This window comes from Loxodonta africana, chromosome X, assembly GCF_030014295.1.
Source record: "Loxodonta africana isolate mLoxAfr1 chromosome X, mLoxAfr1.hap2, whole genome shotgun sequence".
Classification (NCBI taxonomy): domain Eukaryota; kingdom Metazoa; phylum Chordata; class Mammalia; order Proboscidea; family Elephantidae; genus Loxodonta; species Loxodonta africana.
The window spans coordinates 95,758,136-95,830,224 of record NC_087369.1 but is presented as its reverse complement, the minus strand read 5'-3'; the positions used below and the strand labels follow the sequence as shown (position 1 = coordinate 95,830,224).

Here is a 72,089-nt window from a genome sequence, read left to right as displayed (position 1 = left end):
ACAGGCCCATGAGTGAGAAATACAAATGCTTCTGCTATAATTCACTGAGTTTTGGGGGTGGTTTATTACATAGTAGTAGGGCAACAATAGCCAACTTATATACCAACCAAGACCCCCCCCGGTAGTTGACAATTGAGAATAGCCACAGAATTGCCCAGAATCTAGGCTAGTCAGTTTCTTCATTGTTTTTATTGAAAGCTTTTTCTTTTATAGAAGTCACTCTGTACGTTTACATCTTTCCTTTTGGCGAGTCTCCATCATGTGAAACTTTAGGTAGGAAATACCTCCCAGTGAGCTCCTGGATTTTTTATCCTGCACAGTTTGTCCTGAAAATGTACAAGATGACAATTAACTCAAATGGGAATTTTCCTTAGAAGAAGAAGGTAGTTTATAAAATGGACAGTTTCCTCAAGTCTGTTTGGTATCTTGCAATGCTCCTTGATAGGGTTTCTGCAGAAATTGATTTCAAGATTCATATTCTTTTTTACTTGCCTACTACAATTGTATTTTAGAGCAAATTATCTTTTCCAAACCTCCATAAAATTCCTGACAATGGAGCTGAGGGAATTTTTTTTTTTAAGATGTGATGGCTGTGGTGCTAGAACACCAAGAGCCAAATTGCTAAAGGATCACAATTAAGCTTCTATTATTTTGCATTTATTTTTCAGCTGCAACTAGTTATGGGTCCCAAAAGTGCACCTGCACTTTGCCACTGAAATATCCTTAAAAAAAATAGGCAAGTGGCCAATTATGTTAGCAAGTGGCTAATTATGCACACCAGGAGCCAATTGCAGAAGCAAAAATGTACACCCCAAAACAAGAAGGCCTCTTTAACAGGTTGAGTCTTAGGGCAGCTTACACGTACTGTGTGTTTATCATTTAATAAAGGAAGCAGCAATCATGATCAAACATCAACAAACATTTATTTATGTGTGCATTTATATATGTAGGTATTCATGATGATTTTGAATTAATCACTGTGCTAGGTGCTATGGAGGATGCAGACATGAAATAGATCCTTTTTCTGACCTCAAAAACTTAGTGTTTTGCAGAGATAAGACTTGTGCATATAAAACAAAGCCAATAATTAAAGGCAATATATTAGAGGTTACCTCTTTGCAAAATATGTTTAAAATAAAATAAACTGTATTGTTTTAAACCAGCAGCTTTCAATGTCCACTACTAACTTAAGGACAATGCACTGCCCAAACTCAGGCATAGGTTCCTTGAGCAGTATATTAAAAAAAAAAAAAAAACTCAAACCAAATCGGTTGCCCTGTAGTCAATTCGGACTCATAGCAACCCTATAGGACAGAGTAGAACTGCCCCCATAGGGTTTCCAAGGCTGTAAATCTTTATGGAAGTTGACTGGCACATTTTTCTTCTGCAGAGTGGCTGGTGGATTCAAATCGCCAACCTTTTGGTTAGCAGCAGAGTGCAACCAGGACTCTCTTGAGCAGTATACATATCATGAAAAAGAAAAGTTAAAGTAGATTTTACAGGAAAAAGAAAAAGATGGAGTGATCTCTTCATTTAATGTTTATTTTATTGAAAATTTTTCCTACTTTAAGGTATTGCTCTAGGATTTATGGTTTTAAAAACTTATGGGGAGATATTGAAGACTTTGAATTAAGAAACAAAATTGTTCTTTTACTTATTTTATTTCCCTACTTTTGATATTGAATAAAGCATAGTTTCTATGTCATTTAGAAGGTTTGAAAATACTTAGAATGTCAAGTCCAACACACAAAAAAGGGAAAGTAGCCACTTGAGAAGCCATGGGCTTCTTAAAAATTTAACTTGTAATGTCAGAAACAAATATTGCTGTGCTATTTGTCCCTTCAATAATTTCATCTAAAGTCTCGATGGATGTGACAACCAACCTTTAATTGCAAACGGTTCTTCTGAAGCATCTGGTTATTAAAGGGTGAGTTAACATGTACTGTAATTCTGAATCATCCTTTTAATTCTGTCCATAACCCCAAGCATTCAAGGAGACTGTATTACAATGCTAATAGCACCAGGAAACTCTCCTGGCAATTGAATACCTTCAACCAATCTTGCAACTCATTTGCTCTTCTTTTAAAATGTAAATGGGTCAGGGAGAGCAAAGTTTTTAAAGACCTCAAGGTTTAGACATGTATTTATTGAGCGGTTACACTTACAAGTCACTATTGTGGAAAGAAGGAAATATAATGCAAAGTTCAGGCCGTCAGTAAACTTAATAGACTGTTGTCATTCATCTTTAGCCTTTGTAAATTTTTGCTTAAGGAAGGTTGGAGCTCTGGTGGGTGGCATAATGGTTAAGAGCTAAGGCTACTAACCAAAGAGTCAGCAGTTTGAATCCACCAGCCACTCCTTGGAAACTATATGGGGTGGTTCTACCCTGTCCCATATAGTTGCTCTGAGTTGGAATCTTCTTTTTTTTCTCCTAGTGAAAGACAAATTGAAGCACTTCTGAGGAGGGAAGGCCCAAGACAGAATTTGGGATAGCCAGAGGATAAATATGAGGCCATAAAATAATGAGAGAGTAATGTTCTGGAATGGGGTGCCCAGTCTGCTTCACTCTTAAAATACTAGCTTGGGTCTGAAGGCATTTGAGTTTGTGAGCCTTGAAGGTACACTTTTGTCCACATTTCAGCTCTAATCTGGAATTACTCTTATATGGCTTGCCACATCTTCTCCCCTTCCCCCCTCCCCCGCATTCCTTCTTCTCATTTATTCCACAGGTTTTTATTTAACATTTACTATACACCAAACATGAGGTAGAAAATACTAAGATGAATATAAAACACATTCCCTGCCCTGGAAGGGCTCACAGTCTAGTAGGGGAGAAAGAAAACTAATTACCCTATTATAATACAGCATGATTAGATTTAACCATGCTATGAAAATATATAGCTACTAATTCCCTTTATCTGTTTTATTTTCCCCTTTATTATCTGTTTTCTTTTTCCTTTTGCCTTTCTTTGGAGTTAAGAGCTATTTTAATCTCAGGACTGGTATAAGGAAAAAAAAAAAGAGGCTGGGTCAAAATTTCTGCTCTTTCAGAATGGGGGAAATTTACCATCCAGCCATTTGCCTATCCTTGCAAAATAATCTCATGAGAAGCACATAGACTTTGGAATATAACATAATTATAATTCTATCATATAATAATTTGTACAAATGACTTAAACTCTCTGAACTTCAATTTTCTAATTTGTAAAATGAGGATAGTGGTACCAGTCTCATATTTGAGTTTTTAAAGAATTCAACATAATATATGTAAAGCATGTTGCATAGTGCCCAATATTTAGTAGGTAATTTTTTTAATCACTACTAATAGCTTTTATTATTCACTCATTCAGTGTACTGAGTACCTATTATTTATCAAGCATGCTTCTAGGTTCTGAGGAAATAAGGCAAGATCCCTGATTGTAAAGACTGGAAGTCTAGTAGTGACTATTTAATCTTAGCCAGATAAATAAAAGTATTGTGTTAGCATTTGATCACAAGATGAAAATAATTCCATAACAAGATAAAAGTAGAACATACTTATTTAATCACTATTATAGGGATCAAAATGATTTACTAAATTTTATGACGTTCTCATTTTCTAAGTCTATGAATTCCAATGTAAGGTTTAAGTTTGTTTAATTGAAGATATAACACACACGTTCTTATTATTAGTTGCCTTCAAGTTCATTCTGACTAATGGCTATTCCACATGTGTAAAGTAGAACTGCTCTCTAGAGTTTTCAATGCTGTTATCTTTTGGAAGCAAGCCACCAGGCCTGTCTTCCAGGGCAACTCAGGATGGGTTTGAACCATTAACCTTTTGGCTAGTAGCTAAGCATTTAAATATTTATGCCACCCAGGGACTCTAGACCTTGGGAAACTCCCAACTTTTAGACTTTGATTACCATCAAGGGTCCCAGGGCCTTGCACTTTCTAGTTTTAATTCACTATCTTATTTGTCAATTCTGGAGCCTTAGGATATTCTGTTCTATCCTACTCTGCTCTGTTCTGTTCTGCTCTATTCTATTCTGGGAAACACAAACTCTACACGAATAGGAGGAAAACACTCAAAGAAAATTTTAATAAGAACAGTCAAAGACAAATCAAACTGAGTCAACTTATGTGGTTGCACTTGCTGTAGGGAGACAGTATAGTACCGTGGTACAGTGTTAAGAGCACATATTCTAGAGCCAGATGTCCAAGTGTGAAGCCAGGCTAGCACCCTTTCTTTAGACAATTTACATAACCTCTCTGACCTAAGTTTCCTCATCTGTAAATTAAGGATGAAAATAATAGTACTTACATCTTAGGGTTGTTAAGAGGGTTAAATGAATTAATATATGTAAAACATTTAAAATAATGGTGCATAATGAGTGCTATATAAGCATTAACTATCACTGTCATACTAGAAATATAAGTACCTGTGACTTCATTAAAGCCACGCCCTTCTGATAAACATCTGACATGAAAATATAGAAAATAAGAATCCTTCTTTTGACTACTTTTAATTGGAAGTCAGGCGGGCTCATGGGGCAGGGCAGAAAATACAGACAATCCTCTTTTAAAATGGGAGCAATACTAACAGGGTGTCTGATTCCATGATACTGATTAGATCCAATGAGGGAATGGGTCTTTCAATAGAGGAGGAAAGAGAGAGGAGGAAAGCTTTAGGAAATCAACATTGGTAGGATACTAGAGTTTGGACAGCCAAGAGGAGCCATGCAACAAGCAAACAGTAAGTGCCAAAAACTGAACTTTACCCTCCTCAAAATGTTTCTCAGGGGAACCCAGAAGTCATTGGTATAAAAGCCTTGTTATTAACTCATCCAATATACTAAGTATTATTCTATTAGGATGAAGTTTCTAGACTTGGAAAGACCCTAGAAAACTACTGTGTATTAAAATTGAGACATTATGACAGTCAACAGTTCATTTTTTTCTTTCCAAATTCCATTCCAACTTTAGTGGCTACTTTATCCAAAACTGCTTAAACCAGAAGAAGGTGATTTATGTAATCCAAAAGCAGCTTAGAATTCTATCTTTTAAATGGAATTATGGATAATCTCTAGGTCTTAAATTGTGGTAGATACCCAGTGCTTAAGGTTTTTTTTTTTTTTTTTTTGCAGTTGAAAGAGGGCAACAAAGATGATTTTCAAAATGATATAGTTTTAAATGTGGGTATTGTCAAACTGCTAACAGACATTTTTAATTAGGCTTATATTATGAAAAGCCTGTTTCCAAAAAAACCTAAAATGTCCCTCTACTTTCTCTCTAGTAGAAGAAACCCCACTTGTAACAGAAGTGTTCAAGGGCTGTTTTTGCCAGGATTTGTAGTAATATTGGGAAATCTTAAAGAATTTGATTTTAAATAAAAAGGAAGGGATTGATATATTGCAGTTAATATCAGTTTGATTGTAGTAGATGTCTATCAGTCTGTGTGATATACACCAAGATATTATAGTTTTTCTTGATGGAAAATTCTAAACACAATTAATTTGGATGGAGATAATATATAGAAGGCTATTTTTCTTATAATAAGGCCTAGCATTATCTGACCTAATGATCAGAAAAAAGCAACATGTTTTTATATAATATATAATTATGCTGTGAAACTCTAGATGCTTCAAGATATTATCCAGGCAAATAACAATACATTTCAAATACAAAACAGACATGTAAATAATAGCACATGCAGCTACATCAATTACCTGTCCAATGGAAATTGCATTGGTTATCAGTCTGCACATTATTAAGTAACCAAAGGCTAGAAAGGAGTCGGCTGATTCGGGGTTATACATTTATGGAAATTCAGAAGTTCCTCACAGTTCTTGGAAGTATCAAAGGAATGTCATCACTATAAGGACTGGACTCTTTAAACTGAATTTCTTACAATTCCTTAATAATTTCTGTCTTCGCCATAATTAGTGGTTTAGGTTTGCACTATTTTCCATTTTTCTTGCAGTTATTGTCATGGGAACAAATCAATACATATTATACCATTTTGTAGTCTCATTACAAATTTTGCCTTAAGAATGGAATTGTTTTTGCGCACTTCTTGTTGCAGTGTTTATTACCAGAATGAGATACAATAGTTTTAATGCCCAGTGTAGTCTGTGAAAGACTATAAACATTTAATAGACTCATAAACATAGGCTTTAACCTTTTCAATGTTTTGCATTTTGATTGGTTACCCGTACTGTTTTATCCCTACAGGTTACTAAGACTATAAACAGGAAGAATAGGAATGGATAGTGACTCAAACTGCAGAAACCCTGAAAAGGTCAAAGTTGTGCTGTTTCTTATTCTCTCCCCCAGAATACATAAGGTTTCACAATTTCAGGGAAACCTTCTAGATTTAAGTTAGAAATGGATAAAGAAATAGGCTGATATTTTTTTTTGATGACGGTGAACATAAAGGAGATATTTAACCTTCTTTTTGAGGAATTACAGTGAAGTTAATTTGAATTCTTCTCTTTCATGGTAATAAGACATATTAATGGTTAAATTTTTTAAATCAGGAGAATAGTAGTGTTACTTACCTACGTTTTTGGTTAAGAAATCCAGTGACATCCGTGTACTTCAGTGATTTTCTACCTTAGTGTAACAACACACTACTGTGTTTCAATGTATTGTGAGCAGTGTCACAAAGAATGTGCTACTAATGGTAGTTACAGTACCAAACTGTGTGAATTATTTGCCTTTTTGAAAAGTTAAATCATAACAGATTCTAGGTTGTCTTGATGATAGCACCCTCAAGATCTTGTGTTACAGTTAAGGCCGAGGGAATTGCACATAAACTTGGGAATGACCATCGAGTGTGTGTTGCTCATATAAATGTAAACCATCATATATGTTGTAGTGGGGGGAGGGAAGAGGGGTTGTAAGGCATTGCAGTAGTCAATGCTGCAAAGGAAACTTCATTTCCACTCTGTATAGATAACTTTCAATGATATCGCAATGTTTCTTATAATACAGAAGATACTATAGGAGGAGAGGGAATGAGCAATGAGCTAATACCTAGTAAATATTCACTGTGTTCTAGGCACCAAGCTAAGCATTTTGCATGGATTATATTTCTAAATTTTCACAACAACCCTATGAGACAGATGCAATTATTATTCTATCCATTTGACAGATAAGGAAGCTGAGAAACAGAAGTTAAAGGACTTACATAATGTTGTACAGCTAGTTAAGTTGCAGACCTGGTATTCAAACCCAGGTCTAAAACCAGAGTACAAAAAAATAAATCCCCCAAAGCTGTACTAATTTTAAAACTATGGCATGCAATAGGTATTCAATAAATGTTTGTTGAATCAATGAATGTTGTTTGAATGATTAAAATCATATTTCCCCAAAAAGTCCATATTTACGAAACCCTGGTGGCGTAGTTGTTAACAGTTTGACCGCTTACCAAAAGGTCAGCAGTTTGAATCCACCAGACCCTTCTTGAAAACCCCATGGAGCAGTTTTACTCTGTCCTCTAGGGTCGCTATCAGTCAGAATGGCATCAATGGCAATGGGTTTTTTGGGTCCATATTTAGGTTTGAGGTGCTGTTCCTTGGGTACCTATTCAATTGGGCTGCCTTCCCCTGTGGTTGGGCTGGGGCTGATTTTGGAAATAACCATCTCATCCAGGAGCAGACCAAAAACCAACCAGGAAGCATTCCAGGTAGATGACCAGGGTTCCCAGAGTCTGAGCGTGAGTTGTAGGCTCTATAAGCACCAAATACAGGAGTTGATTTCAAGTTCAAGAATCTGGTTTTCTTCAGATACTGCTTTTTCCAACACCATCTCTCCCCCTTGAAAAAAAAGAAAAACAAAAGATCAACATGTAGAGTCATGAAAACTGCTAATTGATAGGAAAAATAATATGAGCCAACTTCCTTTTAATTGCTTAATTGTGCCTTGCTTTTTTAAATTGATTTTTTTAATCTAGATAATTGTAGATTTATATGAAGTTATAAGAAATAATACAGAAAGATCCTAAGTGTCCTTTACCTGGTTTTCAGCAATGATAACATTTTGCAAAACTATAGTTCAATATCCCAGACAAGATATTGATACATCTGGGTTGGCTTTTGAAAAACCCAAAATTCATTTGCTCAATCAATTAGGTCCCTTTTGGAGCACTGCTCATTATTGCACTGATGTGATCCTGTTGTTTTTGTGTGCCTTCGAGTCAATTCTGACTCATAGTGACCCTATATGACAGGGTGGAACTGCCCCTATAAGGTTTCCTAGGCTGTAATCTTTACAGGAACAGATTGTCAAGTCTTTTCTCCCAAGAAGGCAGGAGTCTTGGGTGGATTCAAACTGCTGACATTTGGTTAGCAGCCTAGCACTTAACTATTGCGCCACCAGGGCTCCTTGATGTGACTCTAGGTTAATCCTTGTTCCCTGAAGGCATGACTAACAACAGTGGCAGTCTGTCCAAGAAGTCTTAGTCAGGAAGCCAGCACTGCCATGAGTTGTCCACTGTGTTTCTAGCCCCTAAGACAAGCATACCTCCCATTACTCTGTGTGTCCCATTATTTGAGTGTAAATACAAGCCCGTTGAGAATGATTTTCTTATTTCTCTGATTATTTCATTTTGTCAGTGTTAGGGAACATATTTCACACTGAGTATATTTCAAAACTTCGGAATAGTGCTCCAAGCCTTGCTTTGTTTAATGCATTAGGAATATGGAAAAAATACATAAAAAGTGGAAAATAGAAGACAGAGTACATTCCTTGCTTAACGAGTTTTTGTTAGATTCGGGTTTCTTCAAGCTCTGAAATCATCCTAACAAGTCAACTAAACAGTCACTCTTTAAACATCAGTGCTATTTTTCCACAGTTTCCACATAGAAATGAATTTATACAGTGCTAGTCAGTTTTTTTGTTAGTCAACAGAAAGGCACTACTGAAAATCTCAATGAGGCAGGCTTTTAGATAGGAACAATTTGGTTACAAAATCTCTTACCAGGCTTGTGGGGAGCTTTTTCTTTTTTCCTTTTTAAAAATCACAATACTCTCTTTTCCAACAGGAATGTCTGATCTGGAAATGTATTTTCCATGTCCTTCTTTGCTTAAGGTTTTTACCATGTCATAACTCTCATGCAACGAAATCCGTAGTGGTAGCAGAACAATTGCACAGAATCTTGTTTTGTAGTATGGTTCCCTGCACCTGCTGGTGAGGCTTTCACTCTGCTTTAACTCAGGCGCAAGTTACTAGTTGCAGAACTGTGAGGCAGACTAATACGCTAATCCAGAAGGAGCTGAAAATGAGGTGAGGGAAACATTTAACATTGGCTCAGGTTACCTGCCATTTATCCCAAGTTTTCAAAGTGGGAAAAAGAGGATTACCAAGCAATTTTTAAAAGCTTGCAATGTATTTATCCTTCCATACTTTATCCTGTCTTTAAAAATGCCCTCACCAACAAGAACAACAACAACAATAATAATAATTCAAGCTTATCAGAGCTGAGTTCAGTTGTAGGAACTTTTAAACAACGCTATGACTTTTAGTAGCTAGACATGCAAGTCAACTAACAATTGCATCTCTCTGGGGTTCAACAAGGATGCACAATATCAAAATAGCACAGAAAAATGCTGTGCTTGAGTATGGTAAGTGTATTACGAAAAAGTAACAACAAAATATATAGTAGTGGCACCTACATGTCAAAAGTACATTATCTACAGCACTCTCAAGCTCTCATTAGTTAAGTAAGTTGCGTACATTTCTATCTTACCCTAGAGATTATTAGTTCCTTGAAAGCAAGGTCCATACCCTTCACACCCAACTCCAACAATGTCTTACACAAAGTAACCTGTTGCCGTGGAGTCGATTCTGACTCATAGCAACCCTGTAGGACAGAGTAGAACTGTCGCACAGAATTTCCAAGGAGCACCTGGTGGATTCGAACTACTGACATTTTGGTTAGCAGCCGTAGCTCTTAACCACTATGCCATCAGGATTTCTTGCACGTAGTAGGCACTCAATAAATGTTTGTTACAGTGAATGTTGTTGCTGGTATTTTTTCTACCAACTTATATACAAAACTTGAACATATTTTTTCTATTAAAAATGCTGGATTTTGAAATTCATATATGTACATGTGGAAAGGTGGAGAATAGCTTTAAGCTATATTTATGCTGACCCCTTCTTGTCACTTCTTAACTTGACACTAAGCCTTGAGCAGGCATTGCATAATTCTGAGAGCTGGAGGCATGGAGTAGAGTCAGAGCAGGCACAAAGAGTTTATAGCAACAAATATTTTCAGTAAATGCCCAGCTTAATTGCAGGTAGGTGGATATTTATATGCTTTCCAGAGGGAAAAAAATGCTTGCATATTATCAAGAGGTAATGATAGTATAATTTGCAGTTTTCTCTAAAGGGGAGTCACCATTCATATCATATATCTCATTGTCAAAAGGGTTAAAAGTAAGCCAGAAAATAATTTTAATCTCCATTTAAGTATTAAAGGTCTCTGCCCTGAAAGTCCTCTTTTACCCTAAATACATTTAAAACATACCAAACACTGCCACCTCCCCGCCCCCCCATCTGAACAGCTTGGCCATATAAAAAAAATACAAGCTGAAATGTGTTGGTGGTAGTGGGGAGTAGGGGGAGTTCTTGACATGGTGGTTGTTAGCTTAAAAGCAGTTTCAATGATTATTATTAAAGCAATTAGCCCAGAAAAAAAATATACATATATAATTGAAATTAGAAACAGAGTAGAAACTGATTTAAAAATTAGCTATTTTTTCATAATTAAAAAAAAAGTTGTTGAGGAGTCGATTCTGACTCATGATTGTTTTTTGTTTGGTTGATTGGTTTCCTACAAATGTTTGTAAGGATTTTAACTTAAAACATCACATATCTTAAATGCAGAATTACTTTTGCGTATTCCTTGTCTTTTAAAAAAAAAGTCACCAAAAATACTTGTTTTGCTCCGAAAGGTTTAAAGAGAAATTTAACCAACAATTAATCAAATGTGTGTGCATTAGTTTTATCTGCCTTTTCCTTCTATATGACATGAGTTTAAAATGTAGGACTTTACGTCTTTGCAGTGTGAGCCAATGTACTTTCATACTCCCACACAGCAATGAATAAGACCCATGGCATATTCTGCTTTCAATTGTGCACAGAGCACCTATTCATATTAATGAGTTTTTGCCTGGACTGAGTGTGGCCATTTTGTGTGGCCTGAAGTGGTCATTTTGTTGTGATTTGCACATTGGTTGTTGCAGAGTGTGGGGAGTGTGTGCATCATTTCTAAAATGCCTAGGAATCCTTAAAGAGGAAAGGTAGCGCCTACATTGAAAAGATTATTATTGCCTTTATTTTAAATTCTTCTATTTTTGAGTTTTCTAAATCCTGCGTAAATACAATAGAGTACAAATCAGATGCACAGAGCTCCATAAAATAATATGTTTTTAAGTCAGCAATTTAAAAATTGTCCACTCCTTCAGATATATTTTTAATCCATTGAAAACAAAAGTAGTTCGTTTTCTAATTCAACACGAGATACGCAGAAGCAGAGCACCGAGGGCTAGAAACGACTAAAGTATTAATCCTACCAGCTGAACTTCCATTGTAGAAAAGAGGTTGGAGCTCTCAGAGTAGGCAACAGGCCCTTTGTTCTGCCATCCCTTCCACATCAAATTTCTTAGACCTGCCCTAAGGAGCAACTAGAGAGTCAGCACTGGCCACTCATCCATGGACAGTGATGAGCAAAAGACTCAGGTGGATGAAAGAGTTACACTGAAAAACTAGTTTCATGTTCAGTGTAAAATCCAGAAAAGTTCAGATTTTCTCTTCTAGGAAAATGAAGGGGATTAACAAAAATGTTTGTTTAGAATTTCAACCACCCTCATCGCAGTCAAAAGCTCAGAATTCAGCATTTTGGTTTAAACACACTCAGCTCCTCTTCCTATGATGAAAGGAATTCATTAGTAGAGAACTGCTGTTCACTGCGGAGCAAATCAAGTCCTGTCCTCAACGGCGGCTTCTGTACACTGTTCTGAAAAGACACAGTCCCTGATTATGCCAAAAGAATTCACAAATCTTTTTTTCCCCCCTGTTTATTTTTCTAGGCCATCACGGGTTCCAGGCATTTATTTATCTATCTATCTATCTATCTATTTATTTTATTCTGACCTTTTCTACATGCGTGTATACATGTGCTCCTGTGGCAATAAGGTTGCCAGAAAAAAATTGATGTTAATTAAACATGGCTGCTACCAACACCTCCACAGGTAGACTGTGCATAGTAAAACATTAGGAAAAATAAGATTCTTCTGTGCAAGGGGCCCACCCAGATAGTTCTTCCTGTGGCTGGGAATCATGGGCCATTTCAAGCCAAATAAACTCCTGCCCCCCGGTCCATCCAAACCAAAACCAAACCTGTGGCTGTCCAGTTGATTCCAGCTCATGGTGACCCTATAGGACAGAGTAGCACTGCCCTATAGCATTTCCAAGGAGCACCTGTTGGATTTGAACTGCCGACCTTTTGGTTAGCAGCTGTAGCGCTTAATCCCTACGCCACCAGGGTTTACCCTGGTCCATAACCCTCCATTGTTCTGTGCTTGAAAAATACGATGTCAAACAGCGATCTTAGCAAGTGATGTGGGTATGTGTGTGGATTTTCTATGCTCAGATTGGAAGCATTATGGTACGGAAAATCTTACCAAATATAAATTCTGAGGAGCAAACCTCTTTTTAATATTGGTCTTGGGAGGGTGCAGTGCGAATAACATCTACTTTACAATCTCACTTTTTTATCAGGCCTTTCCAGGCTGTGAAAAGGAAGCAAGTAGGGCAAGGGTTGACTGTTTGACCAAATTTTGGTGATTATCAGTCACATTATAATGGGATTCTACAGTATGTGAAAAATAACTGGAGCAGATGAGAAGCAATCAATATTAAAAATACCCCTTCTCCCAAGAACAAACATTGTTAGAAAATGACAACGCAACCAGTCAGTTCAGTGTCCGTGTGTGTGTAATCATTCAAACTAAGTTTTTGACATTACATAGATAAAACATGAGTTTGATAGAGAGAATTATTTTTCGTTTTCAATTGGCTGTACCAGAATGGTGTGGGCAAAGTAGCTACAGAGTTGAAAATACATACCTAATGAATTGGTCAATGAGCTGATCTCTTTCTTTCCTGCCTTTGAGTATAGTCTGCTTTCTGTTAAATCATCCTGTGTGCAAGTAGCCAGGGGGCACACTTGTGGTTATAGGTATGTGTCTACACATTATATTAAACACTGTAGTGTTTTACTCAAAAGCAAGCTGTTCCATGATTCTCTCCCTTAGAGGGTGAGGCCACCTCATAATTAGGCCCTTTTTTGGTAGTTGAGTAAACAAGGCTCCTTGGAAGGCATCCAAGATGAACCGTTCTTTTACCAAATCATCCTTGATACAAACAATGTTGAAAAGAGAACCTAGTGTTCTAGCTAGTACGTTAGATAATGTGTGAATAGATATAAACTCTATATTCACATTTATGAAAGAAAGCATAGTATTTTCACTGGAAGGCACAGAGCCTGATTTTGTGGATTCTGTTTATAGGGACACTAGTCAAGGTCCTGGTATGTGAACTCCCCTCTATCTTTCTGGAGGTAGGAGGAGTTAACTGGATTTTGTTTTGGAAACTATATTCTTTTAAATAATCTAATTTTGAAAACGTTTCACCAGCAATTCTCTTAAGAAAAGGTATCTTTATTTTACCTTATTTTTAAAAAAAGCCTTAATTGATTTCAAATGTATTTTATATTCACTTTTCTCAATGCTTAAAAATTAACAACTATAAATGAGTAAACTGGAGGATTGCTATTTTAAAACAACTATCTGGGGGCATGTAGAAAGAATGTTCTATGCTTTTATTTTACAGAATGGTTGAGTGTGAGTGATATCAATTCACATGGCACGGTTTTGCACTGTTTTTTTTTTTTTCTTTCTAGACTTTTTGGAATTTTTATACTAAGCCATAGAAGTCATTTCCACAATTCTTTGGCTCCATTCCTGTCTCTAAAAAGATCTGTTAGGTGAAAAATATACATTCCTTTGTTTGGAAAACTACTTTTAACTTCTAACCATTTTCTACTTTCCACTCTCATCCTCCTTCTCCTACCCCCTTACTTAAAAAAAAAAAAAGATATTTTAAATAAGAACGGAATTTTATGTTTCTACTTATAGCCTACAGGCAATTAAAACAACAACAGTAGCCTGACTTAGGAGCAAGGGAAATATCTGAATGCTAAATGCTTCCAAAGAACAGTATTTGATTTTATTAAAGACAAATGCAGCTCATGTAATACTTTAGGCAATATTTTCCCCAGCCCTTTTCTTTTTAAAGATGAAAAATCAATTTTCAGGGATAATATTTCTCTTCTTTTATTGTTGCAAAGGTAAATGCTGCAGTTTGGTCATCTTTTTCCCTTTTACTATGTATACAGAGAGCCACAGCCTTAAAGACCAACCTATGTTTTACATACATGTGTATACTTGATTTGCATATTGGACTTTGTTTACATACCTGTAGCACCTATACATTGGCTCTTTTCACATCCTACTTCCTTCCATAATCTTTGCATTTTCTATTGCTGGGATCTGTAGCTTTTTTGCCTTCACTCCATTAAAGCCAAAAAACCCTGTTGCCCCCGAGTCAATTCTAACTCATAGTGACCCTACAGGACAGAGTAGAACTGCCCCATAGGGTTTCCAAGGAGTGGCTTGTGGATTCGAAATGCTGACATTTTGGTTAACAGTGGAGTTTTTAACCACTGCACCACAAGGGCTCCAGGGTTCCCCATTAGATAAGATTAACCATTATTGTTTCCTTTGAACCCACAAATTCTTTTTCACAGTGGAGAGAGTCACAGTTGTGAGTCACTAAGGGAAACTGAAGCCAAACCTGCTTCTCTTGCAAAGACTGGTTGGGATTGGAGCTGGCAGTGGTTTCAAGACAAGAAAAGACCCTGGGACTAACATCAGTGTCCCCTGCCTTTTAATGAAAATGATGTATTAATGATAGAAAGAGGTTGATAAGAAGCTCAACATAAAAACCAACTAAGCCTCGATAGTATTTTAAGAGAAAAAAAAGAGGCAATAAAGGAAAAAATTCTGATAAATATGTGTAAAATATATGTATCAGTAAAAATCCAGATAGTTATAAATATCTATCTTTATCTACATAGGCATCTCCTAAAATACCTGCTTCCAGTTCCATTAAAGAGTTCAGAACACACTGCAAGTTGGCTTCTATGTGCTTTAGTAGGAAAAATTCTAACTTCTTAATCAATTCAATATTTTTTTACAGGGTAGTGAGGGAGAGTTAGACTATTTATGAGCCAAAAGAGAACAGCAGATTTGAGAGTACTGGTTTTGGGCTTGTAGATACATCTCTATAAAATCAATATTATTTATAAAGACAGATATGCCCATGTACATACAACACGTGGCATATTTCATACACAAGACTCATGTGTATGGTGCATTGTGCAGCTGTAAATAATTAGGCAATTTGAAAAAAGCAAGACATTACATATGATAATCATCTATTAAAATGATTAAATAATTTTGCTTTTGTCTAAAAAATCACCTATTTCAGGCTATAAATTGAGGAGGATTGTAGTGTTGGAAAATTATAGTTAAATGTCTTGTCTATTGCTTGATAGGCATTTACAAAAAAAAAAGTTGGAGAAGGCATGAGTGCACACGCACAGCTTTGAAACATAACTGCTTATGATTTGGTAAATTATCCCTCAGCTATCACTACAGGTAGGTCTCCTCTATTTTATTGAAGGTCTTGAGAAATAAAATAATGCAGGTGAAACGGTATGTGGAGGTGGTAAGGAGGTGTAATAAATCGAACTTCTCCCCCAAATGCCTCCATGTAATCCTTTTTCTCCTCTAAAAACTCATATAAGAACGGACAGATTTCAGTATTAGTGGGCAAAACAAACAGCTCACACGGGTTTCTGGATCCAGGGAGAGCATTAAGCAGGACAGCACTTCCCCTTATGTACAGTCATCTTCCCATCCCTCATGAGTGAAATTGGGCTCATCTACCTTCCCCTGCCCTTCAGGAATGGGGAAGAAGTAGGGTGGACGCAGGGAGTCGAAGTGAAAGCCTCAGGGAAGGTCTGGGTACAGTTTCAGGAGGGTGCTGAGAGAGAAACAGAATTCTTTTGGAGAACACTAAGATGGCATCTCCTGAAATGACCATCCCCCCCGCATCCCGCAGCCTTCCTCAAACTCTTTGCCATCATTTGGGGTGTATTGTGCGTGAGCGTGAGCGTGGACGCTCTAGCAAGCTGTGGTGTGCATGGGAGTGTATTTCAGGGTGAACTGAGAGGCCAAAAGTCAGAGGTAGAGAATCAAGAATCAAAACAATGACTAATGATTTCTAACCCGAAGCAAGGCAGACTCGCTCTTCACCCGGAACGTGTCTCTGTTTAAACGGTCCGTTTCACACACCACACAATAAGGCCAGAAAAAGAAAATATATTTTTTTGGAAAAATGTTTTATTTAAACCTTTTTAATCTTTTACAACAATAAAATATTGTGTCAATATAAACCCCTTGACTAAAATTGTTCACATCAAACATTACAGTGGATTGTTTTCTTTTTGACATCCAACTCATCTTTGAAAGAGTTTCCTTTTAAACACAACACAGAATTTATTGAAAATAAATAATTGTTGGCAACTGCAATAGGCAATTTGAATAAAATAGTTGAAAAAGCAACTCTTAATGAAAATAGCGTTTATTATACATCAGTTACTAAATGAATAAACTAAATGATCTTTCTTTAAATTAATAACTTCAAAAACGTTTAATATACAAAACTGTACAATTATAAAGTCGGCAGAAATATTTGGGTTAACTCAGGTTTGAACCATAGCATTTAACTGCAAAGAAAAAAAAAATGAAACGAACAAACAAAAAAACTCCAAACGGTTGCAAAACATGAACTCAATGTGGGGGGAAAAAAATCTAGAACAAAAACCTATCAACAGAATGCAAAGGCTTGGCAAAAAAGAAAAAAGGGTCCAGGATTTGAATTACCACAGGCTTTCGACCTGCAGCTGGGGGAGACACAGTGTAGTGGACCTGAGGCCTGGCAGCCCATCCTAGCGCATCACAGACAAGGGGCCCGAGGCTTCTGGTCCTTAGGTAGTTTGGAGCTTTGTCTTCCGCAGCTGCGCTTGGAGGCAGGGCCTAGCGGCCAGCCCTGGTGTGCTGTGCCCCCAGCCAGGTCCTGCGGGCGACGGCTGGGTGTTGGGTGCTTGGCTGGCCCGGCACATGTGTGCTTGCTGAGCGTGAGGTGCGCCTGTGGACCTGGCATGTGAACACCAGAGCTAGCAATAAAGCCACAGCAACTGCATATTTTTGGAATCTCTACACAGCCTAGCGAGATTTTTTTGTAGTTTTTGTTTTTTTGTATATAGTAATACGATACACACAACTATCTACATACACACATATTTGCACGCGCACGCACGCACACACACACAGAGACACATACACAGAGAGATTTAAAAAATAATAGTAATAAGGCAGGAACCCAGCCGCCTGGGCGCTCGCTAGCTGGCTCGATTTTCACCGTGGGCTTCCACCAGCTGTGCTTGCCAGTGACGTGGAGACGACTCCCCCACGAACCCACGCACAGACAGCGGTATATACACCGGAGAGTAGGTGGTACGCGGCTGGACCAGAATCCCTGTGCCCTTTGCCAATCATTTTATTGTCGTTCTTTACGGAGTAGGGAGCGCCTGTCCCTCACTCGTTCGCCACCCCGCCCAGAGGGTTTCTCACTCCAAGAGCGGACGGTGAAGTAAAGGTGAAGTGAACTGGGAGGCGCTGAAGCTCTCTGTCGCCAGCGTCTCTGGGGTCGTCATCTCTAGGGAAAGCAATCGCTTGTCAAGGCAAAGTCTTTCGCCAAGGAGGGCAGAGGTGGGTTCGCACCGGCAGTCGGCCTGGTGGAGCACCGGGCCTGTAGGGAGCTCAGCGAACAAGCATCCCTGACCCGGCTGGGTGCCGCGTCCTCTCTTCCACTCAGGTCGGCCTCTTTCACAGCGCCGCTACCGAGTCCTTCTTGGGCACCGGATCTGTGTGGTAGAAGCCTAAGGGGCCTCCACCGTCCCATGAGGAAGGGCAGAAAACTGGGAAATCTCTTCTCCTACTTCGCGCTTGTTTACAAGCCCAACCGGCTTAGCCTTCTCTGCCCATCCTAGACATTCCGCCCCCGGAAAATAATAATAATAATAATAACCAATATCATCATCAACTCTCTCCATTGTATCATCTCCTCTACATACAGATTTGGGATGGGGGGGCGGGAGTGAACATCCCCTTCTCCTCCCAACCTCCCCTCCCTTTTCTAAGCAATTAAAAAACCATCAGCTCAATGAAGGAATAATAATAGCAATAATAATGTGGAGTGGTCGATTAGGTACAAATTATGTCACAAATATTGTGTACAGCTTGTAGTAAAACACCGCAGACATTTAGAAATGCTATAGAAGTTTTAAAAAATGCAAAACTAGTCTATTGTAAAACAGATTTCACCTGAAATACAGCTGCTCTAACCAAGGCGCTGAAAGGTTATTCAGAGGCACACATCTGTCTTCCCACCCCCTCCCCTTCCCACCCCGCCCCTGCTTTACCCCACTCTTTTGCTCTTCCTAGAGAGCAGCGACCAAACAAATCTTACTCAGAGTAAACAATATGTATTGACCAGCGAAAAAGGTTGGAGGGACTGTTGCTTGGGCAGCAGGGAATAGGAGGTCCCTGCCGGGACTGCTTAACGCAACTGTGTGTCAGCATGGGCTAAGCCTAAATGCGTGTGTGGGTGTGTTTCCTTTCTCAACATAAGTTAGAACCCACTGTTTAAAAAGAAAAAAAATTAAAGAAGAAAAAGACAAAGAGAGAGCTAGATAGCAATAATAAGGAAAGCTAGAGCAAAAGAAAGAGTGAGAGAAAAAGAAAAATCCGCACTGCTCCCAGCGCGGCTGGCCGCCTTCTCCCCTCCTCCATTCAGAGATCGTGGCAGGACGTGTCTGTTTTCACCGTGTGCGAATAAACCTCATGCGGCTGCTGATCCCCTGGCGGAGTCATTCTTTTTTCTTTTTGTCTTCGATTACAAAACCAGACACGCACCACTTCTTTCTCCAACTGGAGGCTGTCTGCCAGCGAGGAGATCTCCTGCGCGGCAGGCTTGGGACACTTGAGGAAATGGGTCTCCAGCACGCCCTTGACACTCACCTCGATGGAGGTTCGCTTCTTGCGCTTACGGCCCTGCGCGGCGATCTTGTCAATGCTGGTCGGGCTCCCAGTTGACGAATCAGCCTCCTCCAGCCACTTGTTCAGCAGTGGCTTCAGCTTGCACATGTTCTTGAAGCTCAGTTGCAAGGCCTCGAACCTGCAGATGGTGGTCTGCGAGAAAACGTTGCCATAGAGTGTGCCCAGCGCCAGACCAACGTCGGCCTGCGTGAAGCCCAACTTAATTCTTCTTTGTTTGAACTGTTTGGCAAATTGTTCCAACTCATCCGAGGTTGGCGTCTCTTCGTCTGAATGGTCCTGGCAGTGGTGGGAACCCAGGTCGCCGTGGTCTGGGGGCTCCCGGAGCACTGGGTGTAGGCTCTGTGCGGAGGCAGAGGCCGGTGGTGGGGTGAGCCCCCCGTGCTCCAGCATGCCGCTCACGGTGAAACCCGGCTGCGAGTACACGTTGAGGGGTTGGCCACTCGATGTGATGGATGGGTTCGGAGCCGGGCTCGCCCCCCAGGCGTTGGGGTGGTTAGTGTGCGGTGAGTGGTGGGCGACGTGAGGCGAGCGGTGATGGATGATCGCACCCAATTGCAAGTCTTCGCGCCCGGGCTTCACGTCCTGTTGGTCCAGTGGGCTGGTGGCCAGCGTGGAAGACCACGGGCCCCCATCGCTCAGACTGGTCACCCAGTGATGCCCGAGGGGATGCCCATTGCTGGGAACTCCCTGCAAGTAATCACTTTGTAGAAGTTTCTGAGGGTTGCGGAAAGGACTCCCCTGCTGCATGCCCGCAGAGTCCGCATGGACCAAGGAGCTGGAACTGAGAATGCTGTAGGGATTCGAGGCAGCTGTGGCCATGTCGGTGAGGATTCCCTACTAGTTATAATGTGGCAAAGGGAGCAGCTTCAGCCTTTGACATCTACGGTGCGGGGGAGCCAAAGCCTCGAGCGCCGGTTACCGGCACCCGCCGCGGCCAATCGCAGCACGTCTGGGCCTGGCCAGCCGTGGGTTCTGCCAATGGCTGAGCGGGAGGCTGGGCTCACTTTCCAAATTGGGCTGGCGGAGCTCGGGAGTTTCGGTGCGACCCAAGCAGGAAGTGAATCAATCTTTCGTCTCCATTGGCTGCTTTGAGCTGAGTGGCGGCGGCTTATTAGGTTAACCCTTTCCCCCACCTCGGACAACGCCTGTGTTTTTTGGGGGGTGCGGGGTGGGTGAGGGGGACATGTATTTGTGGCAGGCAGGGGTGTGGAGTGAGGCAATAAACCGGATTTTTGAACTCTAATAATTAACCTAAATAGAGAAAAAAATTAAGAAAATAATAAAATCAATTTAAACGGCATCTTGATCTTGGTGAATACAGATTCTTTTTCTTTCACATATACCCAGCATTCTGGATTAGTTGTGTGCCTGCAAAACAAAATCTGACTACAAACTTTGAGCAAAAGAACGTCTTCAAATAGGATCCTAAAGCAGTAAAGCTGAAGTCCATGATTCCAATAAGAACTATTTTATTGTGTATAAGAATCTGGAAACCAAGGTTCTGAAAGGATCTAAGTTTCTTCTGAAAAATTTGATTTAGGGTATGAAGAACTGAAAAATTCTGGGAAAATAAAATAGAATGTGACACTGGCAAAATTCAGTTATTTTGAAGTTTGTCTCCCAATTCGTTTGGTCGTTCGGAAGTCTTGCTTTATTATTACTCCATGTCAGTTCCTATCAGTGGTCCCGCAACTTCAGTCAGAGGCACCGCTTGTTAAGGAGGGCAGTCTTTACATTCAACGCAGACACTCAGCCGATCCACTACCAATACATACCCAGGAGAACTTCAGAACCACCGCAACTAGTGTTGTATCTTTTGAAAATTGTTTTTAGCACTCACTTATGTTCCGCAGACAAATTGGTGTAAATAGGAATCACTGAATGTGCCCGGGAAATTCAGAGAGAGAGGGAGAGATGGCCGGCCGTTTGGCATCAGCAGCACCCATCTCCATCCCCAACGAGCTTGAATTTGCTTTCTGCCAGAAGAACAGGATTGTTGTTATATTTTGATTATAATAAAATTAAAGACTTTTACTTCCCCAAAGATTTTGTAAGTTAAGGGAGGACAAGTCCAGGTGCTAGATAGTCCCTGGAAAAGGCGTTGCTTGGAAGCAGAGTGAGGGGGAAATGCAAAGACTTTAGATTTGCACTAGCTGGGAAAAGGCAACACCAGATAACCCAACACGATTTCAGAAGTTAAAAAATGACCTTTCATTGTATAATTTTGGAGGTTACCTAGCTGCATAATTATATTTGCACTTGCAGAAGACAGCATCAGAGTTCCCTTATTGCTTTGAAATTCCATTAAATATATTGCAAGAGCTCCTAGGTTAAGCTTGATTTAAATTTGCATACATTTTCATATATTTAGCAGAAATAAAAGAAGGCTTGCAGCTACCAGAAAGTCATTAAGGCATTAGTTTCTCTAAGAAGACAGATCTGAAGAAAATGCAAGAAAATGCGAAAAAAATAAAAAACAAGGTGAGCTTATTCCGCCATTCCTTTATATAGATAAAGAACATCTATTTTCTGTGGAATGAGTAATTTCTTATAAGAGTTCAGAGCAATAGGAGCTAATATTGGTAAATGCAAACGTGTCTATTTGGCAGGAAAACCTGGCATCTGATTGAGATCTGTTTCTTTCTCTCTCTCTTAAAAAAAAAAAAAGTAAACAGTAATTACTGGCGGAAGGGATCATTTGCTTTTTCCCCTCGCCTTTCCCTTATTGAAATTTTAGTTTCATTTGCCTATGTTGTCCTATTGTAAAATCTTATCTGCTTTTAACCTAGAAATTGATTTTTCTTCTCTCTCTTTCCCTCCTCTTCTCCTGAGCAACGTTTCTTTACTGCCAACTGTGCATCTTCCTTTGCAGGACTGCAATCTCACTTGTGACAGAACTTTTGCTTCTCAAAGAAATAAGAACTTCTTCAAACCAAAAAAAAAAAAAGTTTTCAGGTGTTCTGTTAGGCTGCCTGTTCGAGGATTCATTTGCGCGACTGTGCCGAGTCAGTTTAGAGGTCAGAGGGAAATGCGCTGAGGAAACCGTAGGTGCAAAAAGATCATGATCATTGCCACGTTGTCCTGGTGGCGATTCCCCCCACCCCCGCCCTGTCTCTCTTTCCCCCCTTCCTCCGCAGCTGCATTTGGATGAAAGAGTTGCTAATCGGAGTCCGGTTTTTTAGGGGGTTAAGGCAATTATCAGTTGACATTATTGGTTGAAGAAGGGGTTCCTTTTCGAATTCTGAGTTGCCTAAGTTCTTAAAATCAAACTTCCTCTTGCTGGTGGCCTCTGCTTTGGGCACCCGGCTTTGCCAGCCACGCAAAAGTGGTTCAGACCATTTGCCCAGAGGCTGCGGGGGGGAGGGAGGTAGCGAGGAAGGGGCATCTGCGCCCTGAGATAGGTTTTTCACACCCTTCTTTTGCAGTCTTTTAAGGTAAGAAGCGCTTTTGTAGGAGCAGAAATCGTCCTCATCGTCTTTCTTTTTCTTTCCTTTTTAATATTATTTTTTTTTAACCTACGACTACAGATGCCGTCTCTTGGATTCTGGCGCAGTCACATCCTTTAGCTTGTGTATTAGAATTTTCTCTTAAACGTAAAGTGTTTTGTTTTGCTTTTTTAAAGAAAATATCTGCATATAGTCAAATCTTCCTGTTCTAACTAATCTACTGGAGAGGTTTCCTTCGCCCTTTCCTGTCAGTCTAACTTCCCAAGTGTAACAGATGCCGCTCTCAAGCGCTCCTTTCTGTGGCTTCTCTTTATTCAGCCTTGCATATTTCTCCCCATGATCTGGGTTTCCATAGAGAGAGGAATAAAAGGGGGACCATGGTCACAAATCCCCTGCCCCATGCAAAATAAAAGAGCCTCATTCAATAGACGACCCCGTCTGGACATGGGAGAAAAATAAGTCCATGCTAAGCTACTGTTGCAAAGAAGTGGTAACTTATTTTTCATAGACTGCATTTTGCCTTAAACTGAAAGTTACCACTGGCAAACCTGGTCTCTCAGGCAACGGGGCTGGATACACACTTTGGTGCGCTCCTCATTCTGGTCTTGAAGTCCAAAACGTGTCCTCAGATCTAATTCTCCTTACCCTCTCCAGAGCTATGGCTTCAATAATATCACGACAGCTGTCGAATCTACCCGGCTGGGGCAGCTAAAAGTTGACTTTAGAGAGGAGCCTGACTTTGAAGTGGACGAACTGTAATTGTAGTGAATCCACACACATCCCAAGCAAAGCAGCACAGGTTTTGATTCCTGAGCCAGGCAAGCACTGGGCTCCAACTTCATTCCTCCTTAGGCTGCCTTCACCCCCCGCCCCCCATAAGCCTTCCCATCCTATCCATCCCTCCTGCTTCGTTTCTAAGAGGGCAATTCAGTCTCTTTCTAAAGGCAAGTCTGACAGACTCTATTTACTTGTGTGTTCATTTACTTATTTGTAACCTGAGGGTTCGTAGTGACTCTCTTCCCTTACAATATTGAAGAATACCAGCTCCTGAACGTCTTCGCAGAGACCCCCCCCCCTTTTGGAAGAAAAGAACTCGCAAAAGAAATTAAGCAGATTAATGTTATTCAGGTCGCGCTCCTGTGGAAGCACGCGAGCATGGCCGCAGCTGGGCAGGCTGTGCCTACACTCCTTCGGAAGACTCCCCAGCAGTGAGGATTACACCTCTTGCAGATTTTATATTTGAGTATAGATTATGAGGCGTCCCTATTATGCGCACAAATGGGGGTGGTGGAAAGGTGGTCCGAGGCTGAAACTAGCAAGGGGGAGGGGGAGGTTCTGTAAAGAAGTCCAAAAGACCAGGTTTTCATTGTGTGTAATACAGCATGAAGCTCCAGACGGTGGGATGTGGCACATAGGCGTGACCTCCAGATTGAAAACTTCACCTTCAACACAAGTTCACTTTGGAAACAAGACAAGTTAGACTGAGCTTGGTAGGGACAATTGCACTTTTTGTTTTTAATACCAGGGAGCTCATAAGGGGAGTGAAACAATTGAACAGTTTCTCAAAGCAGCAGAGAAAGAAGCCTTTTCCCTGATTGTTTGTACATTGAGCTCATGAGACATTCTCAGTGTGTAACACAGCTGCCCATTAGAGAACTAGAAGTATATACCGGCTATCAGCACACTGTAGCTCTTCTATAGCCGTTTTTATTTTCTTCTCCTTCTCCTTCTTCATCTTGGTCTTCTTCCCCTTCTTCTCCATTTTCATCTTCCTCTTGTTTCTAAGCAAACTGTGTGTGTGTTGGGGGGGGAGGAAGGTAAGGGGCTCACGATATTCTGGAGGAGAATAAAACAAAAAGAATTTAGACGGCATTACTACACATTAGCCAATACTGACTCAAGCTCAATTAGTTCATTTTTTTTTAGGTCTCTGTTGGCTTTCATTGAACGTGAGGAAAAGGATCTTCAGAGAAAAAGGGAGAGGGAGGGGGTGGGGGAGATAGTACACAGCTAATGCTGCAGCAGAAACAGGGTAATTTAAAAAATAAAATATTCATCATGTAAGATTTAATACAAATACCTCAGTCTGCAAGAACACAAGTCATTTGCTAGCAAAATCAAAAGTCGGTGGGGAAGTGTTGAGGCATTGTGTGCCTGGGCCGCAGACAGGGTGCTTAGAGGACAGGCAGGGACAATAGAGACCCTCACTACGGAGGGAAAGGACGCTTGCTCCTACCGCTGTGTTGTCCAGGTCGCGTTGGTCCATTCTCAGTTTCTCTTCTGGGGTCACTTCTCCCCTTGTGTTTGCCATTGTCAGCTGATGAACCCTGATCTTACAGGGTTCCAGGGAAAGAGCTCTACGGAGACCGAGCTATTGTGCAGTATCCAGCGTGTCCATCATTTCCCGGGCACCAGGATTTGGGGTGTCTGGGAATCATTGTGGCATTTGTCAGTTGCTCCTTTTGCACTGCAGACGGAGTCTAGCTTTGAGGAAGCCAGTTGATGGTTTTAGAAAATATAGACTCCATGCGGGTCTCTCTCTCTTTCTCTTTTAATGGAGTCAGAATGTTTCCAAACTTAAACCATGGTCGTGGTTTTTATTTTGACTTTGCCTTAAAGTCAGAAATGGTGGAGATATTTAAAGAAGAGAAAAAATAGTTCTAGATACATGATCGATCAGAGGGCATGTAGAGATGATCTATTACTTTAAACTCTGTGGATCAGTATCCTAGGCTATACAAGTCACCTGGTTGAACATTGGAAGCTTTTTATAAGCCACATTAGTAGTTAGTAGAGCCGCCCCAAACGGCAATTCACTTCCTTCTTCGTAGACGGATTAAGGTTTTAAGGCACAAAATTACAACAATGTTCAGGCTTCATTCATAACTGAGATCTTCTGTTCACTGCACTCGGTCCCTAGGAAACCTCCTTTCGCTTAGTAAATAATATTTATCTGAAATTGGTAGCATTCCATGTCCCCATGCCTTGATGGGACTACAGGAAGCTTGATTACGGATCAAAACATGGCTCCTTCTAGGAAAAGACTTTTCTTAAGTAATCTGCTGACTGGTGCTCACTTTACCATTTTGAGGCCCCACAGTGGGCAAACATCTAAGTCTATTGAATTTGACAATTAGCTAGCAACCAGCTTTAATCTGCTGTCATTATGCAGAAATTTCCATTATTACTAATTTTTTTTTCCCCGGGAAGGAGGCTGAAGTTTGTGAGGAAAAAACGATTGATTCTTAAAATATATAATAAGGGGGGGGGGGGAGACTGGGGAAAGTTCACTTTGCAAGAATATTCTGAGAACCCATTTCTTTTACAAGAACGTCAATGCTTCCTCTGTTTTGATTGTTGTTGTGTTAGTTCTTGTTGAGGAAAGATTGTGGACTTCAGGAGTGTTTTTAAAATCTTTATCTCCAACACCTTTTCTTTGGGCCGATGTCCCCTGCTTGGAGAAGAAGCCTATTTGATCTAGCATTTCGATTTCCAGTGGGGTCACTGGGTTTGTGTGTGTAAGCGTATGTGTGTCTTTGTGTGCATTTTACCTCCAAGAACTTTTTGGAGTTTCTTTTCAAGGTACAAGTGCTCAGGAGGCCAGCCTAAGAGACCAGTCTCTCACCAATTCTTTACGGGTGATGAGTCTGAGCCCAGCTCCCTGGATCCCGTCTCTGGCGCCCACCGGCTCCCAGTTCAGGGGCTGCAGCAAACCCAAGTCAGCTCACTCCAACCTACAGTGGGCCTGAGCCAGAGAGACCGAGGAGCTGTCCCGAAGTCCCGGAGTTGGCTGCGGAGGGAGGGAGTGCGATCTGGGCAGCAACAGAACCTCTCACCTCCGGATGAGGCGGCAACACCGGGTCCTGACCTTAGCTTCGGGGGCACTTCTTGAATGGAGATGGTTGGGCCAGAGTGGAGGTGGAGAGAGGTCATGTATTTAAATAACTCCTTGGATGGCAGGTCTTTGGGCCAAGTCAGTCCTATCCTGACAACTGGGCAGCTGGGAGAGACTGAGAAGGGCTTATTTTGTCAGTCCCCTGGCTCCCACCACCCTCCCCCAGCCTCCTGTCCTTTACTTGGAGTAGAATCCAAAATATGGAGGTGAAGTTAGTTTCTCCAGGTTGAAGGTGGAGAGAGGGAGCAAAGGGATTAGAAGCTTCAGCACAGCAGCGGTTGTGCTAACCAAGCAGCTATTCTTCAAGTGGCGGGCTCCTCCCTTGCCGGATCCCTGGTTCAGGACTGCCAGACATAGAAACCAGGTTCTTGGGCAGCCACTGACCTTCAGCTGCCAAGCCCCTCCTAGGTCCAAGGCCCTTTTGCACCTTGAATTAATATCCTGCTCTCCAGGTCTGCAGCAAGGTAAGGAGCTCAAGGTAGCGCTTTCTCAGGAGGCACTGCACAGCCTCCTCACTGACAAATGTCAGTGTGTCACCTCAGCTTTGCCTCAGTGATGTCTCCTTCGGGTGTGTGCTTAAGAGAGCAGTATTCCTAGTGACTTATGCATGTGTTCGGGGTGGTAGTCACCCTACAATATTTTGCCCAGGCACTAAAATATTAACTTAGATCACACTGAGGGCAGCATCATTTAAACCTGCCTCATCCTCCCTAAAAAGAACAAATTTCTTGTTTGAAAATAATAGGCAAGGGCAGGAGAAATCTTAGGCTCTGTGAAGGAAGCTTAGGACAATCTAAATATTAACATTCAAATTTGTCTAGTGTATCCTGAATATTCCTTTTAACCAACTCAAGTGATAGGGAAAATGAGGAACTCTCCTTTCACCACTCACCAGCTTCTTAGTACTTTTGCTTTTGAAAAGAGACTTGGGATTCTCGTTCACAGTTAAACTGTAATTCAATCACAGCTGTTCTCATCTTTACCTTTAAATACAATATTTCCCCAGGTGCATGAGGTAAACATTAGGTATGTGCCCCCCTTTAAACAAATGGATCACACACACCTTTGTGCCTGTGTGTGTGTGTGTGTGTGTGTGTGTGAGAGAGAGAGAGAGAGAGAGAGTTTCCCTGGGCTAAACCTTTGTATATTGAAGACTAAGCCTATTTGAGTGAAAATTGCCATCAATAATAATCTCAACGGTAAGTATAGATCTCAGCTCTCCAGAGGTTGAGTCCTAGAGCTCTGGACATTTGGTTTTTTTTTAACAGGTAGTAAAAAACTTTCTAAGGAACTGAGATTTGTCCTATACAAACACTGCATTAGAGATGGAGAGGAACACTTAAGTGTTCCCCATATGTTACTCCTCAGAGTACAAGAACTACATTTTCAAACAAATCATGTATGTTTTCAATATTATCAAGGAGGCTGAAAAGTTTCCTAAAGAGGAACAAAATAAGTCACAACACAAATAGAAACATTTTGGGAAAAAGATTATTTTTTCCCTGAGATTTTGCTACCGGAAATGGAAAGAAATCAAGCTATCTAAAAACACTTTCAGTGTGATGATGAGTTGCATTATAAATATATTTACTCTTTCCTTTCATGACTTTAGAGTAAGTTTCATCCTTCACAAATGGATTTAAACTCTAACAATCCATCCTACTACATTTTATAAGCAGTGACAGTTGTAGATGCTGTGAAAGGAAACCAAGATACAGTTATCGGAAGGTGTGGAGGATGTTGGGGAAGAATCCAATGAAGCCTGGATTAAAAAGAAGTGCAGTCAGCCTTTACTAGCCTTTAGCATTCATTATAAATTCTTCCAAATATTTCCTTGGAAATAAAAATCACCTCTGCTATACACAGGATATCAGAGAACACTATGTCTTCATGAAATAATGCTTGCTTTTGGAAGTGATTGTTGAATGTAAATAATGTTCATTAAATAAGCTGGCTCTGATGAATGATGGAGACTTGTTGAGAAAGATATCTTAAAGTGTTTCTACCCTGCACTCTTATAGTTGGACACTGTTTTTAGATGTGTTGGAGTATTTCTCATTTGATAGCTCTGTAAACTGCTTTGAAATGACTAGTAGGGTATAAGTAAATTGCAAGTAAACCTAGTGAATTAAGATGATTTTCTATCAGTTTAATTTATGTTTTATAGTTAGTTTAGCATTCTGATTTGATTGCCTTAGTAATGTGAATTGCCTACAGCTGCTGATGATACAGCTTTAATTCTGTTTTAAAGGTCATGTAAACATGTGCCTGTAGCATAAGGAATGCAAATTCAATTCCCTTTTAATGTTCCCTAACATTCACTTCAGAACCTTCACCTAGAAAATTAGCGGGATTTAATATAAAACTATTTTAATGTTAAAATTTCATTAAAATCCTTTTTCAATGTTTTACTTTTCATTTCGCAGTCTAAAGAAGTCTTCCTTCACTTTGCACTGCATAGCTCACACAACATACATCGCCCATACTGGAGACAGAAAAAACATTTCTGTTAAGATCTTTTTACTTTTCCCTTGCTTTTACTAATAAAGAGCTGGGAACTTCCTTTTAGTCTCTTGTAGCTGCAGGTAAAAAGGACACAGAACAAACTAGATAATCTGACCGTATTTTAGACTGCAGTGGAGAAAGGCAGAATAGTGTGCAGGTGCACAAGCTTTTTACAATATGAACAAATTATAAAAAATGAAATGTGGAAAGCATATATCATCTGGAAAAATTTACAGTACAGTTGACGTACAGCAGAATGCTTTAGTTTTTCCAAATTCATGTGAAAAACATATAAACTATATCTTAGATATCGGTTAATATCCATAGTTAATTTTTTATATTTAAAATATATCAACCCATATATACATATTATGCCACTAACAACACCACCACCACTAGATTACCCTAAAAAATTTTAAATGCACTTTAAGAAATTGAATAAGTCATTATAGTATATACAAAATATATAATTGGTAGTGGAAAAGATAGCCAGGTGGGAAGTGAGGGAAGTGGAGATATAAATTATACAAGTTGAAATAAAGTATAATGCTTGATGTAATATTTGTAGTGACATCATTGTACCGTTTTAGCATTTATACGTCTGCTGTCCATATTTCTCTAAGCTAAAATTTCTTCACACTGAAATTTACCTGGAGATTATGTTTTCAAATATCTTTCCCCTCAAATTGGATTGGCCAAATGATAGGAGTGTCGAAGAAATGTAAATAGAAAAAATATAAATCAACTGAATTCTTAGCATATTTGTTCATATGACAAAAATAAAAATACTTATATATAAAACCTGAAGATAATTAGTCTCTAATATAGTTTTATTTGGTATTGAGGAACAATTATTCAAAGATTTGAACTTCAACTTTGAAAGATAACTGCTTTTCCATTGTAGGAAAGGTGTTTTGTTCTGTGTTTGTGTTTTAAAATCGAGTATCACCCACAACATGTGGATAATCTTGAATGTCCATGGAGGAAAAGGGTTGTGGCTATGAGCATCTTAGCTGCTCATCTAAGTGGTTGATATTTTGAATTTGCCTCTGACTTGCTGCTTATTATTTTCAAACACTTCCTTTTTTTTCTCCATTTCTTAATAGCAAGGAAACTCGACATACAAAGTTTATATTTAGAGCCTGGTGAAAATGCTACGTATTCTTTAATACTCTGGACTCTACCAATAGAATATTGCAGAGATAGCTGATTGGTAGTAAAAGCAGCAAGAAAGTAGACTCTGCTTTCTGTGATTTTTAAAAAATTTATTTTATTTTTGCTGTTGAGAATATACACAGCAGGACATACACCAATTCAACAATTTCTACATGTGCAACTCACTGACATGGATTACAGTCTTCAAGTCATGCAATCATTCTCACCCTCCTTTTCTGAGTTGTTCCTCCCCCATTTACACAAACTCACTAGCTCCTAAATTTCCAATCTTTGGAGTTTCTGTTATCAGTCTGATCCCATATAGATAGATCCTAAAAGAGCTCAATGCTCAAGGCAGACATTCTTTACTAGTTAAGCTACCTATCATTTGATTTTCAGGGGATATTTTTGGTTTCAGGTTTAAGGCTTAAAGATTATCTCAGGGCAATAGTTTCAAGGGTTCATTCAACCTCTATGGCTCCAGAAAATCTGGATTCCATGAGAATTTGAAATTCTGTTCTGCATTTCCCCTTTTTGATAAGGATACTTCTATAGAATCTTTGATTAAAATGTTCCGTAATTGTAGCCAAGCACCATGCAGTTCTTTGGTCTCATGACAAAGGAGGCAGTTGTTCATGGAAGCAATTAGCCTCACATTCCATTTCTTCCTCTGATTCCTGACTCTCCTTTTTCCTCTGTTGCTTCAGGCAAATAGAGACCAATTGTTTTAACTTGGATGGCATCCTGTAAGCTTTTAAGGCCCCAGGCACTATACAACGAACTAGAGGTAGAACAGAAGTACTAAATAGGGTATTAGGCCAATTAACTGAGAAGACCCATGAAACCATGACCCTAAACCTCCAAACCAAGGAAACAAATTCCATGAGGTGTTTGGTTTTACCTAAGCAGCCTCAGCAGCTACTTTTCTTTTTTGTCATTGTTGTAAATATATCTATAATACAGCTTTTGCCAGTTCAAGTTTTTACAGGTATACAACTTCTTGATTGGACCCTCCTTATGTCAGTAACTGGTGGCATAGTGGTTAAGTGCTACGATTGCTAACCAAAAGGTCAGCAGTTCGAATCCACTAGATGCTCCTTGGAAACTGTGGGGCAGTTCTGCTCGGTCCTGTAGGGTCCCTATGAGTTGGAATTGACTTGATGGCAATGGGCTTGTTTTTTGTTTTTTTTGTTTGATGTCAGTAAAAGTTAGAGTTGAAATTGCATGGACATAGATTTATTTTTGCTGTTCTTTGTACATGATCTTAGTATTCCTATACATATGTTTTCAGAATTAAAACCACAACTGGGAAAGCTGTGTTACACACAAATTGTAAAAATTCCCAATGTGTTAGGTCTTTGGTAGGAGATCTTTAGTTACATAACCTTTCTTGCTCATGGAAGTATAAATTGTGGAATGATGCAGTCCTACATTTTTTGAATTTTTCACTTTGAACAGTAGACTGTAATAAAAAATGTCTAGTTTCTCATCTGCCTTAACATTTTAAGGACTCTACTCACAAAAACGTCATTTCAAACAGGACTTTACAGGAAATAAAATAGAACTCCAAATCCAGATCACTGCATGGAGATATATTGGTTGTGTCTAAGCTGAAGGATTATCACTCACTCATTTGATTTCATTTGATGCCACTTTAGTCAGATGATAGTGTATCCACAGGTGTCAATTTCAATGTAGGTACGCACTTTCCTTTGATGGGGATATCAGCACCATTATTCTGTCAAAAAGATACAGAGATACCTCTCACAGTTGGAAATTATCTATTCCATGACTGTGCACTGTTGTACCAAAGGAGAGAACACTCTTTATGTGAGAGTAACGTGTCTCAGGGAAGTGCTTTACCTGGAGTATCTAGACTACAAATAACCTAAAAAATGAAATAAAAATAAAACTTTGGCAATTATATCCAATCCATGTATGCTGCAATCCATTTGCAAGATAGTTAATGGTCATGCTTCTTTAAATTGCATGCATACAAACATATATCCTGAAAACAAACCAAAGTGTTTTTTAATCAATTAAACATTTCGTTATTTACTTCCGGATTTCTTTCAAGTGCAGTCTGTGTCCATAGTTTTCTACTGTCCTATAGCCTCTCCCATTGTGCAATGGCAGTTTGTATTTTTGTCCTGAGAAGGAGTGATTGGAGCACAAGCAAGGAACATAGAAGAGGTTTGTGGCTGATTCTAATAATGTTGCTCTTACCACCACATAGCTTTAAATATGAAGAGGTATAAATGACTTTATTAAATTAAAAAATGGCATTAGAAAGCACCAGTAGTAGTCTCTTGTCAAATATATACTTTATATAGTAAAATCAGAGGAAGTTTACACATTTACTTAAAATCAATTTCCTTAGAACAACTGAGGGAAACACAACGCATTTGCAACAATGAACCGCAATTCGACATTTCCTAATAATATATGTTCTTATATGTTCTACTATGTGTTTTTCTTCGTTATCTTCTTATATCTGAAGTTCTATTCCCACCCCCCTTCCCTTCACCCCATGTATTTGATCATTTCTCCAAGTCCCTTGGCTGAACCAATCTCTTTTCATGCAGAGGATAAAAAGAGAAGAACTTCAAAGTAGGTTCAGGTAATTAACAGCTGAGGGGAATATAATCTAAACCATAGGCTCTGCTTTGCACCCAGGCTGGCTCTCTGAGCCAGCCGGCAAGGGAGTCCCTATTCCCTATAGCATCTAAATCTGCTTCCTCTGAACAGCTCTGCCAGGCCTCCAGTTATCACATCTGCATTTCAAACACCATGGCTCTGGCATTAATTATTAATTAGCCTACAGTCACCCTAGAGGATTCAACTTCCAGTCTGCACATACTTATTCATTGACCTCTATCTTAGTTTTTGTTGGTGGGGGGGGGGCTCAGTAGAATACTTAATAATTTCCTTTCTGTTCTAGTTTTATGGAAGGGGAACAGTGTATTTTCCATGAGGGAAGAGTCACAGAATGGCCCCAAAATTTGTTTGCAATAAAATGCTTTGTCAAAAGTTGAGGAGCATAGGACCAAAATGATTTATAGACAATACTGAGTGTTGAAAGGCATTTTTTTTTAATGTTCAATAAATTGACATGCAGTAGTTTTCCCAAATTGGGAGCTATGGTTATGGGCCAAACCAAATATTCTTTAGTTTTCGGTGAGAATAGCTGCAGAGTTTGTAAAATAAACTAGATTTCATCCTAGGTAATACATGTGATCAGTGAAACTAGTGGTAAGTGCATCTGTAAGCAGGAATGGTCCACAAAACTATAAACGCAAGTGTTATTTTTTAAAAGATAGATCTCATTTTTGATTTATTTAAATAGAAATCCTTTCTTCCCAGTGAACATTTTAATGTGTAAATTAAATTTTTTGCTCTTTGTAACAAACCTTCGGGCCTAAACGTAGATGCTGTCACCAAATAGCTCAGCGATTAATTGAATGTGTTTGTATCTCAGTTCTTCTACTTACTAAGTGACCTTAAATCCCATATCCTCTGAGGCTCTGATTTCCTTTTAAGAAAAATGAGGATAACATTAGAACCTACCTCAAGGAATTGTTATGAGAATTAAATGACATAATGTATATAAAATGCTCACTGTAGTGCCTGGCATGTAGTAATGTTCAATAGCTATTAATTATTATAATAAATATTTGTTCCATTATTTTATTAGAGGGCTTCTAGAGTTTGTTTTAATTTGGTTTCATTAAAAAGTCAATTCCTTGCTGTATGCTTTTCCCAATATGGGGTTTTTAAACAACCACGTATTAACTTGGCCTCTGCTGTGCTACTCAGAAGCTACTATCACTGGTGCTCCTATCACCCCCTCACTTGCCATCAGAATTGCTCTCTCATTCACCCCCAAGCCCTGTTTTCTTGCCTTAATTCTGGCATTTCTTCTGGAACCTAGTCATCAGTGTTGCAAATCTATCCCCTTAATATAAGAACCCCTGTGGGACTTCCCCAAACACTTCAACTTTTATCCTAGGCCTGTGGAGCCTCCTTTGGAATCACAGTCCCTGTAAGCTGCTTCCTTACACTGGAATTCATCCATGAACCTCTTCCGGAGGAAATATGACAAGAGTGGGATTGGGGCCCAGGTTTTGTTATTTTTGCCAAGACTGGGAGTCTCTGCTCCCAATACTGAAGTGAAAGGAGATGTTTTCTTGTTGTCCTGAGTTGAAATTCAGAAATAGTGTTCCATAAAAACAAAATTATAAATGGCAGTTAGGGTCTGGTACTATAAACACTGTGTAGCATTTTGCTTTACTTTATACTCTGTGTAGGAAAAAATAAGTGCTTTTCTCAAAGATTAATGCATTTTAAAATTTCTATTTTACCGAAGTTTTCATTGTCAGCATTCACATTGGCAGAAAATCAGGTTAATCAAAATAATGGATCAGCTGAGGTGAGAATGTTAATTTTTCTGAGCAGATAATAATGTCTATGCGGACTCTCAACGAGATAGATTGACACAGTGGCTACAACAATGGGCTTAAGCATAACAACGATTGTTAGGATGGTGCAGGACTGGGCAGTGTTTCGTTCTGTTGTACATAGGGTGGCTATGAGTCAGAACCAACTTGATGGCACCTAACAACAGCAACGGTGTGGACTTTAAAAAAAAAAAAACATAGGTACAGGTATAGAGAACCAGCAAAAAGAGCCACCTAAAGAACAGCCATATTTTGGAAATAGCTAAGAATCCTCTGGAGGTGTGTGGTAGGGCTCTGCATCAGGTCTTGTTCCATTCTACATTTTTAATGAATGACTCATAGCATAGGAGCCATACTTAGAGAATATTCAGGGATAATTAATATAGTGTAGGTGAATTAAAATTTCAAAAAATTTCAACAATGTGGAATGTTCAGATAAAGCTTAGAGAAAGTTGGAGTTAGATAGGACTTCAGAAGTCATCTAAATCAATGCAGAAATCTCCTCTACAGCATTCCTGATCACTGGTCCCCTAGTCTTTTCTAGTCTTACCCTTCCACTGTCAAGAAGCTCACCACGTTCAAAGGCAGTTCATTCCATATTGGCACAGCTTTTTTAAGAACCTCTTTCTTCTATTGAACTCAAGTCTTCTACCCTTCAAGTTTGGCAAGATTTTTTCTGTTTCCATATGACATCTCTTTAAATATCTGAAATTTGATTTATCTGTTCCACCCTGTTCCTCTTTTCCATTCTTTTATTTTTACAAACCAAGTTTAAAAACCAAGTCAGTCTCTCGTACAGAAACTCGTATACACCTTGCTGTATACTCCTAGTTGCTCTCCCCTTACTGAGACAGCACATTCCTTCCCTCCACTCTCTATTTTCATGTCCATTCAGCCAGCTTCTGACCCCCTCTGCCCTCTCATCTCCTGTCCAGACAGGAGCTGCCCACATAATCTCATGTGTCTACTTGATCCAAGAAGCGCACTCTTCACCAGTATCATTTTCTATCCCATAGTCCAGTCCAGTTCCTGTCTGAAGAGTTGGCTTTGGGAATGGTTCCAGTCTTGGGCTAACGGAAGGTCTGGGGACCGTGACCTCTGGGGTCCTTATAATCTCAGTCAGACCTTTAAGTCTGGTCTTTTTACCAGAATTTGACGTCTGCATCCCACTGATCTTCTGCTCCCTCAGGGGTTCTCTGTTGTGTTCCTTGTCAGGGCAGTTAACAGCTATAGCGTAGTGTCTGGTTTATGTGGCCCTTTCTGTCCCTTGGGCTCATAATTACCTTGTGTCTTTGGTGTTCTTCATTCTCCTTTGCATCTCAGATGGCTGCTTGCTAGCTTTTAATACCCCAGACACCACTCTCCAAAGTAGGATGCAGAATGTTTTCTTAATAGATTTTATTATGCCAATGGACTTAGATGTCCCCTGAAACCATGGTCCCCAAACCTCCGTCCCTGCTATGCTGGCCTTCAAAGTGTTCAGTTTATTCAGGAAACTGCTTTTGGTTTATTCCAGTTGTGCTGACCTCTCCTGTATTGTCTGTTATCTTTCCCTTCACCTAAAATAGTTCTTATCTACTATCTAATTAGTCAAAACCCCTCTCTCTCCCTCCCTGCTCTCCTAACCATCAAAGAATATTTTCTTCTCTGTTTAAACTATTTTTTCTAGTTCTTATAACAATGGTTTCATACAATATTTGTCCTTTTGCAACTAATTTCACTCAGCATAATGCCTTCCAGATTCTTCCATGTTATGAAATGTTTCATGGATCCATCATTGTTCTTTATCAATGCATAGTATTCCATTGTGTGAATATAACATAATTTATTTATCCATTCACCCATTGATGGGTACCTTGGTTGCTTCCATCTTTTTGCTGTTGTAAACAATGCTGCAATGAACATGGGTGTGCATATATCTGTTCTTATAAAGGCTCTTATTTCTCTAGGACATATTCCAAGGAGTGGGATTGCTGGTTTGTATGGTAGTTCTATTTCTAGCTTTTAAGGAAGCTCCAAATCAATTTCCAAAGTGGTCGTACCATTTTACATTCCCACCAGCAGTGCATTAGTGTTCCAGTCTCTCCACGACATCTCCAACATTGATTATTTTGTGTTTTTTGGATTAATGCCAGCCTTGTTGGAGTGAGATGGAATCTCATTGTAGTTTTGATTTGCATTTTCTCTAATGACTGACTGTGAGCATTTCCTCATGTATCTGTTAGCTACCTGAATGTCTTCTTTAGTGAAGTGTCTGTTCATATCTTTTGCCCATTTTTAAATGGGGTTATTTGTCTTTTTGTAGTTGAATTTTTGCACTATCACGTAGATTTTAGAGATCAGACTCTGATCGGAAATGACATAGCTAAAAACTTTTTCCCAATCTGTATGCAATCTTTTTACTCTTTTGTTGAAGTCTTTGGATGAACATCTTTTCCATTCTTAATATCCTCAGCTTTCACTAATTCTTCAGTGAAATGCTTTTAACACTACTGACCATCCTGTTTTACATCCACTGAGTACTTTTAGGCATTGTCAAAGTCACTCTTAGCATGACTGAACTACAATAAGTAGTTCAGGTGAAATCTAATCAGTGCAATTCACAATGGGACTATTCTCTTTTGTATCAATAAACAAAAATTTTGCTTTGACGTAAGACTACATTCAGTTGTTGAGTAGTATTTATTTAGACTATATCAATGTATAATGAAAAGAAATTTCAATCCTACCACTTACTATTAGCATTTTGGTAACTTTCTCAGCATTTTTTTCTTTTCTTTTAAATATCTAAAATTGCATTTGTGATAATACTTTATAAGTAATGTAGTATGATTTTTTTCAACCTAACATTATACAATTTCTCTGTGTAATCACAAACTCTTCCTAAATATCCTTTAAAGTTTGCATACTATTTCATGTTAAAGATGTGCCATAATTTACATAAGCTTTCCTCCAGGACTTTTTTCTTTCTTTTAGGTGTTCACAGTTTTTGGTAATATGTCCCATCCCATCTTAAAGGGATGGGAGAAGCATGAATGGAAATAGGGGTTGGTGGACAGGGATTGAACCAAGTGACTTTTAAGGTCTTCTTCAGTGTTCTGTATCTCTAAAAATTGTTTGCTGAAATTATTCTTAGATTCAGACATATTAATAAAACCATTGTAGATTATTTACTGAGAAGCTGAACATGAATTTTAAAGATTTTGCCTGTAAGGAAGATTTTTTAAAATAATATTTCATTGTGTTTTTGGTGATAGTTTACACAGCAAATTAAGTTCCCATTTAACAATTTCTATACAAATTATTCAATGAGCTTGGTTCCATTTCTCATAACGTGTCAACATTCTCATTAATTCAGTTTTAGTTGTTCCATTTCAAGTAATGTAGTTTCCCTGACACAGTTACCTTCTCATCTTTGTTTTAGGGTAATTATTGACCATTTGGTCTCATATAGATAATTTTTTTAAAAGAAGCACAGTACTCCTAGGTGACATTATTTTATGAGCCACTCTGTTACTTAACTAAAAGGTAAACTCAGGGGATAGTTTTGGTTCAAGGTTTAAAGACTATTTCAGTGATATAATCTTGGGAAGTTCTCCACTCTCAACTGGTCCAGCAAGTCTGGACTTTTTAAGAGTTTGAGTTCTGCTCCACATTTTTCTCCCATTCTATCAGGATCCACCTATTTTGGCCCTGATCAGAACAGGTGATAGTGGTAGCTGGGCACCATCTAGTTCTTCTAGTCTCAGGGCAGATCAGGTGATGGTTCATGTAGACTATTAGTCCTATAGACTTCTCTGACTCTTTTGTTTCCTTCTTTTTCTCTGGAGGAATAGAGACCAATAGTCGTATCTTAGAAGCTCTTAAGACCCTAGACACTACTCACCAAACTAGGATGTAGAACATAAACTCTATCAACTATATTATGTCAGTTGACCTAGTTGTCCCATGAGACTATGGTCCTAAGCCTTCAAACCAGAAAACCAATCCCGCAAGATACTTGGTTACGTCTAAGAAGTATCTGTAACTGTGCCCCCAATATAGTTTATTATATATATGCATATATAAACATGTTCACACACTTGTATGTACACATATTTATAGCTACATCTATATGTGTATACATATGTACACACTTATATATACCCATGCACATATATGCATATATTCATACATATGTAACCGCATTAATTTTGGGGGGGGTTGTTGTTGGTGTTGTTGCGAAATTGTATATATCTTATCCTATTACAAAAAAAATGTCTTTTATATTTCTCAGTAGCTTTATTTACCTTGATCAGGCTGTGTGCACTTCACCAAACATTTGGTGCTACCTTTCCCTTCACCAAAAATAACAAGTGTCTACTATCTAGACAGCGATTCCTCTTTCCCACCACCCACCCGACGCATCCCAGTTAACCACCATTGAATGTTGATCTCTGTAAACATACCTATTCTTGTCTTCTTATAAAAGTGTAATCATATAATATTTGTCCTTTTGTGATTCACTTATTTCACTCAGCACAATATCCTCCAGATTCATCCACATTTTAATGTTTCAAGAACTCATCATTATTCTTTATGGCTTTGTAGTATTCCAATTAATGTACGTACTACATTTTGCTTATCCATTCATCCTTTGATGGGTGCTTGGGTTGTTTCCATCTATTGGCTACTGTGATTAGTGCTGCAATGAACATAGGTGTGTATATGTCTGTTTGTGTCTCTTTTATTATATCTCTGGGGTATTTACCTAGGAGTAGGATTACTGGATCATAAACTATTTCCAGTTTTTTGAGGAAGGGCCATACCATTTTCCATAGTGGTTGTACCATTTCACAATCCCACCAGCAGTGAGTAAGTATTCCTATCTCCTCACATCCTCTCTAGCATTTTTTAATCAGTGCTATTTTAGCAGGAGTGATATGGTATCTCATTGTAGTTTTAATTTGCATCTCTCTAAAGGTTAATGACTTTGAACATTTTTTCATGTTATTTGGTCATGACTGTCTTCTTTGGTGATGTGTCTGTTCATGTCTTTTTCTCATTTTTTAATTGGGTTGTTTCCGTTTTTGTTCTTGAGTTGTTGAAATTTTCTATATAGTTTAAAGACTAGACCGTTATTAGATATGTCGTTGCAGAAGTTTTTTCCCAGTCTGTAGGTTGTCTTTTAGTCTTTTGATGAACGTATTTTATTTTTATGAGGTCCCAGTTATCTAATTTGTCTTCTGCTTTTTGAGCATTTGTAGTTGTGTTTGATAATCTATTTTTGAGGAAAATTTTGGTCCCATAGTTTGTCCCCATGTCATCTTCCAGGAACTTTATAGTTTTAGCTTTAGCATTTAAGTATTTGGTTCTTTTTGAGTTAGTTTTTGTGTATGATGGGAGGTATGGATTCTGTTTAATTTTTCTGCAAATGGATATCCACTTTTGCCAGCACCATTTGCTAAAGAGATTGTTTCTTCCCCACTGAATGGACTTTGACCTCTGGTTGAAAATCAGCTGTCCATAAATGGATAAATTTGTTTCTGGGTTTTCAATTCTATTCCATGAGTATATGTGTCTATCATTGAACCAATGCCAGGCTATTTTGATTACTGTGGCTGTATAGTATGTTTTAGATCGGGGAGTGTGAGGTCTCCTAATGTGTTCTTCTTCAAAATTGCTCTGGCTATTCCGGGCCTCTTAGCTTTCCATATAAAGTTGGTGATTAGTTTCTCCATTTCAGTTAAGAATGTTTTTGGAAACTGTAGAATGTTTTGTGTAGTATTGACATTTTCACAATGTTAAGGCTACCAATTCATGTGCATGGAATGTTCTTCCATTTATGTAGGTCTTTTTTAGTCTCTTGTAGTAGCATTTTATAGTTTTCATTGTGTAGGTGTTCTACATACCTGGTTAGGTTTCTTCCTAAGTATTTTATCATTTGGGGGGCTATTGTAAATAATATTGTTTTCTTGGTTTCCTTTACGGAGTTCTCATTGTTAGTGTAGAGGAACACTACTGATTTTCGTATGTCAATTTTTCACCCTGCAGCTTTGCTGAATTATTCTATTAGATACGGTAGATTTCTTGTGAAAACTCTGGGATTTTCTGTGTATAGAATCATGTCATCTGTGAATACAGATAATTTTACTTTGTCCTTTATAATTTGTATGCCATTCATTTCCCTTTCTTGCCTTATTGCTCTGGCTAGGACTTCTAGTACAATATTGAATAAGAGTTTTATAGTCGTAGTTTCCTTTCTTAAGGGGGAGGCTCTCACTGTTTTTCCTTTAAGAATAATGTTGGAAAGACTGAGAGAATTTTTTAAGTGACAAAAATTCTTTCAGGTTTCACTAAAATATTGTGTTTTTCCATATCCTTTGTTTTATATCAGCAGGGTTTAAGATATAAAATTCAAATTGTGAAATATTTCTATTGCTCATATATATCAAACGGAGTTTTGAAAACAGTTTAAATCTGGATCCCAATAAAACTTTAAATTGTTTCAATCAAAAATGGAAATATATACAAATACACACACACACATATATACTGATTGACATACCTTGATAAACTGTGATTCCAAATTAATTGTAGAAAATGCCTTCTGTGGTTCACCTTTACTTATTTTGTTTTATTACTGTACTTTAGTTGATGGTTTACAGAACAAACTGGCTTCTTATTAAATAATTAATGCAGATATTATTTTGTGACATGAGTTACCAAACCTACAACATGTGAACACTCTCCCTTCTCCACCTTGGGTTCCCTATTACCAGCTTTCATATCTCCTCCTGCCTTCTAGTCCTTGCCCCTGGGCTGGTGTGCCCCTTCAGTCTCCTTTTGTTTTATGTTGCTGTTGTTATGTGCCATCGAGTAGGTTCGGACTCATAACGACCCTATGCACAACACAACTAACACTGCCTGGTCCTGCATCATCTTCACAATCGTTGTTATGCTTAAGCCTATTGTTGCAGCCACTGTGTCAATCCATCTCACTGAGAGCCTTCCTCTTTTTCACTGACCCTCTACTTTACCAAGCATGATGTCCTTCTCCAGGGACTGAACTCTTCTGTTAACATGTCTAAAGTATGTGAGACGTAGTCTCGCCATCCTTGCTTCTAAGGAGCATTCTGGTTGTACTTCTTCCAAGACAGATTTATTCATTCTTTTGGCAGTCCATGGTGTATTCAATATTTTTCACCAACACCACAATTCAAAGGCATCAATTCTTCTTCAGTCTTCCTTATTCATCGTCCAGCTTTCACATGCCTATGAGGTGATTGAAAACACCATGGCTTGGGTCAGGCACACCTTAGTCTTCAAGGTGACATCTTTGCTTTTCAACACTTTAAAGAGCTCTTTTGCAGCAGATTTGCCCAATGCAATACATCGTTTGGTTTCTTGACTGCTGCTTCCATGGGTGTTGATTGTGCATCCAAGTAAAATGATCCCTGTCAGAGCAGTTGTTGGTGTTAGCCAGGCACCACCCAGTTGTACTGGACTGAGTCTGGTGGAGGCTGTGGTAGTTGTGGTCCATTATTCCTTCGGACTAATCTTTCCCTTGTGTCTTTGGTTTTCTTCATTATCCCTTGCTTCAGATGGGATGAGACCAGCGGAGTATCTTAGATGGCTGCTCACAAGCTTTTAAGACCCCAGACACTACTCACCAAAGTAGGGTATAGAACATTTTCTTTATAAACTGTGTTATACCAATTGAGCTAGATGTCCCCCAAGACCATGGTCCCCAGCCCTCAGCCCAGTAATCTGGTCCCTCAGAGAGTTTGGATGTGTCTCTGAAGCTTCTGTGACCTTGCCTTGGTCAAGTTGTGCTGACTTTCCCAGTATTGTGTACTCTCTTACCCTTCACCAAAGTTACCACTTATCTATTGTCTATTTCATGTGTTTCCCTTCCCACACCTCCCCTCCCTAAAAAAAAAAACCACTAAAGATTGTTTCTTTCTGTGTGTAAAACCTTTTCATGAGTTTTTATAATAGTGGCCTCATACAGTATCTGTCTTTCTGTGATTGACTTATTTCACTCAACATAATGTGCTCCAGATTCATCTATGTTGTGAGATGTTTTGCAAATTCATCATTGTTCTTTATTGTTGCATAGTATTCCATTGTGTGTAGGTACAGTAGTTTGTTTATCCGTTCATCTGTTGATAGGCACTTAGGTTGTTTCCATCTTTTTCTATTGTGAATAATGCTGCATTGAACACGGGTGTGCATATGCCTATTCCTGTGATGGTTCTTATTTCTCTAGGATATATTCCTAGGAGTGGGATTGCTGGATCATATGGTATTTCTATATCTAGCTTTTTAAGGAAGTGCCATATCATTTTCAAAAATGGTTATATCATTTTACATTCCCATCAGCAGTGTGTAAGAGTTCCAAATTTCCCATATCTACTCCAACATTTGTAATGTTCTTTTTTTTTTTTAATTCCTGTCAGTAATATCAGGGTGAGAGGGTATCTCATTATCATTTTGATTTGCATTTCTCTAATGGCTAGTGATCTTGAGCATTTCATCATGTGTCTGCTAGCTGTCCTGCTTTTTTGTTTTATTTGGTTATGTCTGGGCAGGTGTCCTGGATGTGTTTTATAGCTTGCTTGCCTATGGGCACGATACTTCTCACCAACTTGTCTAGGTGGGCAGGGCCAGTCACTCAGCTTCGGTGCAGCAGGGCAAGTCCAGTGGGGGAGGAGAGGCTGGGACGGGTAGTTTACCACACAAACTGGGGTTAATGGGGTGGATCTGAGCTGCAGTGCAGGGCAGAGTCTGGGGGACCATGTCATTGCCACTTGTAGGGGCAGTGCAGGGCAGAGTCTGGGGGACCATGTCATTGCCACCATCAGCACATGGTACAGATAGGCGGGAGGGAAAGGACAGGATGTGATGTGGGGTGCTAAGTGGGTGAAAGAGAAAGAAGAGACAAACACAAGCAAAAAAAGAAGAAAATTAAGGAAAAAAGAAAATGTTGGCACGGTAGGGTTCAGCCTGTTGGGGCAGGGCAGATCTGGCAAGGCTGTGTGCTGGTGGCTCTCTAGCTGAGTGGTCAAGAAGGGTTGTGGGCAGCACATGGGGCTAGGTGGGCAGGAGAAAGGAAAGAGGGGAAAAAGACAGAAGAAACCAACAAACAACAAACAAAATAAATAAATAAAAAATAATAAAAACCACCACCACAACACAAGAAATATATGGTGGTGGGGGAGCCAGGCATTAGGGGTGGGACAGAATTGGTAGAGTAGTCGGAATTGGGGTGGTGGCGAGTTGATATCTCTCACCAGGTGGCACAACATGTTTGTTCCAAGCAGTGTTTTTTCAGATCTTTACCTGACTTTTCCAGTTTTTTTTTTTTAACTTTCGTGGTTAAAAGATGCTATGAATGTACCTCCCTGTGGTAGCCTTGACCTCATTTTCTTTTGTCTTTTCTCTAAACTGTTGCAGACTCAGAATCAGTAGAATAACAGCAGCTGATATCTACATTGCACCTTACAGTCTACAGTGTGCTTTCATACGCAGGATCTCACTTGACACATTTGAATGAGTAGGTATAATTACCATCAGTGTACAGATAGGAAAATGGAGGCTCAGAAAAGTTTAAGAGATTATTCAAATCTAAGGTTTTTGACTCACCAATACCAAACCTGTTGCCATCGGTTTGATTCCAACTCATAGCAACCCTGTAAGACAGAATAGAACTGCCCCATAGAATTTCCAAAGCTGTAATCTTTACGGAAGCAGACTGCCAAATCTTTCTCCTATGGAGCAGCTTGTGGGTTCGAATCACTGACCTTCGGTTAGCAGCCAAGCACTTTAACCACTGTGTCTCCAAGGCTCATTTTTTTTAATCAAGACTTTGTAAAATGTTTTTTGACTAATCAGAGAACTTATTTCACACTGTACGTAAAATATAAATGTACAGTTTATAATGATTGTAAAGCAACCCCCCACATAACCCTCCAGCTCAAGAAATAAAGCATTGTTAACACCCCAGAAATTTCTTGTGTAGCCCTTCCAGAGTACAGCCCTCTCTCCCATTTAGAGGTAACTGCAATTCTGACTTCCTTGGTTTGCTTTTTACTTTTACCACCTGATACACTTCCTAAATAACATAACATAGCTTAGTTTTGCCTGTGTTTGAACATTATATAAATGTAATCATGTGCTCATTTGTGTCTTGCTGTTTTTTTACAACATAGTGTCTGGTGAAATTCATCCATGTTGCTTTACTAGTTGTAGATTACCTATTAACATTGCTGTATAGCATTCCATTGTGTGAACATACTATGATTTATCTCTTTTTATTGTTAATGAATATTTGTGTTTCTAGTTTTTGGCTATGAGCAATGCTGCTATCAACATTCTTGCACATACATTCTGGTGCACATAAACTTTAATTTCTGCAAGATACATTAATATATGACATATCTAAGACATATTTGTGTAAATATATGTATACATATATAAATACATATATCGAGGACCAGAGTTGTTGGGTTTTAGGATATCTACAATTTTACTAGATCATTTCAAATTCTTTTCCAAAATAGTTGTCCCAATTCACAATCTTCATTTCACATCTGATTCAGGGTATGAGAGTTCTCATTCTTCGTATTACTGCTAACACTTAGTATTTTCAGGCTTGTTAATTTTAGTCAATCTTGTGTGTGTGTAGGGGTATCTACCTAATGATTTTAATTTACATTCAGGTAAATATTAATAAGATTAAGAGACATTTAATATATTGATTGGCTAAATGGTTTCCTCTGTTGTGAAGCTCCTTTTCAAATCTTTTGCTCATATTTATTGGGTTGTCTGACTTGTTACCAATACCAGTTCCTGGCAAGTCAACTCAACTCATGGTGACCCCATGTGTGTCAGAGTACAATTGCGCTTCCTAGGGTTTTCAATGACTGATTTTTCAGGAGTAAATGGTCTGGCCTTTCTTCTTAGGTGCATCTGGGTGAACTCCAACCTCCAATCTTTCAGTTAGCAGCTTCCTTGCACCATCCAGGAATTATTGCTTTATAGGAATTTATGTGTTCTGAATAGGAGCCGTTTGTTAGTTACGCCTTTTTGACTATATTATCTCACTTTATATTTTGCCTTTTTACTCTCTTAACATGTCTTTTCAAGGATGCTCTTTATCACCACTCTTATTCAACATTGTGCTGGAGGTCCTAGCCAGAGCAATTATAAAGAAATAAAGGGCAACCAGATTGGTAAGGAGGAAGTAAAAAAAATCTCTATTTGCAGATGACATGATCTTATACACAGAAAACCCTAAAGAATTCTCAAGAAAACTACTGAAACTAATAGAAGAGTTCAGCAGAGTATCAGGATACAAGATAAACATACAAAAATCAGTTGGATTCTTCTACACCAACAAAAAGAATTTTGAAGAGGAAATCACCAAATCAATTCCATTTACAGTAGCCCCCAAGGAGATAAAATACTTAGGAATAAATCTTACCAGAGACATAAAAGACCTATAAAAAGAAAACTACAAGACACTACTCCAAGAAACCAAAAGAGACCTACATAAGTGGAAAAACATACCTTGGTCATGGATAGGCAGATTCAACATTGTAAAAAATGTCTATTCTACAAAAAGCGATCTATAGCTACAATGCAATTCTGATCCAATGACATTTTTTAAGGAGTTGGAGAAACAAATCCCCAGCTTCATACAGAAGGAGAAGAGGCCCTGAATAACTAAAAAAAAAAAAAAAAAACTAAAGCATTACTGAAAAAGAAGAACAAAGTGAGAGGCCTCACACTACCTGATTTTAGTATGTATTATACTGCCACGGTAGTGAAAACAGTCTGGTACTGGTACAACAACAAATACATAGACCAATGGAAGAGAATTGAGAATCCAGACATAAATCCATCCACCTATGAGCAGCCGATATTTGACATATCGGGAAAAAACAGTTTCTTTAACAAATGGTACTGGCATAACTGGATATCCATCTGCAAAAAAATGAAACAAGACCCATACCTCACACCATGCACAAAAACTAACTCAAAATGGATCAAACCTGAATATAAAATCTAAAACGATAAAGATCATGGAAGAAAAAATAGGGACCATGCTAGAAGCCCTAATACATGGCATAAATGGAATACAAAACATTACTAATAATGCACAAACAACAGAACAGAAACTAGATAACTGGTAGCTTCTAAAAATCAACACTTATGTTTATCCAAAGACTTCACCAGTAGAGTAAAAAGACTACCTACAGACCGGAAAAAGTTTTTTAGCTATGACATTTCTGATCAGCCTCTGACCTCTAAAATCTACATGATGCTGCAAAAATGCAACAAAAAAGACAAATAACCCAATTAAAAAATGGGCAAAGGATATGAACAGGCACTTCACTAAAGAAGACATTCAGGTAGCTAACAGATACATGAGGAAATGCTCACGATCATGAGCCATCAGAGAAATGCAAATCAAAACTACAGTGAGATTCCATCTCATCCAACAAGGCTGGCATCAATCCAAAACACAGAAATTAATAAATGCTGGAGAGGTTGTGGAGAGACTGGAACACTTATATACTACTGGTGGGAATGTAAAATGGTACAACCACTTGGGAAATTGATTTGGTGCTTCCTTAAAATGCTAGAAATGAAACTACCATATTATCCAGCAATCCTACTCCTTGGAATATACCCTAGAGAAATAAGAGCCTTGACATGAACAGATATATGCACACCCATGTTCATTGCAGCACTGTTTACAATAGCAAAAAGATGGAAGCAACCAAGGTGCCCATCAATGGATGAATGGATAAATAAATTATGGTATATTCACACAATGGAATACTATGCATCTATAAAGAACAATGATGAATCGGTGAAACATTCCATAACATGGAAGAATCTGTAAGGCATTATGCTGAGTGAAATTAGTCAGTTGTAAAGGACAAATATTGTATGAAACCACTATTATAAGAACTCAAGAAATACTTTAAACAGAGAAGAAAATATTCTTTCGATGGTTACAAGAGTGGGGAGGGAGGGAGGAAGAGGAGTTTTCACTAATTAGTAGATAAGAACTATTTTAGGTGAAGGGAAAGACAACAGACAATACAGGAGACGTCAGCACAACTGGACTAAACCAAAAGCAAAGAAGTCTCCTGAATAAATCAAATGCTTCAATGACCAGGGTAGCAGGGGTGTGGGTTTAGAGACCATGGTTTCAGGGGACATCTAAGTCAATTGGCATAATAAAATCTATTAAGAAAACATTCTGCATCCCACTTTGGAGAGTGGTGTCTGAGGTCTTAAACACTAGCAAGTGGCCATCTAAGATGCATTAATTGGTCTCAACTCACCTGGAGCAAAGGAGAATGAAGAACACCAAAGACACAAGGTAATTATGAGCCTAAGAGACAGAAAGGGCCACATAAATCAGAGACTACATCACCCTGAGACCAGAAGAACTAGATGGTGCCCAGCTACAACCGATGACTTCCCTGACAGGGAACACAACAGAGAAGCCCTGAGGGAGCAGGAGAGCAGTGGGATGCAGACGTCAAATTCTGTTAAAAAGACCAGACTTAGTGGTCTGACTGAGACTAGAAGGACCCTGGAGGTCATGGTCCCGACTGTCTGTTAGCTCTAGACAGGAACCATTCCCAAAACCAACTCTTCAGACAGGGATTGGACCGGGTATGGGATAGAAAATGATACTGGTGAAGAGTGCCCTCTTGGATCAAGTAGACACATGAGATTATGTGGGCAGCTCCTGTCTGGAGTGGAGGTGAGAAGGCAGAGGCGGACAGAAGCTTGCTGAATGGACGTAGAAATAGGCGGTGGAGAGAAGGAGTGTGCTGTCTTATTAGGGGGAGAGCAACTAGGAGTATACAGCAAGGTGTATATAAATTTTTGTATGACAGACTGACTTGATTTGTAAACTTTCACTTACAGCACAATAAAAAGTTAAAAATATATATCTTTTAATGAATATAAGTTCTTAATTTTGGCAGAGTTAAATTTACTCAGTTTTTCCCTTATGGTTAGTGCTTCACATGTGCTAACACACATTTCCTTATCCTGAGGGAATAAAGATATTCTCGTATGTTTTTTTGCACATGTTTTCATTTGTGAATATTTCGTTTAGGATACTTGCCTGAACTTTCAGGGGTGGGATTGTCCTGTGATTTTTCTTTCTGCTTTTGCGTAGTTTTGATATCAAGGGGTCTTATCATCTAAAAATTTTATTGTATTTCACATTTAGGGGTATAATCTAGCTGGAATGTATTTTTGTGGTGATGTGAGGTAGGGTTCTAATTTAATTTTTTTTCTGTTGTTTTATCATCATTTATTTGATTTACAGTGCTACCATCATATGAAGCACGCTGTGTGCATTAGTCTGTTTCAGGGTTCTCCATTCTGTCATTCAATCTCCAGAGTATCGTTACTAGCCAAGCTGCACCCCTCCCAGAGGTTTTGGTCCCAGTTTCTCATTGCTTTTTTCCAAGCTCCTAGGTTCTGATAACCCTAACCTTTTACCTTTGCCTCCCAGCCCTAGGGGTGGTATGAAGGTTAAGGTTGTGTGTCAACTTGACTGGGCCATGATTCTCAGTGGTTTGGCAGTTATGATGTAGTTTGGCAGCTCTATAAAGATGTAATAAGCTCCATGATGAGATCTGCTATGAGCAGTCAATCAGTTGACAGTGAGTTTCCCTGGGGCTGTAGCCTGCATCCAATATATGTGGACTTTCTGGCAAAGCTCTTGGGCTTTTGTTCACTCTGGATACCACAGCTGGCTCCTCATCTAACCTCCAGTTCTTGGGACTTGAGCTAGCAGCTTACCTGCCATCTCGAGATTCTTCAGCCTCCGCAGCCTGTGAGCCAGTGGCCTGCTGTCTAACCTGATGATCTTGGGTTCACCAGCCCCTGTAGCTACATGAGTCAGGAGAAGCCTCTAGCCTGACCCACGGACTTGGGACTTTTGAGTCTTTACCACCGCATGAGCCATTTCCTTGATATGAATCTCTCTCTCTCTGTGTCTCTGTCTCTCTGTATATATGTATTCAGTTCACTGATTTTGCTTCTGTAGAGAACCCACTCTAAGACAGGTGCTATCTGTTCCTGTAGTTACTCTTTCTTCTTACCTCAGTGTTCCCTGTTGCCTTTTCATTATTTTTAAAACCTGTTTAACCAATTCACATTATTAAATTTTCTCTGTTAAATTATTCATTTTCTTGACTTACTGCACTGGTTAGAACCTCTAGTATAAGGCAGGATTGTGGGCATGCTTGTCCTGTTCCTTATCTCAAATTGAAAACTTTCAACACATCACCATACAGTATGATTTTGTGGTAGATTTTGTTACTTCCTTAAAAAAGTTAAGGAAGTTTCCTTTTATTCCTGTTTTCTACAAGAATTTCTCATGAGCAGTTTTGTTTTATTTTGCTTTTTTACCAATCTTTCTCCATATATTGAAATAACAGTATGAATTATCTTCTTTAGTCAGATATTGTGGCTCTCTGAGTCTTAAGCAATCATTGCATCCGTTGACCATGATGTATTATTCTTTTTATTTATTGGTGGAATTCATTGGCAAATATTTTGTTTAGGACACTTGCATATTCTTTCACGAATAAGATTGGTCTATGGTTTTTCTTCTGTTTCTGTGGGGTTTTGATATCAAGGATATAAAATGAATTGTGAAGAATATTTGCTCTGTTCTTTGGAAAAGCTTGCATAAGACTGATGTTATTTCTTTCTTGCATGTTTGGTGGAACTCGCTGGTGAAGTCACCTAGTCCTTGATTTTGTTAGTGAGATGGTTTAGCTTATGGATTCAATTTCTTTATTAGTTATAGAAGTATTGAGGTTAGTTTTGGTAACCTGCATTTTTATAGAAATATGTTCAAGTAAAATTTCAATACAGAGAACCATATATTTTCCCATATTAATCTTTTATTATCTTCATAATGACTGTAGAACTTGTGATTTTCCCCCTTTTTATTCCTGACACTGGTTGTTTGAAAGATGTGTATCTATTATTAGCCTTTCAATTAACCAAATTTTGGCTTTGTTGATCTTCAGCATTGTAGGTTTGTTTCTCTATTTTATTTCTGCATTTATCATACTTTTTCCTTCTAATTTATTTTGGTATCTGTTAATTTTTTAAGATGGATGAGTAGCTAATTAATTTCCTTTTTTTTCTAATATAAGATTTTAAGGCTATCAATTTTCTCTTATATGCTACATTCTTTCCAACAAGTCTTTATTTTTTATCTTTTTACAAAGTTGGCAGACAAATGAAAAACTAGAATAAAACATTGTAACTTATGTAAGTTTAATATCCATGAAAGAGGAAATTCATTCTCTTTAGAATCAATAAGAAAATATATATTTTTTATTCTGTCCTTTTCTAGTTACTTATTTTTTTTCTTAACTATCCATTTCTTCTTCCCTCCAGCCCCTGGCAACCATAATCTTCTTTTGTCTGCTTGGGTTTTTGTAATCTGGATATTTCATATAAATGGGATCATACAATATTTATCCTTTAGTGTCTGGTTTATTTCTTTTAACACAATGTTTTTAAGGGTCATCCACATCGTGGCACATACCAGAACTTCATTTCTGTTTATAGAAGAATAATACTCCATTATACATTTTTTTTATACATATATACATTGATCCACAATCAACACCCATGGAAGCAGCAGTCAAGAAGCTAAAAGATACATTCCATTGAGGGAATCTGCTGCAAACGACCTCTTCAAAGTGTTGAAAAGCAAAGATGTCACTTTGAGGGCTATGGTGCACCTGACTCAAGCCATGGTATTTTCAATTGCCTCATATGCATGCAAAGCCTGGTCAATAAATATGGAAGACTGAAGAAGAATTGATTCCTTTGAATTATGATGTTGGTGAAGAATATTGAATATACCACGAACTGCCAGAAGAACGAACAAATCTGTCTTGGATGAAGTACAGCCAGAGTGGTCCTTGGAAGTAAGGATGGCGAGACTTCATCTCCCATACTTTGGACATGTTGTCAGGAGGGACTAGTCCCTGAAGAAGGACATGATGCTTGGTAAAGTAGAGAGTCAGTGAAAAAGAGGAAGACCCTCAACCAGATGGATTGACAGAGTGACTACAAAATGGGCTCAAACATAGCAATGATTGTGAGGATGGCACAGGACCAGGTAGTGTTCTGTTCTGTTGTACAAAGGATCACTATGAGTTGAAATTGACTCAACAGCACCTAACAACAACATACGTATATACCACATTTTGTTTATCCATTTGTCTGTTGGTGGACATTTGGGTTGTTTCTACATTTTGGCTATTGTGACTGATGCTACAATGAACATTGGTGTACATGTGTCTGTTTGAGTCACTGCTTTTAATTCTTTTGAATACACAGTCATGTGCTGCATAACGTCCCTTCCAACAACATCCATGGCATACACGTGTGTGATCCAGTGTGCACTCTCTGGGGGGATGCCCTCCATCCCTTCCTGGTGCTCAACAGCTTTGGTCCCCATGGCATGCACATGAAGCTCATGGCCACTATGTTCCAGAACCTGTTCCCCTCTATCAACATGCATTAGGTAAGCCTGAACACCATCAAGCACTGCCTCCTCATCAACTACAGCCCCACTCCCTGTACCTGGATTTCCACCATTATAGCATCAAAGTTGTCCTGTGTGCCCAAGTGACAGGATGAAGAAGCTTCTCCAGAAGAAGTTCCCCAACATGAGGTGTCTGCAGGATGTCATCGAACTGCTGGCCATGGGTGAGGGGCAGTCAGAGAGCAAGGCGGAGCCCAAAGGTGAGCACAACATTAAGGAGCTGCTCCAGGCCATCCACAGGCATTGTAAAATGCGGGACCGGCAGAACACCTTGCTGTTCACTGAGATGGGTCCTTGGATGACACTGCAGTGCATCAAGTTACAGGAGGATGCCTGGAGGGGAATGTGTTTTTCCAGTTTCCTGCACAAGATGGAGGAGGAGCTGCAGGCCATCCTAGTGGCCAAGGAGGAGAGGTTGCAGCTGAAGGCCCAGAGGCAGGATTAGCAGGCCCAGGATGTGCAGTGCAAGCAGGAGCAGTGAGAGGCCCACAAGAAGCAGAGGCAGGCAGGCAAGTAGAAAGTACAAGCTGAGGTTGATGGGGTCAGTGATATTGAGGACCAGGGGCCCACCGGAGGCAGAGGGGGCTGGCTAACCTGAGGAGGAGGAGGATGAAGCTAAGTACTGCTACCAGACAGTAGGCAAGGAGCCTGATGAGGACATGTTCCACCGGCTGACCAAGCAGGGACAGCCCACAGAGCCTCCAAACAAGAAGCAGTAGTTAAAGAATCAGAGGCCAGATGAGAGACAGTTGCCTGGCTAGTTTTCCACAGGCTTTTTCTTTTTTTGAATATGGAGTGATACACTTCTGATGGCATGTAAAGCAGCATCATGATACACACTACATTTTATTTTCATTATAGCTTTTAAAAATAGTCAAAAGAATTGGGCGACAGCTTTCTCCCTTAAGTATTTATAGTGGTTAAAATGTAGTGTCTCAAAGTATATTCCTAAAATTTACTTATGAATTACAAAGGGGAAAAGGTTCCCTTACCATGAAGAAACCTTGCAGACCCCGCCTTAACTCAGTGATCAGTGTTAATGTAACAGGTACACTGAGAAGGCACCCTATCGCTTCATGCTGTTCCTGCCTAAGTCTGTGAACTGAATCTAATCATGAGGGCATTCTACAAATAGATGTCAGGTCAATGTCATGAAGGAGAAAGGAAGGCTGAGGAATTGCTTTAGGGTAAAAAAGAAAGAGGAATTAAATGTGGTGCTTGATCCTGAATTGGGCCACTGACTAGAAATATCATCCGCATTTTCATTACTACTATTTCACTATATTATTATCAGGGCATTGGTCAAATCTGAAAAAGTTTGTAGATGACACAATAGTATTGTGTTAATGTTAGCAATTCCAGTAACTGCACAATGGTTATATAGGTGGATCTCCTTTTTCTTAGAAAATACACACTGAAGTATTTAGAGGCAAAGGGGCATTGTGCCTGTAACTGACTCTCAAATGATTCGTTAAAAAATATGCTAGTATAGACAGAATGAGAAAGCAAATGTGGCAAATATTAGTTATGAATGAATCTGGGTGAAGGATATATGGGAGTTCTTATTATTCTTGCATCTTTTTGGTAAGTTAATAGAATAAAAATTAAAAAGTTAGCATTTATTAATAATACCATTATGATAATATTTCAAAGGAAAAAAAGTAGAATTTAAAATAAAGTATCTCTATTGAAAAACAAAAGAATCGGAGGCCAGATAGAGGCAGTGACCAGACGCCTCCAAAGCCCAAGGGCAGGTCCCTGAAGACAAGGCCAAGTTGGGGCTCAGAGGGGCTTTCTGGGGCGGTGTGCAGGGCTGGACCCAGCTGCTTAAGAGAACAGCCTGATTGCATGATAGAGATGCTTCTGCAGGGCTCCAAGTGGAGCCTTTGGTTTCCTTTTATAAAGGAGCTGTTTCTCTAACTCCACTCCTACCCCCACAATAAATGACTGACATTCCCAAAAGGAAAACAAACAAACAAAACCTCCCCCTTTCTCTGGGGGATGCCCACAGCCCAATTGGGCAGCAAGCCCACCTAAAGCCCCCCCACCACACGCGGGAACAGACACCCCTGCAGCTGGGAGGAATGGGCCCCAATCCTGCTCCCCAGTGCCTAAGGTGGGCAGGCATCTCGCCCTACTGCCTGAGCCTTCAGGGGGCTGCAGGGTAGGCCAGGTCGTACCAGCCCAGCCCTCACCTGAGGCATAGGGCCTGGGCTCCTTGTCCCACAGCAGCCCAAGGAGTTGGGCCAGGAGAATCCCCCCTCCCGTGTGGACCAAGGCGTTTCACAGCGTCCAAGTCACATAATTTCCTATTTCACAAAACGTATTGTGGGCCATAAGAGATGCATACCTGTATACCTAGAAGTGGAATTGCTGGGTCATACGGTAATTCTATGTTTAACTATTTTAGGAACTGCCAAATTGTTTTCCAAAGTGGCTGCTATATTTTACATTCACATCAGCGATGTATAGATATTCCAATTCATCTACATCCTTGCCAACACTTGATAATTGTAGGGCTTTTCTTTCTTTTTGTTTTTTTTTGATACTAGCCATCCTAGGTATCTCACTGTGGTTTTAATTTGCATTTGAATCCCTGAGTGGTGCAAAGAGTTAATGCTCTTGGCTGGTAACCTAAAGGTCTGAAGTTTGTGTCCACTCAGAGGCACCTCAGAAGAAAGGCCTGGTGATCTGTTTCTGAAAAATCAGCCATTGAAAACACTATGCAACACAGTTCTATTCTGACCCACATGGGGTCACCATGAGTTGGAATTGAGTACAGGACAACTTTTTTTTTTCTAATGACTAATGATGTTGAGCATCTTTTCATGTGCTTGTTGACCATTCGTATATCTTCTTTGGTGAAATGTCTATTCAAGTCCTTTGCCCAATTTTTGATTGGGTGGTTTGTCTTATTGTTGTTAAGTTGTAGGAGTTCTTTATATATTCTGAATATTAAGCCTTTAGATCTGATACATGGTTTCCAAATATTTTCTCCCATTTTATAAGTTGTCTTTTCACTTTCTTTGACAATGTCCTTTGATGCACAAAAGTTTTTAATTTTGATGAAGAATGGTGTATCTATTTTTTTTTTCTTGCTGCTTCTGCTTTTGGTTTCATATTTAATAAGAATCTATTGCCTAAAAGAAGGTCCTCACTTTTACTCCTGTTTTCCTCTTAGAGTTTTATGGTTTTAACTCTTATATTTAGGTAATTGGTCCATTTTGAATTAATTTTTGTCTGTGATGTGAGGTATGGGTCCCACTCCATTCTTTACGTTTGGAGATGCAGTTGTCCTAGGACCATTTATTGACCCACAAGTTTTGATATATAGTATTATCATTTAGTTGAAAAGATTTTATTTTTTCCCATTATTATTTATTCTTTGAGTTATTTAAAACTGCTTTCTTTTTTTGTTCCATTTATTTATTGTACTTTAGATGAAGGTTTACAGAACAAACTAGCTTCTCATTAAGCAGTTAGTACGGATATTGTTTTACGACATTGGTTAACAATCCCATAACGTGTCAACACTCTCCCTTCTCGAACTTGGGTTCCCTATTACCAGCTTTCCTGTCCCCTCCTGCTTTTTATTTCTTGCCCCTGGGCTGGTGTGCCCCTTTAGTCTTGTTTTGTTTTATGGGCCTGTCTAATCTTTGGCCGAAGGGTGAACCTCAGAAGCAAATTCATTACTGAGCTAAAAGGGTATCTGGGGGCCATACTCTCAGGGTTTCTCCAGTCTCTGTCAGGCTAGTAAGTCTGGTCTTTTTTTGTGAGTTAGAATTTAGTTCTGCATTTTTCTCCAGCTCAGTCCGGGACCCTCTATTGTGATCCCTGTCAGAGCAGTCAGTGGTGGTAGCCAGGCACCATCTAGTTGTGCTGGACTTGGTCTGGTGGAGGCCTTGGGAGTTGTGTGTGTGCCTGTGTGTTTTTTTTTTTTTGATTGGTTTGTCTTTTTGTTATTGATTTGCAGGAATTCTTCCTGTTTTAGCTATTAATCCCTTATCAGATATATAGTTCTCAAATAATTTCTTCCAATCTGTAGGTTGTCTCTTCATTTTGTTGATAAAGTCCTTTGGTGCATAAAAGCATTTAATTTTGATGAAGTCCAGTTTATCTATTTTTTTTTTCTTGCTTGTGCTTTTAGTTTCATATCTAAGAACCCTTTGTGAAAAACTAGGTTCCAAAGAATTATCCCTAGTTTTCTTCTAAGAATTTTGTGCTTTTAGTTTTTGCATTTACGTCTTATGTTTTACATCTGTATTTTGTAAACAGCAGATAATTGGGTTTTATTTGTTCATCCAGTCTGATATTTTTTTTTTTAATGGGAACAATTAGTTCATTTACATCTAATATAACAAGAGATATATTCGGTTTAAAATCTACCATCTTAATTTGTATCTTCAATGTCTTACCTATTCTATGTTCTCCTTTCTCTTTCATGCATTATTTTTGATTTATTAGGTTAGTTTTATTACATTTTCCCCTTTATAAGTTTGAAATCACATACACTTTATTTAGTTACTCTGAAAATTATAATATGCATGCCTGAATTATCAAAATAAAATGTTAATTGATATTTTTATTTTTCTCCAGAACTATGCAAGGACCTTATAACACTTTGACACATTTTCCCCCATTCCTAACTTATATGCTAATCATATTGTGTATTTTAATACTCTTCCTCCTTCTTTTTCTCCCTCTTTCTATAATCTCTCTCTCTACACATATGTGTTTTCACACAAGATATTATGTGTTTTAGACATCCAATATTCACATATATTTTCCTGCATATCTACCACTTTTGTTGGCATTCATTTAATTTCTTCCTGTATCTGTGACCATCCATTTAGGATTATTTTACCTCTAACTAATGAACACTTTAAAATTTCCTTTAGTGTGGATTTTATTGTAATTAACTTTCTCAGTTTTTGTCTGAAATAATGTTTATTTTGTCTTCATTCTTGCAGGGTATTTTCATTGAGTGTAGAGTTCTAGGTTTGCAGTTATTTCTCTTTTATTGTATTTTAGATGAGGGTTTACATAACAAACTAGCTTCTCATTAAACAGTTGGTAAACATACTGTTTTTTTACATTGATTACCAATCCCACGACATGTCAACAACACTCTCCCTTCTTGAGCTTGGGTTCCCTATTATCAGCTTTCCTGTCCCCTCCTGCCTTCTAGTCCTTGTCCCTGGGCTGGTGTGCTCTTTCAGTCTTGTTTTGTTTTATGAGCCTGTCTAATCTTTGGCTGAAGGGCGAACCTCAGAAATGACTTCATTACTGAGCTAAAAGGGTATCCGAGGTCCGTACTCTCAAGGTTTCTCCAGTCTTTGTCAGGCCAGTAGGTCTGGTCTCTCATTTTGGGTTAGAATTTTGTTCTACATTTTTCTCCAGCTCTATCCAGGATGCTCTATTGTGAGCCTTGTCAGAGCAGTTAGTGGTGGTAGCTGGGCACCATCTAATTGTACTGGACTCAGTCTGGTAGAGGCTGTGGTAGTTGTGGTCCACTAGTCCTTTGGATTAATCTTTCTTGTGCCTTTAGTTTTCTTCATTCTCCCTTCCTCATGATGGGGTGAGACCAGTGGAGTATCCTAGATGGTAGGTTTACAGTTATTTCTTAAATGCACATTGAAGATAATCTTGCCTTTTCCTCTAGCTTCCATCAAAACTATTGAAAATCAGATATGTTTTTAACTGCGGTTTCTTTGAAGGTAAATTTTATTTTATTCTGACAAATTTTGAAATATTTTTATTTTTGGTTTTCTATAGTTTCTCTCAGGAGAAAGACATGGCAGTTCACTTCAGTAAAGATTTATGGCCTTGGAAACCCTATGGGGAAATTCTACTCTATCCTATAGGGTCTCTGTGAGTCAGAATTGACTCCACAGCAGTGAGTTTGGTTTGGTTTGGATAGTTTCTCTATGATGTGTTTAAGTGTGGATTTAACCAAAAATTCTCTTGAGATGTTTTACACTCCTTGGATCTATGAACCGGTGAGGGTTTTTTTTTTTTTAATTTTTATTGAGCTTTAAGTGCAAGTTTACAAATCAAGTAGGATTCTCATACGAAAATTTATAAACACATTGCTATATACTCCTAATGGCTCTCCATCTATTGAGACAGCACACTCCTTCTCTCCTCTATTTCTTTTCGAGTCCATTCAACCAGCTTCTGACCCTCTCTACCCCCTCAACTACCCTTCAGACAGCAGATGCCAAAATAATCTCATGTGTCTACTTGATCCAAGAAGTTCATTCTTCACTAATATCATTGTCTAGTCAAATTCCTGTCTGAAAAGTTAGCTTTAGGTATGGTTTCTGTCTTGGGCTAAGAGAAGGTCTGGGGACCATGACCTCTGGGGTCATTTTATCCTCAGTCAGACCACTAATTCTGGCCTCTTTACCAGAATTTGGGGTCTGCATCCCACTGCTCTCCCACTCCCTCAGGGGTTCTTTGTTGTGTTCCCTGTCAGGGCAGTCATCGGTTGCAGCTGGTCACTATCTGGGTCTTCTGGTCTCAGGCTGATATAGCCTCTGGTTTCTGTCTCTTGGACTCCATAATTACCCTTTGTCTTTGGTGTTCTTCATTCTCCTTTGCTCCAGGTGGGTTGAGACAAATTGATGAATCTTAGATGGGAGATTGCTGCTTGCTAGCGTTTAAGACCCCAGACACCACTCTCCAAAGTGGGATGTAGAATGTTTTCTTGATAGATTTTATTATGCCAATTGACTTAGACGTCACCTGAAACCATGGGACCCAAACTCCTGCCCCTGCTACGCTAGCCTCCAAAGCAACTGGTTTATTCAGGAAACTTCTTTGCTTTTGGTTTATTCCAGTTGTGCTGACCTCTCCTGTTCTGTGTGTTGTCTTTCCCTTCACCTAAAATAGTTTGTCTCTACTATCTAATTAGTGAAAACCCCTCTCCCTCCCTCCCTCCCCACTCTCGTAACCATCAAAGAATATTCTCTTCTCTGTTTGAACTATTTCTTGAGTTCTTTTCTATAATAGTGGCCTTATACAATATTCATCCTTTTGCAACTGACTAATTTCACTCAGCATAATGCCTTCCACCTTCCTCCATGTTATGAAATGTTTTACGGATTCATCATTGTTCTTTCTCAATGTGTAATATTCCATTAATAATATTCCATTGTGTGAATATCCTATAATTTATTTATCCATTCATCCATTGATGGGCACCTTGGTTGCTTCCAACTTTTTGCTACTGTAAACAGTGCTGCAATGAACATGGGTGTGCACATATCTGTTCGTGTAAAGGCTCTTATTTCTCTAGGATATAATAATTTTTTTTTTTTATAATCCAAGGAGTGGGATTGCTGGATTGTATGGTAGTTCTATTTCTAGCTTTTTAAGGAAGCACCAAATCGATTTCCCAAGTGGTTGTACCATTTTACATTCCCACCAGCAGTATCTAAGTGTTCCAGTCTCTCCACAACCTCTCCAACATTTATTATTTTGTGTTTTCTGGATTAATGCTAGACTTGTTGGAGTGAGATGGAATCTCATAGTAGTTTTGATTTGCATTTCTCTAAATAGCTAATGATCGTGAGCATTTCTTCATGTATCTGTTAGCCACCTGAATGTTTTCTTTAGGGAAGTGTCTGTTCATATCCTTTACCCATTTGTTAATTGGATTATTTGTCTTTTTGTAGTTGAGTTTTTGCAGTATCATGTAGATTTTAGAGATCAGGTGCTGATCGGAAATGTCATAGCTAAAAACTTTTTCCCAATCTGTAGGTAATCTTTATACTCTTTTGGTGAAGTCTTTGGATGAGCATAGGTGTTTGATTTTTAGGAGCTCCCAGTTATCTAGTTTTTCTTCTGCATAGTTAGTAATGTTTTGCATACTGTTTATGCCATGTATTAGGGCTCTTAGAATTGTCCCTATTTTTTCTTCCATGATCTTTATCATTCTAGATTTTTATTTAGGTTCTCGATCCATTTTGACTTAGTTTTTGTGCATGGTGTGAGGTATGGGTCTTCTTTAATTTTTTTCAGATGGATATCCAGTTATGCCGCCACCATTTGCTAAAAAGACTGTCTTTTCCCCATTTAACTGTTTTGGGGCCTTTGTCAAATATCTTGCTCATGTGTGGATGGGTTTATGTCTGGATTCTCAATTCTGTTCTATTGGTCTATGTATCTGTTGCGCCAGTACCAGGCTGTTTTGACTACTGTGGTGGTATAATAGGTTCTAAAATCAGGTTGTGTGAGGCCTCCCACTTTGTTCTTCTTTTTCCGTAATGCTTTACTTAACCAGGGCACCTTTCCATTCCATATGAAGTTGGTGATTTGTTTCTCCATCTCATTAAAAAATGTCGTTGGAATTTGGATGGGAATTGCATTGTGTCTATAGATGGCTTTTGGTAGAATAGATATTTTTACAAGGTTAAGCCGTCTTATCCATGAGCAAGGCATGTTTTTCCACTTATGTAAGTCTCTTTTGGTTTCTTGCAGTTGTGTCTGGTAATTTTCTTTGCATAGGTCTTTTACATCTGTAATAAGAATTATTCCTAAGTATTTTAACTTCTTGGGGGCTACTGTAAATGGTATTTATTTGGTGATTTTCTCTTCGATGTTCTTTTTGTTGGTGTAGAGGAATCCAACTGATTTTTTTATGTTTATCTTGTATCCTGATACTCTGCCGAACTCTTCTAGTTTCAGTAGTTTTCTTGAGGCTTCTTTAGGGTCTTCTGTGTATAAAATCATGTCATCTGCAAATAGAGATACTTTTACTTCTTCCTTGCCAATCTGGATGCCCTTTATTTCTTTATTTAGCCTAATTGCACTGGCTAAAAATTGTTGAATAAGCAAAATGTTGAATAAGAGTGGTGATAAAGAGAATCCTTGTCTGGTTCTCAGTCTCGAGGGGAATGCTTTTAGACTCTCTCCATTTAGGATGAAGTTGGTTGTTGGCTTTGTATAAATGCCCTTTATTATGTTGAAGAATTTTTCTTCTATTCGTATTTTGCTGAGAGTTTTTATCATGAATGGGTGTTGAACTTTGTCAAATACCTTTTCTGCATCGAATTATAAAATCATGTGGTTCTTGTCTTTTGTTTTATCTATATGATGGATTCCATTAATTGTTTTTCTAATGTTGAACCATCCCTGCACACCTCGTATGAAACTCACTTGGTCATGGTGAATTATTTTTTTGATATATTGTTGAATTCTATTGGTTAAAATTTTGTTGAGGATTTTTGCATCTGAGTTCATAAGGGGTATAGGTCTGTAATTTTCTTTTTTTGTAGTGCCTTTACCAGGTTTTGGTATCAGGATATGCTGGCTTCATAAAATGAGTTTGGGAGTATTCCGTCCTTTTCTTTGCTCTGAAATACCTTTAGTAGTAGTGGAGTTACCTCTTCTGTAAATGTTTGGTAGAACACTGCAGTAAAGTCGTCTGTGCCAGAGGTATTTTTTTGTTGGCAGTTTTTTGATTAACTTTCTGATCTTTTCTTTTGTAATGGGTCTATTTAGTTGTTCTACCTCTGTGTTAGTTTAGGTAGGTAGTGTGTTTCTAGGAATTCATCCATTTCTTCTAGGTTTTCAAATTTGTTAGAGTACAATTTTTTGTAGTAATGTGATATGATCCTTTTAATTTCAGTTGGGTCTGTTGTAATATGGCCCATCTCATTTCTTATTCGGGTTATTTGCTTCTTCTACTGTTTTTCTTTTGTCAGTTTGGCCAGTGGTTTATCAATTTTGTTAATTTTTCCAAAGAACCAGCTTTTGGTCTTGTTAACTCTTCCAGGTGTTTTTCTGTTTTCTATTTCATTTAGTTCTGTTCTAATTTTTTATTATTTCCTTTCTTCTAGTGCCTGAAGGTTTCTTTCGTTGCTCCCTTTCTATTTGTTTCAGTTGTAGGGATCATTCTTTGATTTTGGCCCTTTCTTCTTTTTGGATGTGTGCATTTATGGATATAAATTGACCTCTGAGCACTGCTTTAGCTATGTCCCAAAGGTTATTATAGGAAGTGTTTTCATTCTTATTGGATTCTGAGAATTTCTTTATTCCACCCTTAATGTCTTCTATAACCTAGTCTTTTTGAGCAGGGTATTGTTCAGTTTCCAAGTGTTTGATTTCTTTTCCCTGCTGTTGATTTTTACCTTTATGGCCTTATGGTCAGAGAAGATGCTTTGTAATATTTCAAAGTTTTAGATTCTGCTAAGGCTTGCTTTATGACCTAATATGTGGTCTATTCTAGAGAATGTTCCATGTGCTCTAGAAAAGAAAGTATACTTGGCTGCTGTTGGGTGGAGTGTTCTGTATATGTCTATAAGGTCAAGTTTGTTGACTGAGGCATTTAGATCTTCCATGTCTTTATTGAGCTTCTTTCTGGATGTCCTGTCCTTCACCAAAAATGATGTGTTGAAGTCTTCTGCTATTATTGTGGAGCTGTCTATCTCACTTTTCAGTGCTGTTAGAGTTTGTTTCATGTATCTTGCAGTCCTGTCATTGGGTGCATAAATATTTAATATGGTTATATCCTCCTGGTATATTGTTCCTTTAATCAATATATAGTGTCCTTCCTTATCCTTTGTGGTGGATTTAACTTTGAAGTCTATTTTGTCAGAAATTAATATTGCCACTTCTGCTCTTTTTTGATTGTTGTTTGCTTGATACATTTTTTTCCATTCTTTGAGTTTTAATTTATTTGTGTCTCTAAGTGTAAATGTGTTTCTTATAGCGACCCTATAGGACAGAGTAGAACTGCCCCGTAGAGTTTCCAAGGAGCACCTGGCGGATTCGATCTGCTGACCTTTTGGTTAGCAGCAATAGCATTTAACCACTATGCACCAGGGTTTCCAACATATGGACAGATTGTGTTTTTTTATCCATTCTGCCACTCTCTGTCTCTTTATCCATCCATTTAGTTCATTAATATTCAGCATAATTATGGATAGGTTTTTTTTTTTATGACTTTAGTGCTGTCATTTTGATGTCTTTTTGTGTGTGTTGTTGAGTTTCTTTTTTCCACTTAATTTTTTGCGCTGAGTAGTTTATCTATAAATATTGTCTTTTCTTTGTATTCATTGTTGTTGATTTTGTTTCTGCTGAGTCTCTATTTTTTCATTGTATTTTATTTTAATGAGTAGGATAGTTAGTCTTCTTTGTGGTTTCTTTAATATTTACTCCTAGTTTTCTAAGTTTAAACCTAACTTTTATTTCTTTATATCACCTTGTCTTCCTCTCCATGTGAAAGATCTATGACTACATTTCTTAGTCTCTCTTTATTATCTTTATGTGGACTTCTTTTTTCATAATTACATCGCTGTTTCCCCATTTTGAGTGCTTTTTACCTTGATTTGTTTTTGTGATTTCCCTGACTGGTTTGACTTCTGATTGCTCTGCCCAATGTTCTAGTCTTGGGTCGATACCTGATATTATTCATTTTCTAACCAAAGAACTCACTTTAGTATTTCTTGTAGTTTTGGTTTGTTTTTTTACGAATTCCCTAAACTTCTGTTTATCTGGAAATATCCTAATTCCACCTTCAGATTTGAGAGATAATTTTGCTGGCTATACAATTCTTGCCTGGCAATATTTTTTTTTTCCTTCAAAACTTTATGTAAGTCATCCCATTGCCTTCTTGCCTGCATGGTTTCTGACGAGTAGTCCAAGCTTATTCTTATTGTCTCTCTTTTGCAGATGACTTTTCATTTATCCCTGTTAAGATTCTCTCTTTATCTTCGGTTTTGGCAAGTCTGATTATAATATGTCTTCATGACTTTCTTTTAAAATCTACCTTATGTGGAGTTCAATGAGACTCTTGGATAGATATCTTCTCATCTTTCGTGATATCAGGGAAATTTTCTGCTAACAAATCTTCAACAATTCTCTCTGTATTTTCTGTTATCCCTCCCTGTTCTTGTATTCCAATCGCTTGTATGTTATTTCTCTTGATAGAGCAATTCTTAAGGTTTCTTCATTTTTTAAAAAATTCTTTTATCTGATTTTTCTTCAAATATATTGGTGCCTAGTGCTTTATTTTCAAGGCCCCCAACTCTGTCTTCCACTTGCTTGATTCTGCTCCTTTTACTTTCTATTGAGATATCTACTTCTGTAATTTTGTTGTTAATCTTCTGAATTTCTGATAGGTGTCTCTTTATGGATTCTTGTAGCTTATTAAATTTTTCATTATGTTCCCAAATAACCTTTCTAATTTTTTCAGCTGTTTTATCTGTGTGTTCCTTGGCTTGCTCTGTGTATTGCCTGATCTCCGTCCTTATGTCTTGAAGAGTTCTGTACGTTAATCTTTTGAATTCTGCATCTGGTAATTCCAGGAAGACACTGTTATCCAGAAGATCTTTGACTCTCTGTTTTCAGAGCTTGTTGAGGTGATCATGGTCTGTTTCTTTATGTGGTTTGATACTGACTGTTTTCTCTGAGCCATCTATAAGTTATTGCTATTAGTTTATTTTAAGTTTGTTTATTATATCCTAGTTTCTTGCTTTGTTTCTGTTTAGATATACCCAAATGGGTTGCTTGAGTGAGCTAGCTTGAGTGTTTTCACCTTTGGGGCTCTGATGCCCTGTCACCAAATGGCTAGGGCTGTTATCAGTATATGAGCTTATGAGTCCATTCACTTTTCTTGTGTGGATTCAGCTCAGGTGTCCAGGTAGCTAGTCATCAAGTGTGTGGTACAGGCTCTGTCTTACAGTCTTAGAGGGGAAGGGGTGATTGGTGTAGCTACCAGTATCTGGTTGCAGCAGGTGGTCATGCTCTGACCAAGGCAGGGGGCTGAGAACCATCCCCTGAGTGTCTCTAGGAAAGCGCGTCCCTCTTCCCTAGAGCATGCAGGTGGGTGGGTTCTGCAGATGGACCATGGGCACCCAATGCTTTTGGTTGTAAGGACTGGGAGGTACCAGTTATCCTTGGACCCCTGTCTCCAGGGCTGGGTGATCTTAGAGGAGCCACCAGTCCTTAGGCCCCTGAAGAGGGTAGGTGAGGACCCTGTTTAATAGGCAAAGCCTTGTCACATATCAAACACCCACCTGCCTCTCCACTGCACAGCTTAAACAGTCACAGTCTGCCAGCAAGGGCATATTCTTCTGGAATTGGCCCACACAGTTCCATGCAGGAGGGAAAGGTATTCAAAGTCCACAGATCATTTATGCCTGGACAGGAGCCACTTCTGTTCTGAGCTCCCCAGGTTAGTGGAGCTGGCAAATTATCTTTTCCCCCTGTTGTTAATTTATTCCTTCTCCAAGTCTGGCAGCATGGCTCAGTGCGCTCAAATGGGGCTTTCTCAGGCCCAGGGAAATCAACAGGAACCGAAGCCGGCTTTTTGGTGGGGGGAGTGGTAAATTATATGCAAGTACTTAGATTTTGCTGAGAGTGCCATTCCTCTCTGGTTCTGGAGGTGTGAGTAGGCTGTGCAGCTGGCTGCTTCTCTCTGAGAAAACTGCGGCCGAACACTACGGCCAGCCCGCCACAGCCGCTTCTGGGAATGGTGCCTGAGGGATCTCAGCGATTCAGGTCCGACACCTCCTCTCTGCTTCTGAACGGTCTCACTCTCCCCTTCCACTTAGTCCGTTTTCTAACTTCGCCTTTGAGGTTCAGGGCTCCTAGCTTGTCATAAATATAATCATTTCATTTGATTTTTTTTGTCTTTGTTGTAAGAGCATTCGCCAGAAGCATCTGGCTATTCTGCCATCATGGCCCCACCTCCTGAACTGGCGAGTTTTTTAATGAAAAATTCTAAGCCATAATTTCTTCTAGAATTATGTCCCATTTTTTCTCTTCCCCACTTCCGTGACTCAATTAAATGTTCACATTATATCTTTTGTTTCTCTTTTCTTCTCTTCCATGTATTCCATCACAACGACTCTTTGGAATTCATTTTGGATAGTTTCCTCTGACCTGTCCTCAAGTTCACTAAATTTATATTTAAAAAAAAAATATATATATATTTTTAAATATAAATTTATATTTATATATTTAGCTGAGTATAATTTACTGTTAAACCCATTTAATCAGTTTCTGATTTTGCTATTTCATTTTTCAGGTCTGGAGTTTTAATTTAGTTCCTTTTTCTAAAAATATATTTCTGTCAATTTTTATCTTTTTTATTTTCTTGTTGAAAACTTCAAACTTGACAATTATCTCGAACAAAATAAGTATAGTTGTTTTACAGTCTGTGTCCCATAAAATCAATGTCTGGATTCCCTATGTGTCTCTTATTTATTTATTTTTTTGCTCTGTATTATTTCTTCTGGTTCTAGATTATGGGCTTATGGGTTCTTGCTTCTTTGTGTGTCCATTAATCAGTAAATGTGTTCTGGACATTGAGTACATTTTGTAGAAATGTTTTGTGGCCTAGAATGATGATGTATTTCTCCAAAGATGACTTTAGATTTCTTTTGTCAAGTTACCTGCGGACACTGACAAATCAGCAAATTTAATTTGATATCTTCTGAACTTCAAATTCAGACTTCAATTTTTGTGAAGACTAGTTTCCTCCTGACTTCCTCTTACATCTAGGCTTTAACCTTTTGGGTTCTCAGCACAAATTATGGGAAAATATATTAGGGCCTCATCGTTTGCAGACACTGGACTTTTAATTTTGTCTTTCTAACCTCAGGAGGCCTCTGAAAGCTCAGCTCAGTCTCTCAGATGCCTTTTCTAGATCTGAGGATATCTCCAGGGTAAACATAACTTTGGTTTTCTTTTCTCTTTTCTACTCCATCTCAGGAAACTCTGGTGGTGTAGAGGTTAAGAACTACAGCTGCTAACCAAAAGGTTGGCAGTTTGAATTCACCAGGTGCTCTTTGGAAACTCTATGGGGCAGTTCTACTCATCCTATAGGGTTTCTATGAGTTGGAATTGGCTTAACAACAATGGGTTTGGTTTTTGGTTTGGTTACTCCATCTCAGCCCAGTGATTCCTTGTTTAAGTATGGTGTGGGATTGTGTGAAATGTTTAGAAAACCTCATTGTTTGCTCAACTGGAGTGTAGTTTCCAAGGAGTAAGTGACAAATGATGGTGTTGGAGAAGTAGGTAGGGTAATGGATTTGTCTAAAACACACATTGCTAAATCGGGAGTGTGTTTATTTAAAACCTACATCTCTGCCTGGCTTCAAAGACCATATTTTTTCCAATACAATTGTGCTTTATGACTTTTTGTTTGCTTTTTTGAGGAAAAATATCTTTTCATATGAAGTCTTATCCAGAATGTATAAAAAATATAAGATTAAATGTGCTTTGGTTTAAGTAGAAGCTGCTTTTGGCAGCCCCTTAGCTGGTGAAATCCATTGTTTTACCTGCATTCCCTTTCCCTTTTTTCTCCTCTTCCTTGGCTGATGGCATGGGCAATGTTTTATGGGCATCCAGAGGAGAGAGTAACTAATTCATTTGGGAGAATTCAGCAGAAAATTAATGATGAAAGTAATATTAGATCTGGGCTTTGAGTGAAAAACATTCACTAGTCAAAGAAGAGAGGACTGGGACTGTAGACGGGGTTGGGGAAAAGAAATGATGATTCCAGAAGAGTAATATTGGCCCACTTTTCAGTAAAGACTTTGGACATTAGCTTGTGAGCAACAGGGAATCATTGAAAGATTTTCAACAGAGTGGCATGAGGAAGTTTGCATTTTAGAAAGACGTTTCAGACAGCAGTGTTTAGAATGGAACGGAAGATCATGGAGACCAGAGGAAAGTGAATTATTTAGAAGATAGTCCCAGCAATAGATGGGGTGGGAAGATGGAAGCCAAGAAAGCAGCTTAGTCACAAGCTCCATAATGTTCCCCTGCAGCAAAGACCAAAAAAAAAAAAAAACTGAGAGAAATGAAGCAGGTAACAATCCAGGAGCCCTCAACATCAAAAAAGAAGGTCTGGAGGCGGAGCCAAGATGGCGGACTAGGCACACGCTACCTCGGATCCCTCTTACAACAAAGACATGGAAAAACAAGTGAATCGATCACATACATAACAATCTACGAACCCTGAACAACAAACACAGATTTAGAGACGGAGAACGAACTAATACGGGGAAGCAGCGATTGTTTCCAGAGCCTGGAGCCAGCGCACCAGTCAGGTACCGCACAAGCACAGAGAGTGGCTCCACCCCCCTGAACTTACCCCGGGAGGGGGACCAGCCGGTTCCACGGGTGGCGTGGAACGCAGCCTGTAGGAGAAGTCCCTGGGAGGCAGCGACTGGTATTGGAGAGGGGAGAACAGCGTCCCAGCCGGAACACTCGGTCACGGCACAAGAACGGGGACCTGCTCCACCCATCTGAACTAACCCCGGGAGGAGGCCCAACTGGCTCTCGGAGGCGGAACGACCACGTGGCTGGAGGGACGAGAAGTCCCCGGGAGGCAGCGACTGATTTTGGAGTCGAGAGTGCACCGTCCCAGTAGGGGAGCCTTGACGCTGGGCGTGGGGCTGGAAGCAGAGGATCTGACCGTGACTCCAGCGGGCCAGACCCCCCCACCCCGGGCAATCTCCACACAGCCAGCACACATAGGCGACGCGCCCCACGGGAGTCTCAGATATAATAGTCATTCCAAGCAAGACAAGCAACTCTGGCTATATTCTGAGGTGCTACTCTCCTATCTCTCTGTTCCCTCCCCCACCCTCCCCAGGCGGCTTCATTAACATCTGAATAGCCTGAGCCAGAGGGAGAACTCTGATAGGGATCTGACTGCATTTTTTTTTTAGCGGATTTTCTGGAAAAACTAGTTTCCCAGTGATGGCTCAGAGACAACAATCCATATCAAACCACTTAAAGAAGCAGACCATGACAGCTTCTCCAACCCCCCAAACAAAAGAATCAAAATCTTTCCCAAATGAAGATACAATCTTGGAATTATCAGATACAGAATATAAAAAACTAATTTACAGAATGCTTAATGATATCACAAATGAAATTAGGATAACTGCAGAAAAAGCCAAGGAACACACTGATAAAACTGTTGAAGAACTCAAAAAGATTATTCAAGAACATAGTGGAAAAATTAATAAGTTGCAAGAATCCATAGAGAGACAGCATGTAGAAATCCAAAAGATTAACAATAAAATTACAGACTTAGACAACGCACTAGGAACTCAGAGGAGCAGACTCGAGCAATTAGAATGCAGACTGGGACATCTGGAGGACCAGGGAATCGACACCAACATAGCTGAAAAAAAATCAGATAAAAGAACTAAAAAAAATGAAGAAACCCTAAGAATTATGTGGGACTCTATCAAGAAGGATAACCTGTGGGTGATTGGAATCCCAGAACAGGGAGGGGGGACAGAAAACACAGAGAAAATAGTTGAAGAACTCCGACACAAAACTTCCCTGACATTATGAAAGACGAAAGGATATCTATCCAAGATGCTCATCGAACCCCATTTAAGATTGATCCAAAAAGAAAAACACCAAGACATATTATCATCAAACTCACCAAAACCAAAGATAAACAGAAAATTTTAAAAGCAGCCAGGGAGAAAAGAAAGGTTTCCTTCAAGGGAGAATCAGTAAGAATATGTTCTGACTACTCAGCAGAAACCATGCAGGCAAGAAGGGAATGGGACCACATATACAGAACACTGAAGGAGAAAAACTGCCAGCCAAGGATCATATATCCAGCAAAACTCTCTCTGAAATATGAAGGCGAAATTAAGATATTTACAGACAAACACAAGTTTAGAGAATTTGCAAAAACCAAACCAAAGCTACAAGAAATACTAAAGGATATTGTTTGGTCAGAGAACCAATAATATCAGATATCAGCACAACACAAGGTCACAAAACAGAACGTCCTGATATCAACTCAAATAGGGAAATCACAAAAACAAATTAAGATTAATTAAAAAAAAATACACATAACAGGGAATCATGGAAGTCAATAGGTAAAAGATCACAATAATCAAAAAGAGGGACTAAATACAGGAGGCATTGAACTGCCATATGGAGAGTGATACAAGGCGATATAGAACAATACAAGTTAGGTTTTTACTCAGAAAAATAGGGGTAAATAATAAGGTAACCACAAAAAGGTATAACAACTCTATAACTCAAGATAAAAACCAAGAAAAACGTAACGACTCAACTAACATAAAGTCAAGCACTATGAAAATGAGGATCTCACAATTTACTAAGAAAAACGCCTCAGCACAAAAAAGTATGTGGAAAAATGAAATTGTGAACAACACACATAAAAAGGCATCAAAATGACAGCACTAAAAACTTATTTATCTATAATTACCCTGAATGTAAATGGACTAAATGCACCAATAAAGAGACAGAGAGTCACAGACTGGATAAAGAAACACGATCCATCTATATGCTGCCTACAAGAGACACACCTTAGACTTAGAGACACAAACAAACTAAAACTCAAAGGATGGAAAAAAGTATATCAAGCAAACAATAAGCAAAAAAGAAGAGGAGTAGCAATATTAATTTCTGACAAAATAGACTTTAGACTTAAATCCACCACAAAGGATAAAGAAGGACACTATATAATGATAAAAGGGACAACTGATCAGGAAGACATAACCATATTAAATATTTACACACCCAACGACAGGGCTGCAAGATACATAAATCAAATTTTAACAGAATTGAAAAGCGAGATAGATACCTCCACAATTATAGTAGGAGACTTCAACACACCACTTTCGGAGAAGGACAGGACATCCAGTAAGAAGCTCAACAGAGACACGGAAGATCTAATTACGACAATCAACCAACTTGACCTCATTGACTTATACAGAACTCTCCACCCAACCGCTGCAAAGTATACTTTTTTTTCTAGCGCACATGGAACATTCTCTAGAATAGACCACATATTAGGTCATAAAACAAACCTTTGCAGAGTCCAAAACATCGAAATATTACAAAGCATCTTCTCAGATCACAAGGCAATAAAACTAGAGATCAATAACAGAAAAACTAGGGAAAAGAAATCAAATACTTGGAAAATGAACAAAACCCTTCTGAAAAAAGACTGGGTTATAGAAGACATCAAGGAGGGAATAAGGAAATTCATAGAAAGCAACGAGAATGAAAATACTTCCTATCAAAACCTCTGGGACACAGCAAAAGCAGTGCTCAGAGGCCAATTTATATCAATAAATGCACACATACAAAAAGAAGAAAGAGCCAAAATCAGAGAACTGTCCCTACAACTTGAACAAATAGAAAGTGAGCAACAAAAGAATCCATCAGGCACCAGAAGAAAACAAATAATAAAAATTAGAGCTGAACTAAATGAATTAGAGAACAGAAAAACAATTGAAAGAATTAACAAAGCCAAAAGCTGGTTCTTTGAAAAAATTAACAAAATTGATAAACCATTGGCTAGATTGACTAAAGAAATACAGGAAAGGAAACAAATAACCCGAATAAGAAATGAGAAGGACCACATCACAACAGAACCAAATGAAATTAAAAGAATCATTTCAGATTATTATGAAAAATTGTACTCTAACAAATTTGAAAACCTAGAAGAAATGGATGAATTCCTGGAAAAACACTACCTACCTAAACTAACACATTCAGAAGTAGAACAACTAAATAGACCCATAACAAAAAAAGAGATTGAAACGGTAATCAAAAAACTCCCAAGAAGAAAAAGCCTTGGCCCGGACGGCTTCACTGCAGAGTTCTACAAAACTTTCAGAGAAGAGTTAACACCACTACTTCTGAAGGTATTCCAAAGCATAGAAAATGACGGAATACTACCCAACTCATTCTATGAAGCC

General features: G+C 38.9%; 1 protein-coding gene and 1 pseudogene across 1 annotated transcript; one reads left to right on the top strand and one right to left on the bottom strand.

Annotated features, from left to right (window-relative positions):
- Nucleotides 1–18,825: 18,825 nt before the first annotated feature.
- Nucleotides 18,826–20,118, bottom strand: POU3F4 (POU class 3 homeobox 4). Its single transcript, XM_003412705.4, has one exon. It carries the CDS (start codon nt 20,116–20,118, stop codon nt 19,033–19,035), a length of 1,086 nt encoding a protein of 361 aa, XP_003412753.1. The 3' UTR covers nt 18,826–19,032.
- A 19,938-nt stretch (nt 20,119–40,056) lies between these two features.
- On the top strand, nt 40,057–53,292 carry LOC100676712 (suppressor of SWI4 1 homolog; annotated as a pseudogene).
- Nucleotides 53,293–72,089: the final 18,797 nt, after the last annotated feature.

Bases quoted from the DNA above. Each gene is read 5' to 3' on its own strand.
- POU3F4 (XM_003412705.4), bottom strand. From the start codon at position 20,118: ATGGCCACAGCTGCCTCGAATCCCTACAGCATTCTCAGTTCCAGCTCC.